General features: G+C 33.0%; 1 protein-coding gene across 1 annotated transcript; it reads left to right on the forward strand.

Annotated features, from left to right (window-relative positions):
• The first annotated feature begins 17356 nt into the window (after positions 1–17356).
• Positions 17357–53388, forward strand: LOC143041901 (uncharacterized). Its single transcript, XM_076214040.1, has 9 exons — positions 17357–17473; positions 19106–19374; positions 21446–21532; positions 26056–26094; positions 33744–33782; positions 47560–47584; positions 48062–49136; positions 51467–51520; positions 52712–53388. Exons 2-9 carry the CDS (start codon positions 19179–19181, stop codon positions 52850–52852), a joined length of 1656 nt encoding a protein of 551 aa, XP_076070155.1. The 5' UTR covers positions 17357–17473; positions 19106–19178; the 3' UTR covers positions 52853–53388.
• Positions 53389–72089: the final 18701 nt, after the last annotated feature.

Genomic DNA, 72089 nt, shown 5'->3' on the forward strand with positions numbered 1-72089 from the left:
CGGAAAATAAAAGGATGCTGAACAAAACCTTAACAACCCTATTAAATTATTTTATAGCATGTTTATAATACGTTTATCATTTTTATGCTTCAACCATGACATTATGAGTTGTCTCAAGATTTTCGTTGTTTTCTTGTGCAATGTGGTGAATTTGTGATGGGAAGCACAACATTAGAGTCCAGACAAAGGTTAATCTAGATAAAAACGCTACACAAAGAAAAACTTTTAGTTTTTACTAGCTCAGCACTTGGTTGGTACCACGAGAGTAGATCATCAGTTAAGTAATCCGTGCTGTGGTACTTACAATTCTAAAATTACCCGTTGATAAATATAGAAATTCTTTAAAAATAAGGTTCCAACTTACAAAGGGAAAAAGCAAAATAAAGAAAATATCGCACTTAAAGGAGAATTCAAAATGGATAGTCCCTTAGCAAATGGCAAAAAAGGGCAAACACATCAAACGGTGGATAACAACTGTCAATTTCCAGACTTGTTACGTGCATTTTCTGATGCAGAAAATAGCGGATTAAAGCTGTGTTTTAAGCTAGCTAAACTTCTCAATTGAATGACAGTCAGTGACACATAAAATTCCATTATATTGACATCGGTGTGTAAAGAGAAATAATAGATAAAAATGTTAAAAATAGGGGTACAGTAGCAGTCAGTATTGTGTTATAATTATATTCTTAATAACTATAAAAACTAACAAATAGGTAACAAAGAAACACAAAAAGTCATATGTGTTTAAAATTCAAATATAGAGCTCTAAGCGTACATTATTTTTTTAATAGAGAGTTCCACATAAAATCGGACAGATCATTATTATTAGAAATCTACATATTTTTCCACCACTAAGTTTTAGAGATTGCATACCTGTATGGCAAGCCGTTTTACTATTTATTCGAATTTTAAGATATCTCCTATAATATATAAGACATCTACTTTAATATATAAGATATCTTATATAAATTCATTTTTATTAGATATCTCATATATAAGATAAGATATCTTTAATGTTATATAAGATATCTCATAAAGTTTATATGATATCTTATATACTTTAAAAGATATCTTATAAAGTATATGAGATATCTATAAACAATTTTTATATAAGATATCTGATATAATTCATAAGATATCTTATGTAGTTTATAAGATATCTTATATAGTTTATAAGATATCTTATATAGTTTATAATAGTTATCAAAGGTACCAGGGTTATAATTTAGTACGCCTGACGCGCGTTTCGTCTACATAAGACTCATCAGTGACGCTTAACTCCAAAATATTTATAAACCCAAACAAGTACAAAGTTTAAGAGCATTGAGGATCCAAAATTCCAAAAAAGTTGTGCCAAATACGGCTAAGGTAATCTCTGCCTGGGATAAGAAAATCCTTAGTTTTTCAAAAAGTTCAAAGTTTTGTATACAGGAAATTTATAAAAATGACCACATTATTGATATTCATGTCAGCACCGAAGTGCTGACTACTGGGCTGGTGATGCCCTCGGGGACGAAACGTCCACCAGCAGTGGCATCGACCCAGTGGTGTAAATAGTTATCAAAGGTACCAGGGTTATAATTTAGTACGCCAGACGCGCGTTTCGTCTACATAAGACTCATCAGTGACGCTCAAATCAAAAATATTTATAAACCCAAACAAGTACAAAGTTTAAGAGCATTGAGGATCCAAAATTCCAAAAAGTTGTGCCAAATACGGCTAAGGTAATCTATGCCTGGGATAAGAAAATCCTTAGTTTTTTCAAAAAGTTCAAAGTAAGATATCTTAGTTTATAAGATATCTCATATAGTTTATAAGATATCTCATATAGTTTATAAGATATCTCATATAGTTTATAAGATATCTTATATAGTTTATGAGATATCTTATATAGTTTATGAGATATCTTATAAAGACAATTATAAGATATCTGATAAACTATATAAGATATCTTTATGAGATCGGCTACTAAACTGTGTCTGTTCATAATCATGAAAACGCTTTGATGATTTCTTTCCAAATTTTGATGTGTTGTTTCCTGTGACTAAATGGTTTTAGATTGTATCGTTGTTGATTTAAACGATCATTCAATAGCGAAAAGTGATACTTAGAACGTTGTTCGTGCAATAAATTGATAACGCTTTGACAATATCTTTTTGAAATTTAGGTATGTTGTTTCCGGTGACTAATTGAAAGTCAAGTTTGATTTTCACAATTTTAGCTTTTATAATCGTTGAGATTTAGACTTTTTACTACATACTGTTATAAGTTTTATTTGGGCATTTCTGAACCCTACAAAAAATTATTATTTTTTATTCTTGATCCTGTTTGCGGGTCCTGATGTGCAAATATTATTTTCATGCAGAACAATCCTATTTGATGTTTCTCAATCGACCTCTTGTTTCATACAATTTGACTTATCATTTTTACCATTATTAGCACTGTCTTAGGCACCGGATAGAGGAGTAGGCTATTGCACCTTCAAAAAAAACTATTTTTTTGCGAATATTTTCAAGCAAAAATTGCAAATGATTGTAGGTAACTACTAAATTCTAGACTGTTGATTTTCTGAGGGAGGCAGTAGGATTTTGAAAATGAAACCCTGGCCCGCAAGCGTTGTAAATGAATGTCTGAATATCAAATGGGTACTCGCTTGATTCATTTCTTTTTGACGGAGTTCAGTATTCATTAATAATTAATCCAACCATGTTCCTCTTGTGGTTCTTATGTAAACAAATTTAACTCGCTTCTTGAGGAAAACATATGAGCCTAATATCTTTGTACTCATTTTCTCGATATGTTTTTTTTTCTTTCGATGTAGTAGATGTACACAGACGATATGTATTGCAATATACTCCCCGATTCCTGAAAAGGATACAACAAAGTATAGAAATAATGTAAGTGTTTCCTACAAAGCAAGCAACACACGCCATTAAATCCTATACAAAATTTAGAAATTGTTATTTAAAAGCAGAAGTAACAATCCACAGACTCTACACCTGGATTTAACTGGTTTTACGATCAATGAAGCAAAATTAATAACTTATTGACGATTGTAACAATATTGACTTAAAATTACATAGACCATATTCATTTGAAAATATATATGTTACTTGTAACATGTAAATGCATATAGTCTTTTTTCAATGGCATTAGAAGCTTTTTACATTGACACTTAAAACGTGTTTAGGGCCCATTAAAAGCTAACTAATAGTATACGTTATGAATTTTTCTCATTGTTGAAGACCGTGCGATTGCCTATAACTGATTTCATCCACTGAAGTTCAACTTTTGTGGAAAGTTGTCTCATTTGTTCTCATACCACATCTCCTTATTTCAATATAATCATTTGTTTTAAATTGAGATCAAAATTGTGAAAATCATGTTTTTTTACTATTAAACAAATTCAATGCACTTATTATACAGCACTTTTTAATGTGTTCATAACAGTCCTTATCATGATACAAATTACAGAAATCTATCTCATTTTTACAAGTAAATATTATAAGTCTGTCTATTCACTGTCACGTGAACTATATGAATATTTTCTTTGTGCGAATATAACAAAAATAAATGTACAGTTGATTCCGATGAGAAGTAGTTTTGGAGGAGAAGCAGACATACATTTGCACTGAATTGGTAAAAAAAAATGCCAAACTATAAATATAGACCTTTTACAACTTCGCTAACCATACATCAAGGGCTGTTCCTCTTTATTGAGGACAAAGTTGTGACCTGTAATTATTCCCTTCTTTTTCCTTTCGTATATGAATAGTTGTCGCATCGGTAATTATTACACATATCCTCATTAGAGGTCGGTCATTAAAGACGTACCAACCGTATCGGTATCATATATACGTTGACGTATCCGCATCTACAGACATACCAAAAAACCAGTATATGATCCCGAGCTTAAAATTTATGTACTTTCAATAATGCAAATGGGCGACTGATTAAATTCTAATGCAGAAAATTACAAAACAGAAGGAAATATCGAGTTTTTTTGGAATATGTAACCCTACTTTTAAAGATATTAAGGATAGTTGGAACAGTTTACAGGCATGATAGGAGTGAATACGGTAAAATCGTTTGTTTGTTTATGAACTTGTGCTCACGTAGAACCAAATTGTTAATTGACAAATAGAGTGATACTCAGTACTTTCTATTACCTGTTATGATAAAATCGCAAATGAACAATATTCAAAGTTCCTTACATGTATATAAGTAGTACATTTGATTTTTGTTTTGTTTATTCATATAAGATCTTAAAATATTTTTTAACTAGATTAATTTAAAGGATTGTTTACGACATTCGTGTACCTGCCCTACATTGGCTCCTTTTAAGGGCATGTAAAAGTAGTTGATAGAACCCCTTATTTTTGTTTTACAAAACACCACTATCACAAATATTGAAATTGTATGTTTGATTGTTTCGAAGAGATTCCAATTAGTTTTTTTTAAATGAGGTATGGTCTTATTAATAAGCTCGGGATCACATAATAGTTTTTGATACATCTGTATGAATATAGGACAAACAAATTAGTATTTTAAAGATAGATCTAAAACAAAAATTCGCATTAAGGAATAAAAATAGAAATGCAAAAGTGCATGATATTAGCAATTTCCATGAATTTAACAAAATATGGTCAAATGGTTCAAGGGCAATTAAATATAAAAGTGAAACAGTAGGACTTATAAGCACGAACATATGAATGACGATTGATCACTATATACCTCGTTCATTTAACAACTGTTAACAATGTTTGAAACTGCATATTAACGAATCCAATGATCTCATAGTTACACAAAATGCTTGATAAAAGTAATATAAAAAGATTAACTTCAGGATACCCAAATTGCACCGAGTACTAAAATTGCATCTTTTTTCGAAAAAAGTTGTAGTGGAAATATTACATATGTTTTCTTAAAGACAGACCAATTTGTATTTTTACTATTTGACATTACGCAAGTCTTTCACATAAGTAAGTATATTCAAATATGCTTAAAACGTATTTGAAAAAAAAACAAATTTGTGAATTTAAGCATGGAAGCAATTTGGGTACTCTTCATTACAGAATCATGGACCGTTTAAAGGTCTGTTAAAAATCGATTTTTAAGATTCAGTAAACATTCAAAAATTAAATTGGTGGACTCATATTGTAAATAATGAAACATCTACAAAATAAACACAGAATGGGAACTTTTGTCTGGATCATAAATAAACGTAGGTGAAAAACTGTCAAAATAGGTGCAATTGGGGTACCCTCACGTTAGCTCGATTGATTGATTTTTTTTGGTGTGTTTAACTCCACTTTATGCATTTGGCTATTTCGTGGGATGACAGAGTTTATTAGATGAGAAAGCCGGTGAGCTTAGCAGACACAGAAGAAACACAGTACACTTAGAAAACGAAAAATCACAAAAAAATAAACAAGCAAACACTACTCCCATCATTTATCAAGTTTCATGCAGGTGCCTCATAGACTTTCAGCATTTTCTTCTTCATTTAAGAAAGATAAGAAGTTAGCAATATCCCTTAGCTCTAATTTCCGCTATATAGATGATGTTCTTTCACTAAATAATTCAAAATTTTGTGACTATGTGGAACGCATCTATCCCATCGAGGTAGAGATAAAGGATACTGCAGATACAGTTAAGTCGGCCTCATATCTTGACTTACATCTAGAAATTGACAATGAGGGTCGGTTGAAAACAAAACTTTACGACAAAAGGGATGATTTCAGCTTTCCAATTGTGAACTTTCCATTTCTAAGTAGTAACATTCCAGCAGCACCAGCATACGGGGTATATATCTCCCAATTGATACGATATTCCCGTGCTTGCATTTCCTATCATGAGTTTCTTGATAGAGGCTGCTGCTCACAAGGAAGCTATTAATCCAAGAGTTCCAAATGGTGAAGTTGAAATCATCCCTTTGTAAATTTTACGGACGCCATCACGAGTTGGTTATGGAATAACCGTTTCACAAATGATGTCGGATATGTTCCGTACGTCGTAACTACTATCCCCTTCCCTTTCATGAATGTGACCTACCGAATTAGACTATTTACCGGATTTGTTATCACATAAGCAACACGACGGATGCCGCATGTGGAGCAGGATCTGCTTACCCTTCTGGAGCACCTGAGATCATCCCTAGTTTTTTGGAAGGGTTCGTGTTGTTTATTCTTCAAATGGTTTTCTATGTTGTGTCATGTGTGCTGTTGTTTGTTTGTCTTTTTCATTTTTAGCCATGGCGTTGTCAGTTTGTTTTAGATTTATGAGTTTGACTGTCCCTTTGATATCTTTCGTCCCTCTTTTATACTTGTTTGGCCTTTTATTAATTCGAATGTCACTGATGAGTGTTATATAGAAGAAACGAGCGTCAGACGTTCCAAATTGTACGCCTGGTACATTAGAAGAGTATATACATAACGGGGTATTTGGAAATTGTCAGTTTCTTTTTAGACACTATAACCCAGTCGCATAAATTATAAAATTTGTATTTCATATTTTTTCTACTTCATATTCATGTTTTGATAAATAAACTAGTAAACAAGATGTTTTTTACAAAAAAATTCAAGAATTTTTCATTTTCCAGTCCCCATTATATTATTCATACTTGTTTAAGACAAGCTTTCAAATATAGCAAAAAAACTTCCCTGTATTTTTTTCTGGCCTAAAAATAAATTAAAAGGTTCTTAAAGGGAACTTGAAAAACAGCCAATCGAAACGTTAACCAAACAAAAGATTGAACTTAAAGAGTGAATTTTGTCAAACGTTTGGAGCTCCAATAAGTGAAAAATAATTTATATTCTTACCGGAAAAAAATCATTATATATTCTAAATTCGGTAAAAACTGGCATGGCCCCTCTTTGTCTTGATTAAGACAAACTCTATTATAGGCTTGTATATGATATGATTTTATTTGCGTTATAACATCAGAACTAGTTTTTGTTCTGAGAAGGTAAGATCATATTATTATTTTCTCTTGAGACAGAAATCATTTCGTTATTTTTTACGGTAATGATAGTAATAAATATAAGTGTAAACCTCTCTTCCTACCATGTCTACACATTTGGGGTGGTATTTAATGATAAAAGGCTAAAGGAAAACATTTTAGAATAATATATGATTTGTTCTGACCAATCTTTATACTAAATCCTTAAAAATTTTATCAACCAACATCCATAGTTTCTTTAGAGAATTGTCAACAATCTTGAACTTAAATAATAATAATACTATTATTATTATTTTACTTCCCACTTAGATTATAAATAAAAGAGGTTGTTGAAGGGAACTCATTTTGTGTAATTTGTAAAACAGAAATTTAAAAAGTATGTACAGTTTTACCAAAAAGACACCCAGAAATTCAAAAAATTAATAGTTCATGATATCTTATCGAAACTATTGTGTATACGAAGAAATTTTATATGATAGTTTGAATAGATATTTTGTTTTTAAATCACGTGACTATGATCATGACGTCAGTGTTGGTTAAGACAACCTTTTGAATCGGAGCACTTTAATAGTATCTTGCTTTGACAAATATAAAAGTAAAGTAAGTCTGATATTTATTTCAGTACAATCGAAGATATATTCCATTGTTCTAATTTGTTTTCATACAATCTAACTTCGCTTCTTACTATTTATTAGACTGGCGTAGGACAAGGGTCAAAAAGTGGGAACTGCTACCCCACTTTTGAACTGTTTTTCTAGTATAGGCAAATTATGTTTTACTGGTAACATCAATTGAACGCCACTAACTAACTCATAGATTGTTTCATATCCTTGACTTAAATCAGCATACTTTGATAAGCAACTCAATTCGCTGTTTACACATTCAATGACAAATGGTTGGGTTTTTTAATTCAATGATTTATTTTATTAAATAATGTATCAAAAATAAAGACAAAAAACAGTTTTCTCAAAGAATATTCTTGTCAAGAAAGGGCAAATGACATTTTTTACACATTAAATGATACTAGTTTCAGGCACAATAAATCATGTTCAGTTGCTGCATGGTGTTCTGAGTATTAATTTGAGCTTTCAACCAGATATGTACGTCAACAAATATCAAAAATACAATACTGACTCAGTTTTGACCATGTTTTGATATATATATATATAAAAGTATTTATTTCTGTTGCATTATGTCAACTAGATGTTGGTATTGCTTTTTATTATACAATCATATGTGTTCACATCTTTCTTTCTAATGTATGCAAGCGGAGCATTTATAAAGTATCAGAGTGGTTATTATACATGGTATACTGCTTACTTTTAGTTATACTACTGAAAGATTCTTTTGATATTTCAAAGATCTTGACTAATAATAATAGACTTCCCAAATATATCTAGAGATTCATATAATAACCAATCGTGTAAAAAAATGAATACCTCCCCGGACCCCATCTCTAATTTAAGACGTGGGTAACTTAAATAAAGGATCAGTCGATCTGGGTTTTTTTTTTGGTAATGTTTTAAAATTCTTTTTCTTTCCCTGATTCTTAACAAGACTGACTCTTATCCATTCGTTTGATGTTTCAGCTTTTGATTTTGCCATTTGATTATGGAATTTTCGTTTTGAATTTTCCGCAGTGTTCAGTATTTTTGTGATGTTACTTTTTACTGAAATAGGTTTAGATAGGTTTAGATAGCTAAGCAAAACTTTAACTTATTCCTCAGTTTGTAAACTTGATGTTCAAATGGAAAATCGGTTATTTAGAGATGTACGGCAGTTGGCTGCTAAACTGTGTCTGTTCGTAATCATGAACATTTTCAACGGAGTAGATCCGGTAGGGGCTGATTAGGCCTCAAATTTCAGGTTCATCTTACGAAAGATTTTGGACATGTTTTGAACACTTAAGTGTCTATTTCAGTTAATTCAAATAGTTTAAGTGAAATATTTTAACTGGTTTACTCATTAAAAACGCTTCGATTGAAGCTTAAATATGGAAAATCTATCAAATATGCAAAAATGTGTCACTTTTCAAATGGTTTGTGTCAAAAATGAAAATGGCCGCATCCTTGTTTATGCTCAACCTTTATAAATGTTATGTATTATCATCAAATGCAACTTACATTTCAATATTAAGAATGAACACAAATGCTGCCACTTTCATTAAAGACAGAAACCGTCTAAAATTTACATAAAATGCTAAAATTGTGAAGATTAAAGTAATTTAGTATGACTTAATGATGCCAGTACCCTTCTCTGTGCATTGCATGTCAAAAACAGACCATATCTATGTAGCAGAAGCATTCTACTTTTCGATAAATACATTAAAGAATACATTTTAACAATTTTGTAAAACTGCTATATTTTGGGGCCAAAAAGGGGTCTTACTGGACATATTTCTTTTGATGTGTTGTTTACTGTGACTTCAAGATGGTCAAATTTGCTTTTCACAGTTTTAAATTTTATTGTTGTTGATTTGTAGACCTTTCAATAGCAAAAAGTGCTACTTAGAACGTTGTCCGTGCAATAACCTGATAGCCTTTGACAATATCTTTTTTGAAAGTTATATATGTTGTTTCCGTTGACTCAATGAAGTTCAAGTTTGATTTTCACAATTTTAAAGTTTTTCATCATTGAGTTTTCATACTAAACTTGATTCTGAACCCTACAAAAAAATCATTTTTTTATTTTTGCTAGATCCTGCTTGGGGGTCTGATTTGTAAATATCATTTTCATGCAAAAAAATCCGATTTGCTGTCACTCTCACAGCCTCTTGTTTCATACAATTTGACTTAACGTTTTACCATTGATGGCACTGTCTCAGGCACCTGGTGGATGATTGGGCAATTTGTTTTCTCTCAGAACTTTGTTTTGTCAATATTTTCAAACAAAAATTGAAACTGATTGTACACAACTGCTCAATTCTAGACCATTTGGTTTTAGGGGGAGGCAGGAGGAAAATGAATAGCTGTAAATTAATGACTTTGAATAACAAATGGTTGCTCGCTTAATTAATTTCCTTTTGACGGAGTTCAGTATTTATTAATACCTAATCCAACCATGTTCTTTTGGTGGTTCTTAAGTAAACAAAATTTACTTGCTTCTTGAGGAAAAACATATGTGAGACTAGTTTCTTTGAACTCATTTTTGTCGAGCCTGCAACTTTTGTTGCAGAAAGCTCGACATAGGGATAGTGATCCGGCGGCGGCGGCTACGGCGGCGGTGTTAGCTCACTTCTTAAAAGCTTTATATTTCAAAAGGTGGAAGACCTGGATGCTTCATACTTTGTATATAGATGCTTCATGTTACGAAGTTTCCGTCAGTCACATGTCCAATGTCCTTGACCTCATTTTCATGGTTCAGTGACCACTTGAAAAAAAAGTTAAAATTTTTTGTAATGTTGAATTCTCTCTTATTATAAGTAATAGGATAACTATATTTGGTATGTACGTACCTTGCAAGGTCCTCATGTCTGTCAGACAGTTTTCACTTGACCTCGACCTCATTTCATGGATCAGTGATCAAGGTTAAGTTTTGGTGGTCAAGTCCATATCTCAGATACTATAAGCAATAGGGCTAGTATATTCGGTGTATGGAAGGACTGTAAGGTGTACATGTCCAACTGGCAGGTGTCATCTGACCTTGACCTCATTTTCATGGTTCAGTGGTTATAGTTAAATTTTGTGTTTTGGTCTGTTTTTCTCATACTATATGCAATAGGTATACTATATTTGTTGTATGGAATGATGGTAAGGTGTACATGTCTAGCGGGCAGATGTCATGTGACCTTGACCTCATTTTCATGGTTCAGCGGTCAAAGTTAAGTTTTTGAGTTTTGGTCTTTTTATCTAATACTGTATGCCATAGGTCAACTATAGTTGGTGTATGAAAATATTTTATGATCTTTATGTCAGTCGCGCAGGTTTTATTTGACCGTGACCTCATTTTCACGGTTCATTGCACAGTGTTAAGTTTTTGTGTTTTGGTCTATTTTTCTTAAACTATAAGTAATGGGTCAACTATATAAGTTGTATAGAAGCATTGTTAGCTGTACATGTCTGCCTGGCATGGTTCATCTGACCTTGACCTCATTTTCAAGGTTCATTGGTCTTTGTTTAGTTATCTTGGTTAATGTTAAGTTTATGAGACAGTTGTAATAAAACTAAGCTTTATACTTAGGACTATCAACATAATATCAATGATTAGTATAGAAGGCGAGACATTTCAGCGTGTGCACTCTTGTCATGATATGTTTTTGTTTCTTTCTATGTAGTAGATGTACACAGACAATATGTATTGCATATGATCCGATCCCTGAAAAGAGTAAAAAAAATGAAAGAATTCTATTAATCATTATAGTGTTTTCTTGTTAAAAAAAAACAAGGATACAACAAGGTATAGAAATAATGTAAGTGTTCCCTACGAAGCATTCAACACACGCCATGAAATCCTATACCGAATTTGAAAACTGTTATTTAAAAGCAGAAATAACAGTTCAAAGACACCACGTGGGGATTTAACTGGTTTAATGATCAATGAAGCAAAATTGATAACTTGTTGAAGATGGTAACAATATTGACTAAAAATTACATAGACCATATTCATTTGAAAATATATATGTACAGAAATCTACCTTATTTTCAAAAGTAAATATTAAAAGTCTATCTATTAATTGTCACGTGAACTATATGCATATTTTCTATGTGTGAATATAGCACCAAAACAAATGTACAGTTGATTTTGATTATTAGTAGTTTTTGACGAGAAGAAGAAATTCATTTGCACTGAATAGGTAAAAAAAAATGACCAAACTAGTATAGACCTATTAAAACTTCGCTTGGCATCATGGGCCGTTTCTTTTTATTGAAGGCCGTGTGGTGACCTGTAATTATTCTAAAATAAATAAATCAATATTTTAAAGATAGATTAAAACAAAAATTCGCATGAAGTAAATAGAGATGCAAAAGTGCATGATACTAGCAATTTCCATGAATTTAACAAAATACAGTCAAATGGTTCAGGGTCAGTTAGATATAAAAATGAAAACGGTAGGACTTATAAGCAAGAACATGCGCTTGACGATTGATCACTATATACCACGTTCATTTAACAACTGTTTGTTTGAAACTGCATATTAACGAATCCAATGATCTCATAGTTACACAAAAATCTTGGCTAAAAAATAAAAAAGCTTTGATCGATAGATTGATTGATTCATTTTGTGTTTTACTCCACTTTCTGCATTTGGCAAGAGTTGATAAGATGAAAAAAACGGATTGCTCAGGAGACATAGAAGAAAAACAGTACATTTGGAAAATGAAAAATAGAAAAGATAAACAGCCAAAAAATTAGACAGAGAAGCAAACACTACCCCTATCATATACCAAGTTTCATTCAGGTGCTCCATAGAAGAATATATACATTTTTTATCTTTATTTATATACATAAAGGGATCCGAATATAAATTTAGAGAATCACGGCTATAGAAAATATAATCAATTATATTGAAATTCTCAGTTCCTTGTTAGAAAACTATAACACACTCGCATAAATAAACTATATAAGCTAGTAAACATGATTTCTCTGACAAAAGAATCCAATAATCTTTAACTTTTTACGTCCCCTTAATATTATTTATACTTGTTTAAGACAAGCATTTGAATATAGCAAAAAACTTCCCAGTATTTCGTTCGGACCTAAAAATAGATAAAAGGCTCTTGAAGGGAACTTGAAGAAGATTCAAATGAAGCGTTAATAAAATGAAAGATTGAAGTTAAACAGTGAATGTTGTCAAATGTCTAGCAAACGTTATTAAGAGCCCAAATAAATGAAAAACAATTCATATTCTTACTGGAATAATTTCATCATAGTTTAAATACCATTAAAAAATAGCGTGACTCCCTGGTTGGCTTGATTAAGACAAACTCTATTTATAGGATATATAGTAGGTTATTTGCGTTATAACACTAGTCCTAGTATTTTTGCTGTGAAGGTAAGACCATATTAATATTGTTCAATCTTATAGTTGTATTTTTTACTGTAATAATGACAATAGTAGTGATAAAAATAAGTGTAAACCTCTCTTCCTACCATGTCTACACGTTTAGGATGGTACTTAATGATAAAAGGCCAAAGGGAAACATTTTAGAATAATATATAATTAGTTCTGACCAGTCTTTAAACTAAATCCTGAATGCTATATGCCAAGCCAAAAGTACCAAATACTAACCATGCTAATGTTAATATTGAAGTCTTTAATGTGATATATATTTCTATTATTACATGATGCTATCTATCAAAGTACAAATCCTACCAAGTAATCACACTTTGCTTGCCTTGTCTTATTAGAGTGTGACACAGATCTATATTTTAATAACTTCAAAGGTTGGTTATTATAACCCCTTCATTCAGATTTACACCAACCAATCACAGGCACTCGTCTCAGAAAAAAAATTCCTATATACCTTTGTGTTATATAAAGGTATATATATATATATAGGGAAAAAAATCCAAGACGAGTGCCTGTGCAACCAATGGCCATAGTTTCTTTAGATAATTGGCAACGATCTTGAACTTATATAATAATAATACTCTTATTATAATTTAACTTCCTACTTCGAGTATAAATAAAAGAGGTTGTTGAAGGGAACTAATTTTGTGTATTTAGTAAACACTCGGGGGGGGGGGGGGGGCACTTTTTTTGGTAGGGGTGAGCAGCTGAGACATCAAGTACCCCACCCTTTTCATATATTTTGTTAATCAAAAATATATACCTTGTCATATTTTAATTAACAAAAAACAGACCTATAGATATATTTCAATATTTTCCCCGCTCATCATATTGTTAAGAAGCAAAATAGTCGCAATAATATCACCTTCTTTCCCAATAAATTCTTAAACACTTTTTTCTTATTGCCCATTTTACATCTTTCATTATGAAGATATTTCAATTTTTCAATTCCAAAATACAATACATATAAAAGACGTTTGGTCAGATCATAGATGGTATTACATCTGTGGTCAGATAAATGTAATATCACTCCAGAGTGTAACACCTTCACTGATTTTAACATGTTTAAATATTAATTAAAAACCGATAAAAAGTTTCATTGCCGTTCCCTCTTAAAGGACGCTGTCACAATGGAATTTCCTTAAATAATTGTTATCATGTTTTATGTATACAAACCCTTGAATGTTAATTAGGTGCAAATGTCAAAATAGTTGGATTTATTGCATCTATCACTGGCATCAGTGGAAATACCACATCAGAATAAATAGAGTATAATTGGTTTGACAAATAACTGATGCATTTACGACTGTGGTTTAACCGCATCAAGAATAAATACGGACATCTGATTAGTTTCAGATACTTATGATATAATCAAGCAAGTGATAATAGCAACCTATTGATATATTTAATCTGAATTTCTCACCCTTTTCATATATCATAGAGCATGAAAAAGTGACCTATTCCAGCGGCTCATCCCTACCACTAATTATATAGCAAGTGGCCCCCCGAGAGTAAACAGAAAATAGTATTCAGTTTTACAATAAAAAGACAGAAATCCAAAAATTCAATGGTTCATGATATCTTATTGAAACTGTTGTGTATACGAAGTTTGTAATATAGTATGAATATTTTAATTTGATATTTTTTTAAACCACGTGACTATAATCATGACGTCAGTTTTGGTTAAGACAACCTTTAAAAATAGTTTCTGGCTTTGACCAAATATAAAAATAAAATAAGTCTGATATTTATTTCAGTATAATCAGAAATATATTCCATTGTTCATATTTGTTTTCATATCTAACAATTTTACTATTAATTAGGTTAACGTAGGCTAAGGGGCTAAAAAGGGGATTGCTACCAACTTTCGTATCTATAATTTACATTTCATATCCAAGACTTTATAAATCAACATGCTTTGATTTGAAATTAAATAGTCATATGGGTTTATTTTAATTCAATGAAATAAAGACAAAAAAATTTTTCTCAAAAAATATTCTTGTCAATAAAGGACAAAATTACATTGCATATTAAATGATAGTAGTTTCGGACACAATAAATCATGTTACTACATGGTATTCTGAGTACTAATTTGAGCCGTCAACCACATATACATGTATATCAACACATACGATACTTCAGGCTATTGTCCAGAACATTCAGTTTAAAGAATGTTAAAGGGTGAATAAAAATTCAGTGGCGGATTCAGCGAGGGGGCGTAGAGGGCGTACGCCCCCCTTTTTGCTTGGACTTTTTTTTTTTGTGAAATAATTAATTAGACTAGACTTCGTGAAATTTTCCATTTCCTGTGTATTATGTTTTTAAGCGACAATTATTTACCGTTACAAAGATATATTTTGCACGTATTTACTGTATTATATTATTGGTTATGTAAAAGTTATGTGATTCGCTACGAGTTAACCAGTGCGTCGAAAAAACGTCACTCAGTCATTTTGAAATTCAAATAACAGTAACAAATTGTTTTGGCTGAGGGTGACACGTATGACACCGTCAAAGCGACAAAGAATTGAGCAAGAACGTAGTGACTTCTATTTCACAATTCCACAAACAGAAAGTAATACTCTATTATACTCTCATAAAAAAAAGTTTCACAGCAATATTATTGACCTACAAAAACATGTTAACCCCATACGCCTCAGCCTATTAATAACATAGCTGAATAATGATTCTCAATCAGCAAGCTCTAGATAGATTTAAAGTCTAAGGTACGGCCCATTTGATTTGTGGGGGCAGTCTGAGATATTTGAGAAAAGAAATTATTACCCTGATTTTTGCCTTAAACATAAATTCTGGTCGTATTTGGAATGAAAACAATAAGCTTGTCCACTTATTTGCTATTAGAAACAAAAATTTCCAACAGAATTATTTGGCCTTTATGTCTCAATTTGTCATTCATAAACTCGTAGTCATTTCAGACTCATTTGTAGCCTTTGGTTGATTTAGAACCTCACTTTCCTTGTTGGTGAAACATTTCAACCAAACATTTTGATAAAAATTGCTTGTTTGTCTTTCTTAAATCGTGTCGGTCGTATTGTAAATTTCATTAAATAGCCCGGCGTATATCTTGTTTACAACAAGATATCTGTGAGGTTATACTAACTAAACATGCAACATACAACAAACGAGAATTTTCCATGTCCATATTTTACTGACAAGTCCGACATCAAATATATTAGTCCATAGCTTAGGATTTATCCAATCATTACATAATAGATAATTAATGGGGAGAATACGGCATAAAAAATGTTTAACCCTTACACTTTACAGCAACTATAGAATATACATGCCCAAAGTCAGGAACCGTTTAAAAAGTGCATTTTACACTTATTTTATGTTTTTTTTTTAGCCTAAAAAAGGTCCCAAAAGTTTTTATTTATCATTATTTATTTCCCCCCCCCCCTTTCCAAAATCCTGGATCCGCCCCTGATATTTGAAACATGTGTTATATTGAGACAATCATTTGATTTTTTTGGGGGTCCAGAACATTCACTTTAAAGAATATTAAAGGGTGAATAAAATATTTGAAAAATGTGTTATATTGAGACAATCATTTGATTTTTTAGGGGCGGAGGATTCTAAGATTGAAATTTAGTCCATTTGAAAAATTATGCTATACAACAATGAGAGGGAATGACAACTGATTTTTATATTTTTACCATAACAATAAGTTTGTATTTTAGTTTTCATACACTTGTATTCCAGAATAAAAGATTAAGATTCGAACACCGATAATAATGCTGAAGTATGTATTATGTATATTTGACATCCGCGATTGACCCATTTTGTCTGATGTCCATTGTCCGAGTTAGAAATGACATAGATGTCTGATTTCCCCGACTCTCATCCTTATTTAAGCTTTGTTTAAATAAATTGTCTCATTCATTGAACGTTCATCAAAGACATTAAGCTTTGAAGAAACTTTTTATTAATCCGAAAACACAGGCGTGTATCCTGTCTCATCGAAAAGTGTCGTAGTAATGCTTCAGTTACTTCTCACCATTTTGTTCGTTCGATTGCATGCTTGTTATGGACTGTATAGTCCAGTACTTTTAAAGGTCCTGTCATCTTACTTTGAAGGTTAAGAGCAACCACTGAATTAACTTGACTATCAACCCTTTTGTAATATGGTCAATAGGGGTAAAGTATGGATTATACAAAAAAAAAGACATATACCCTTGATTTTTTCTATAGTCTTGTTTTGTATTAATTTGAAAATAAACTTTGGTTAAGAAAATGCAGCAACTTTCTGTAAAAGCTTACAATGATTTGATGTCATTCTATTTAGAATATTCTATTGACAAAAGGAAAATAATTGACTTTGTTTTGAAATTGTATATCAATAAAATCACATTTTTTTTTTTTGCAGAAGTCATTTACATAATCCAACAACCAGAACACTTCAATTTATACCAATAAAAGATTCAGACAGAATATGATTTGCACATAATTGTTATCGTGTATACGGCAGTCATATCATAAAGGTAAAAAAAAAAACCGTAAACATAAAACGGTTTATGTATAAAGATAACATCAATTAAACCGAAAAAATGGTTAAATGAAAACTGATTCAAAATACTACAGTACATACAGAAAAGGCGAACATAAAACCTTCAATGTTGATAGATTTAACCAGTCTTCTCTTATAGTCCAATTATCATATTTTTAATCGCTGTCATATTACCTTAAAAATTTGTACAGACATCTTTATTCCCAAATTTTATTTCTGTAGCTACGGTCAATGTTGCACATGCAATGACACGTTAAATCAAATCCTACTGAAAATATGATCCATGAGATCATTTGCTGAAAATAAGAAATGTTTTGTCATAGAAAGCTGCTCAATTTGTTTGACATATTTTATTTAAGAAAAATACAGATAAATTTGACCTTTGACATGTGTCATTGCCGATTACTATTAAATTTCATACAAGGTATAGCCACGCCTTACTCATTAACATATTTAATACCCATTAACATATTTAATCCAAACAAATAGGTATCGAGGGTACCAGGTTTATAGTTTCATACGCCAGACGCGCGTTTGATCTACATAAGACTCATCAGTGACTCTCAGATCAAAATAATTAGAAAGTCAAACAAGTACAACTTAGAAGAGCATTAAAGACCCAAAATTTTAAAGATTTGTGCCAATACGGATAAGGTATTGTATGCCAGGGATAAGAAAATCCTCAGTATTTCGAATAGTTCATATTTTTCAAAACAGTAAATTTATAAAATGACCAAATAACTCATATTCATGTCAACATGGAAGTGCTGACCACCGAGCTGGTGATGCCCTCGGGGAAGAAATGTCCAGCATCAGTAGCATGGACCCGGTGGTGTAAATAGTTATCAAATGTACTAGGCTTATGATTCGTCAGAAGCTCGTTTCGTCTGCATATTAATTATCAGTAACGCTGAAATCAAAATAGTTAGAGAGCCACATATAAAAGCTACGGTTTTCGTTAGCTCTGTTTAATAGGAATTTCATGGTTTTAATAGATACATGATAAGAGAAATTCAAGAGACATATCTATACATGTTTATAAACAAGTTTAAATTGAAACATCGTTCAAACCTATGATTGCGCTAGATAAAAAACGCATTTTTTTTACGTGTGCAAGTAAAACAAATTTCGTTGTAAAGGGTCTAAATACAGCATAAACAATATCCCCCCCCCCAAAAAAAGGGGAAAAGTATATTTTAACAAAGCGTATTTGACTAACCAGTCGAACAACTGATGTTCTTAAACACTGCCATTTACGATTGTCAAATAAATTGATCACACGGTGTAAAAAAAGATCTATATATGGTTATATATCTAGATGTCTATACAAAGGACCAACCAACAAATTTACTATGTACAGGATCGTCTAAAATAGACGATACTGTGCAGATATATGTATATATTTGTCTCTGGAAATTCTAAAATAATTTTAAGAACTCGTAGGAGTAAAAATACAATTTTTACAAGAAATATCAATGTAGGTGGAAATAGAATTTGCTGCATTAATTTTAAAGGCATTACCTATATAGGAATCTATTACATTCTAGTTTTCATTACAGTCTTTGAGGCACAATCTAGCAACTAATTACAAATTTCCATATTAAAGAATTTTAGGTATCATGTGTTTAATGACAGAAAAACAAACACCTTACACCGATGGTGAAATTTAGGAAGGAAATATGTCGACGGAAGTTTTTTACGAAAATGACAGGCTATACAGCCCTTTCACGGTCGGTAAAGAAAATAAGTCAACAGTTACAGATAATATATTGTTATCTTATATTGGTGGATACCAAGACCAACAAAACAAAACAGTAGCATTACAACTTCAGTGGATCCCTATGCAATTTTCCAGTGAATTACCTGACGATTATTGTAAGTTGGTCAAACTGTAAAGGGATAACGTATGAAATCAATGCATAACATTTTATTGTAGATTGTATTAATTAGTTTAATAAAACAACTTTTTTCAGATAAAACTATTAAATGCTTCGAATGTCAAATTGAATGAACTGTTTATTTTATTTTTAAAAGTATAAGGCAACATTCGATAAATTCGATAAAAGTTTATGCAGATCGTAAATACAAACACTCTTAATTTGACGTTAAAAAAACTATTACCAGTCTTTTAAGAACTAAAACTCTAGAGAAGGTCCAATGGCACACTGAATTACATGTACCTTTACTACAGAAATCAACGTGATCATTAACAGTTATTATTGTGTAAATTTAAATTTATTTGAAAGTCAAAAGTAATGAAAACATTCACCTTAGAACACACTTTTAGCTCTATTCGTACAAAAGACATTTAGCGTCAACGTTATCGTAGGATACAAACAAGAAAATATATAACGTCTTTAAAACTATTCAAAATAGAGAAAATCAGTCAGTGAAATTGCTCCGAATATTAAGATCTGCCTCTTTTATTTCTACCCAGAAACGTTTGCTTTGTTCCAAATGTCTAAGTCTGTGATTATATAAGTTTAAGCGATACCATTAGTTGTAGGTCAATGATATCTGATATGCATATGTATTAGGATAAGTACATCTCCATATTTCCATAGAGATAATCGGTATTTACCCCTTAATCATGTTGTATTGACTTTAAATGTTTTGTATAGTTTACAAATCTTTGTGATAAGATCAGTTTTAGATGGACCAGTAATGTTAAGTCAATGGTTGTATATGCATTTATAAGTATCATTTCCATTGAGATGATATGGTTCCGCTATATTTCATCAAGATTCATTGATTTTTATACGACCGCAAAAACATTTTTGGGATCGTATAATGGTATGATGTCGTGGTCGTCTGCGTCATCTGCGTCGTCTTCGTCGTCCGAAGACACATCGGTTTCCGGACAATATCTTAAATTTTAGTGAATGGGTCTATATGAAATTTTTCAAGTAGGTTCAATACCACAAAAGAAAGGTTGGGATTGATTTTAATAATGATGGTCTCAACTGTTTATGAATTAGGGGCACAAAAAGGACCCCAAAAACAAGCATTTATCTATGTTCAGGACAATAACTTGTGTATAAGTATTTCAGTTGCTCTGAAATTGAACCACAATGTTTAATACCACAGATAGAAGGTTGGGATTAATTTCAAGGGTTATGGGCCACAATGTTTAGGAATTAGGGCCAAAAAGGGACAAAAAAACAAGGATTTTTTCCTGTTTCCTGACAATAACTTGTGTGTAAGTGTATGGCTCTTTCTGAAATTGTACCACAATGTTCCATATGAAATAGATATCCTTCTTTTTTATCGTTATAATTATCTTTAATTTATAAATGTACCACATTAATGATTTTAAAATTCATATTTGATAATTAATTTTGGTTCTTTAACAATGCTCGATTGATAATGTCTTCTACACTATAAAATGCCATATTTCAGTAGCCATACAGGTAATTAAAAAACGAAAGAGTATTAATAATTTTGGAGATGACCCCCACATCAAAATGTATTCATCTTCCATCCAACACGAGCGCCAACAATAGTATCAACTTCCCTAACACGTCTATTATTTGCTTATTATTTGGTAACTTATTACCAAACAGTAAACAATATACTTGAGGAAAAGATGGTATACTGCAAACATGAGGTGCAAAAGTTTGTACACCAAATCCGGATTTTACCGGGTGTCGAAACGGTATTTGGAAGGCTATATAATCTAATCTATTTAGGATATACTCTTGAATTTTGAAAATAGTCGAACTATGATGAATGGATTATATAAATCCGAATGCAAATATTATACAAGCCCACACGAAACACATAAACAAGTCTAAATTGAAAACAATATTCCTTTAAAGTATTAAGTCGTTTGCTTCCCCTTTTTTCAAATCTATCAATCAGAATATCCATATACTTATTATGTGAATTCATTAATACTTTGCCTTAATTATTTTATAAAGTGAATTTATCTTTTTCTTATTTACAGCTTTATTAAACAAATGGAAACAAAAACGGGATGTTGATTATATGAATGATCGTAACTCTCTTAGCTATAGGTATAGAGAATGGAATAGTAAATATGATAATCTTATTTAATCTTACTTGTATGCAATAATTGATTATCCGTATGTATAGATTAATTAGCAAGTGTTTGAATTTTGTCTTTCTATTGTTGTTTTTGGCAAAAATACAAAAAAAAGATTTTAATACTAATTCCTTTTGCTTTGCACTAACTTTTTTTTCATCGAGTCAAAGGAGACAACATTTTTTAGCTAACCTTACCCAAAGAGACAAGTGAGCTTTTCTCATTACTTAGCGTCCGTCTTGCGTCGTCTTTCGTCATCGTCGTCGTCTGTTAAATTTTTGAAAAATCTGAAACTACTGGGCCAAATGAAACCATCTGCCCTGAGATTTTTAGACTCATCAGTCAACCTGTTGATGAGTTGCTGTCTCAAATTAGTTATTTTATAGAAATTTTACAATTTTTGATTATTATCTTAAATATTATAATAGATAGAGAAAAACTGTAAACAGTAAAATTGTTCAACAAAGTAAGATCTACAAAAACAACACGACCAAAATGGTCAATTGACCCCTCTAGGGGTTCATGGTAAATTTTAGACAAATGTACGTAAGTTTCTGCAATCTTTTTACAAAATTCTTCTCTGAAAATACTGAGACAAATTTAACCAAACTTAGCCAAGTCAAAGAAACTAAACAGACTAAAAGATCAGAAATACAAGATCAACAAAATAGAGATTTTTGTCGTGGTCTATTATCTTCTTCAGTGTTGGAGAGTGACCTTTGTTTGATATGCCCATAGAAAAAGGTGAGCGACACAGGCTCTTGAGAGCCTCTAGTTTGTATTGTTATAATATCTAAATATCGCTATATATATGTAAAACTCCAAAGCGTGTCCATTCCTCGAAATGTAATCGATTCCCCAAAACATGTCTAGATGGCCTAAACGTGTTCTTATCATCCCACATCGCCTTCGTTTTCAATTTCACATTGCCAAACGTGTCCAACAATTGTTAATAGTCAAAACGTGTCCACTTTAAGACACCTGAATGTCTCAAAACTTTTAACGCAATTATGTTCACGTTAATAATGTCAACGGCATTTTATTTCTCGGGGACATTATTAAAGATGCCGTATTTCGAGTTGATCCTATAAAAAGATCAAAACAGTCGTATCCAAAAGACATAAATGCTGAATTATTTTGGCACTATTACTGTGAATTAAAGAAAGAAACAGAGTTTAAAGAAGCAAATTCAAAATTTGTAAGCATTAGTTTGTTCAACGCCGGCTATTAATATTAGCATAATTGCAAGCTTTATTTTAACATACTTTTAACTCTCTGTTGCTGATTACTTATAGTCCAGTTACAAATATGTGATGCCTATTAAGATTGACAACATATCAAAAATACTGAAATACATAAGGGAGATTTATCTCTTCCTACACGTTGTTTGAATTTAACAACTGCATTATGACCGGACATGACTGCGTACTTGTTCATGGCACACAGCCAAATGGACTCCCAAATGTGGAAAGGATTTAACTGTCGGTTGACCTTATAAACCATGTTTCTATTCTTCATTCACGCTTGGAGGTAGGACAATATATGAAAGAATACATTAAAAGAATAAAAGTAAAAAGAAGAACACTGACTAAAATTTGTTATAAAACAAAATTATAAAGAAGAAGATTCGGTGAGGTCCTAAATGGTCCCTCTTTTTAGCTTAAATTTTAAATTAGGATTTATTCACATATACTACTATGAATCATAGCGTTTACAGTGACTAGATAAGAAATCAGCCCTTTTGTTGAAAATTTACGTTCCTGCTTTTATTTATGACGTCACAAATAGTAATAATTTTGATTTTCTCCGAAAAGGTCAATGAAAACGGGTAAATTTCTATCAATTATTGGACAGGAAATATAGAGCGCATACGTTGAAAACAAAGATCTTTTAAAGAAATGTGTGTAAAGTCATTTATATGTCTACTTTGAATATGTAGTTTGTCGACGCCTGTGCTCCATGATTCCTGATCCTACATTTGGTTGAAATTCGACCGATTTTGTAGCTTTTTGCCAAATTCTCTTATCTTGAACTATTTTGGATGTTAAAATCAACGCTTAAGAATAAAACTTTGACCAAAACATTTCTATTTAACTTTCTCACATGTCTTAATATAAAGTCAATATTGTTACATTGACTTTTAAATCGGGGCTAAATACGGCCCTTACCTAACTTACTCCTTTCGATATTGATGGACATGTGATTATTAATTGAAGATAAAAAATTAAAGTAATTAAATGGGTATTTGAATATATGGACAAGTTTGAGCGTTTATAAAAGGAAACGTTTATACCTTATATGGACACGAAGGGAATGGACACGTCTGTGCATTCATAAACAGAATACGTTACTGCGCCCTTTTGCAATTGGACATGTTTTGAATTCAGCGATGTCTTATGGACACGTTTGTGGGAACCGGACATATTTGGGTGGAGGGACACGATTCTAAGTGCTACATGTATAATATTTGCTTCTGTCATTGTCTATTGGTGCACGTGTTTTTGCTGCCTTACGATGACAAGCAATTCCTTACCTTTCTGTGAGTTTATATCTTGATTTTTTCGACTTTATCGATTTATGAAATGTGAACATCGGTAAACTATTGTTGCCTTAACTTATCGGGGTTTTCCAAGTGCTCCACGAAACCTCGTTATAAATTATTAACATCTATTTTATCAACAATCAAAGCCGGGCTTCACAGTTATTGTGAAACTGCCTATTCTGGAGGATGGCATGAATCAGATGTGGATACTAAAAAATTCCAAAGATCTTTTAGAGTTCATACAATCTAACTCTCTTTCATCTTGCAATAGTATTAAAACATTTGACTTTCGACACTTTACACAAGTATTCCTGATTTCAACTAAAAGAGAAATTGAAAGAGTTGGTATTGCTTTGTTTCATAAAAAAGAATGGCCAACGTGGGTACAAGTATCTTGTCTTACGGAGGGGTGAATCCTACTTTGTAAAGGATCACTCTGATTCAAACAAAAAATTCTCTGAAACTGACATTATCAAGATGCTTGATTTCTTGATTGACAACATATTTGTTTCGTTCGGAGGACGTGTTTTTCAACAAACTGTCGGCATTCCAATGGGAACCAATTGTGCCCCTCTTCTTGCCGACTTGTTTCTTTATTATTATGAGGCGGACTGCATACAGGGACTTCTTAGGACGACAAATAAGAAGTTAGCAATATCCTTTAACTCTACTTTCCGCTATATAAATGATGTTCTATTTTCACTAAATAATTCAAAATTTGGTGACTATGTTGAACGCATCTATCCCGTCGAACAAGAGATAAAGGATACAACAGATACAGTAAAGTCGGCCTCATATCTTGACTTACATCTAGAAATTGACAATGAGGGTCGGTTGAACACAAAACGTTACGACAAAAGAGATGATTTCAACTTTCCATTTCTAAGTAGCAACATTCCAGCAGCACCCGCATACGGGGTATATATCTCCCAATTGATACGATATTCCCGTGCTTGCATTTCTTATCATGATTTTCTTGATAGAGGGTTGCTGCTCACAAGGAAGCTATTAAACCAAAAGTTCTAAATGGTGAAGTTGAAATCATCCCTTCGTAAATTTTACGGATGCCATCACGAGTTGGTTGACCGTTATAGAATAACCGTTTCACAAATGCTATCGGATATGTTCCTTACGTCGTAACTTCAATCCCTTTTCCTTTCATGAATGTGACCTACCGAATTAGACTATTTCCTGGAGTTGTTATAAAATGAGCAACACAACGGGTGCCACATTGTGGAGCAGGATCTGCTTACCCTTCCGGAGCACCTGAGATCACCCCTAGCTTTTGGTTGGGTTTGTGTTACTTATTCTTTAGTTTTCTATGTTGTGTCATGTGTACTATTGTTTGTTTGCTTGTCTTTTTCATTTTTAGCCATGGCGTTGTCAGTTTATTTTACGATTAATGAGTTTGACTGTCCCTCTGGTATCTTTCGTCCCTCTTTTATCATTGTTTTAAATGATGCATAAAATGATTTACATAAATAATCCTCTTAATTCTTTGCAAGTGATATTTATATTCAAATACATACCTTGTCAAGTCCAAATGTCTTGATGTTTCATAATAATATCATTTAATGAATTCCGTGCGTTTAAACTACTTTTCTTGATTTCTTTCATCAGGAACGCTCAAATTAACACATTTGAAAACCTTCCGTATATGTAAATAACGTGCATATTTGCAAATTGTTAGGTCTACTGATACGTTTTTTTTTTAATCATAGTTTTTTTTTTATTAAAACCTTTTACCTGTAGATACATATTTGTGTAAAGAGTATTTCTTCTAAGTTTTGAAATAATTCAGTCAAATAAGCATTCGCTGAAAATAGAAGCAGTCATTTTATTTATTCATTTATTTCAATTATCATAATAATAATTATTTATGGTTTACTGAATTACCTGCCTTAATGTTCCTTTGCTACCCTTTGACCCTCTTTATATAAACTAATTCCTTTATCTTTGTCTTCTACAGATAAATTAATGATGGAGCGATTAAGAAAGCTTTTTCAAGGTAAATATTCTCATATGGTTGTGGCCTGTTATCTATTTCCGACATGAACCGATATCTTTCGTATCACACTGAATGAAGTTTGATATGAATAAATAATTACATTACATGTGTGTTTCATTATCATAATGTTTTTTTGATTGGATAACAACAACCTCGCGTCATTCTGAAATAAACCTTCATTTCAAAATGAAATGTAACATTCATGATGACACAAACTTCCATAATAAAGTGCAGATGTAACTTAAAGAAAAACTTGATAGAAAGTGTGTTTTCGTGAGCCTAGCAAAATAAAAGTATCTAAAACTATTGAATGCTTCTTTGAGTACTTCTATAGGGTTGTAAAAGCGTTAAACGTGGGCACATTTTCAGAATGAAGCCTCTCGCGCTTCATACAATATGTACTTCGGTCAAGTCTTTAAGACCCCAATAAATTTACAAAAAGAGGCATTCAGTTCTTAAGTGAAAAAAAAACATCAAAGAACCCAAGCTTATAACTTTGTACGACAGACTAGAGTTCTGTCCACATAATACTCATCAGTGACGCTCGAAACCTGCAGTGTGTTACAAAATTGCTATTTTTCCATTAGCCTTACGTTAGGTTAATGATAATTTTCAAAGGTGACATTTGAATAATTGAAACAAAAATACCGAACCCCACGGTAAACTCAAAACTTTTTCGGAGAAGTCAATAAAAACTGATAAAATCAAACGTCATAAATCAACGATTCGTGGGAAAAACAACTGTCTTTTCTATACTTTTATGTTTCTAACATAGCAACACTTCTACTAATAAACAACTAAAACACAAACGTATGTTTGTCGACTAGCTTGCTGCTTGTGTATTTTCTGAGCTGCCGGTTTTATTAAACAAATATGTACAAACATGTCACATCGATACACATTAAAAGTTGTGGCAATCATAATGCCTTCTAATACCTTCTATACTAATATCTAATTGTTTCGTGGCCGTCCAGGAAAAACTACTTTTAGAAACCTGTTTTAACTTTAATGCTAATTTGAACAAACTTATATACTTAGTATTTAAAAAACGTTTCTTAACGTACATGTTAAAAAAAATTTTGATGTTCACTCAAGTAAGGCAGAGCTAGAAATGACCATATATACACCTATCATTTAACACACTAATTTTCCCGCCCAAAAAAATGCATACGCCTTCGAACTACTACGTGAGAAGACAATTAATTCCCGTTACACTTCGTGCCACGGAAATTAGGAAGTCTTCTCTATACTTTTATGTTCCTAACATAGCAACACTTCTACTAATAAACAACTAAAACACAAACGTATGTTTGTCGACTAGCTTGCTGCTTGTGTATATAGAAAACAACAAAGATAGCTAGACTTGCGATTCATAAACCTAATTGATTCGACACTTTTAATATCTGTTTTCAATAGAATCAGCCACAAAACCATCTTTACTAGAATCGCGTTTCCATCTACCATGGCGTTTCCAGCACCTTTCGTTAACGTCAGACTTAGCCACCGCAGTGGCACCCCCAGACCTCAAAGAGTGCAAACCAAGATTTAACTCTGGAGCAACTAATTTCAAACGCTTCAGTATGCATTTTCGAGCTGTGCTATAGCTAATAGGTTTATTAGCCTGAATTAAACCAGACTTATTCTTAGATTTGTACAATGGACGAAACAAATACTTGTCTGAAAAAGTATCTAAATGCAGCATACCAACATTCTTTAAAATAATGTCGTTACACTTCAGATTACTCAACTCACTAAATCTAAGAAAAGCGCTACAACGCAGTAAAATCATAGCCAGATCCCTAACTACTGTTAAATCATTCGACCCTTGAAACATAGAACATAAACTTATCAAATTATCATTGGAGACAGGATCTTTCTTTACAACTGGAGCTTTAGCAGTACGTTTAACCGACTGAACTATATTTTTACAAAGCATTCTCTGTAGGATCTAACTGACCTAACATGTCATGAGCACATTTAATGGAATAAAACACTATTGATTGTACTGTATGTAGCACATGAATTAAGCACATGAACTAAATATAAAGAAACATGAATAGGTGAGGCTGGCAAATAAGTCAAATTATGTTCATGCGAGAATGTTTTCCATTATTTAAAAGCATAATTATATTTTCTAACAGCACTGTCACTTCTGGGATCAAGCGGTCTCGACGAAAAACTATCCACCAAATTATGTAAAGGATGATTCTCTCCGATACCACTATTCTCCACGGCTTCTGTTACAAAATGTCCAAGCGTTAGCTCTGTACAAAAATAGAAAATAAAATCAATCAAATCTGATCTTAAATGCAATCAAGGAAAATTTTATATATTTCCCAAATACACCATTATTTCCCCTTCCGGGAGCAACAGGGCTATTTCTGATTATATGATGCTTGTCTGTTATGAAATATTTCAAATTGCCAAAAATATCATGTAACATCAACCAATAAGATGAAGAATACCACAATGGAACCACCAATGTACAATTTGCCTAATCACTGCAAAGTTTTCTTAAAACCTTACAAACAACATTTGGTGGTGGTACTAACCAATTGTTTTCACCAAACCAATTTTGTGAGAACGCATCAATTGCTTCTGTATTCTTACACCAACATTTATAATTAAATCTCGAACATTTAGACTTGTAATCTGTAGCAATCTTTTTTTTTATTGTATGTCTACCCTATAACTTATATAACATTTGAAATACAGATTCTTTAATACCCTAGTCGTCGCAATCTGAATATCTACTCAGACCATCAGCAATTTTATTTTGTTCTCTTTGAATCCAATGTGGATTAATTTTTATATAGTTCTCTGAACATAAATAATTTAGCTCACAATCAATATTTTGCAGTTCCGATTTTTTGCTACCATTTTTAACTATACTAGTTACATTCTTATTGTCTGTATTCAAATTTAAACAATGGTTTTCTAATCATCTTAACAAACTTTTCACTGTTCTGCTTCAAGCTCACGCCATGTTGAACTTTTACCTCTTTTCAATACTGTCCAACTTCCTACTACAGTATTCAAACTGTTACCTGGTAATTCTAGACCACAGTCAGTCAGAATTTCTAACGAGTCATAGACCGACTCGGCACATATGCCATCAACTGCGGGCACAATATAGCCCACAAAACCTACTTCTGAGGCATCAGTGAACCCCACCAAATCACATACATCTGACTCATGCAGATCATAACCTTGCTCATTTAACTGCATTACTGAATTTAACCAGTATCTGAGCTCCTCGACAACCGGAACTGTCAGAGCAACAAGTGAATTCCAACTTGCCCTTAAGAGTATACAGTTATACAATTCTCTAGTTTTTTAAGCCTAACTAAATTACCTATTAAACACAGCCTGCATTGATATAATCTGACCAACAGTTCCCGCAACAAACTTTGCACTGTGCAAATTTTTTTCTTTTCCGACACAGAAAAGTATTTTACTGATAACATCAACTAATCTGTCTATACGTTCACTTAAAAAAACAAACTCTAAGTTTCCCGAACTCCATATCTCAGACCAAACCTATCCAAGTCAGATTTTGCTGTGGATACCAAACACATTTTTCTTCAGCTATTGAAAAAACAAATTCAGACAAACTAGATCTTATGTACGAGCTAGATCTTTCAGCTGATTGAAAATCATTTGCACCTCCAAGCCCATCATCAAGATACATCATTATCTTCAACCCCTGATTTCTTCAGTATTTTATCACTTCCTTAATAACTTTGGTAAAAATATGACCCGCACTGGCCAGACCAAAAGTAAGAACATTAAAGTACTTTGTTATACCATTGAAATCCCGACTGAAACTCAATAACAGAATAAGTTCTATGTTCCTCTAATATTTCCAAATGGTGATATGCACTTTTAAGGTCATATCTCCTTTTTCAAACAATTCTCTTGCAACTGTACCATCTTCAAATTTAAACCTAAACTATTGTATACATTCGTTGATATGCCTACAGTCCAAAACTAAACGGGGTTTCTTAGATCTACTAAAAGCTACTGTTAAAGAATTAACCACACAAGGTATATCTTTAACTTCTGAAATGCAACCTTTTTCTGTCAATTTTTAAATCTCGCCAATAACGAATTCCCCGTTATCCCTAGCGGATTTATTATTTCTCAATATAACATATTCTGGTAGTACTTTGAATGAAATACCGTATCCCTTTTCTATAACACTTAAAATATACATGCTTGTGCCTATATCTCTCCAGTTGTGTATTGATTTTTCAATTTACCTACAGGTTTGAGTAAACTTGAATTTACCGTTAACTGGCTAGACACCTGTTCGATACGCTCACGCACGAGTAAACAAAAAACTATCATCATTCATGAAATATTTTAAAGACTTATCAGTTAGGTGATTCGTATTCACCTGAAAACTATTATCATATAATAAAATCTGAGCAAATGCTACTTAATTTATTAACATTAAATATTGTATTTTTGTATAGTATTTTTGTATTTTATATGTCATTTATGTACAACGCCATTGAATACATATTGTATATGTAGAAATAGGCGTTTAATTAAGTTTTCATGTTTCAAAAAAAATTAAATAAATTAGTACTTAACTTGCGTTTGTTCTCTGGACATTCAAATTTCCAGTGACCAGGCTTGTAGCAGTTATAGCCAACTCCGGGCCTCCCACTTGCTTTTCCATTTGTATCACTAAAAGTTACAGTTGAAGTTGGCCTGCTATACGGCGTTGGTCTTTTCTTCTTAGCTTTCTCTGCTTTTGCTTTCCTTTCCGCTCGTGTCTGCGCTCTCAGAATTTTACGAACATCCCTTCCATTTGTAACAATAAATCATTCTGTGATATTCGAATTTTCTCCCCGCTAACACTATTCTCGATGTCCGGATCCATCATGGCACTCAGAAAAATTTTGATGTTCACTCAAGTAAGGCAGAGCTAGAAATGACCATATATACACCTATCATTTAACACAATAATTTCTCCCGCCCCAAAAAAATTCATACGCCTTCGAACTACTACGTGAGAAGACAATTAATTCCCGTTACACTTCGTGCCACGGAAATTAGGAAGTTAACTCCCCCCTTTGAATAAAGGTTGATCATAGTACAGTTATTTTGACAAAATTCGGATGACACATGCACAGAGAATATTGATTGATTCTAAATGCTTATTATAACCATTAAATAGCTCAACCATACCAAAGACTTGTACATATATGTGACTTGTTTTTGTTCTATTATAATGCCATTATTTTATTGTTTTATTATAATTATGAAAATACTTTGAAATGTTTTTCTAACTCTTCCTGTGTGACGTCTACATTCTGACGTCTAACACGCGACTCTACTCTAAAGTGGATGTGAACCTTGCCATTCAGTCACAGGATTTCAAATATTTCAAATCTTTATGTGTTGATTTAAAATACATATACGTATAAGTAAGCAATGAATGTGGTCGTTAAATTTGATAGATGCTTTTTGTGCTTCTTAGTTAAATATGTGTTTGGGTTTTTTTTTTGTTCTAATTAAGATTGTGACATGGTGATGACTGATGTACCACAGTTTTGACCATTTTACCTAGTATGTCTGTTGATCACGCGTCGTTGTACGTGTAATGGAATTTGATGCGATGCTGGGTCTTCTAAGGGCTCCACGAAACCTCTTTCTAAATTATTAACATCTATTTTATCAGCAATCAAAGACGGGCTTCAAAGTTATTGTGAAACTGCCTATTCTAGAGGTGGCGTGAATCAGATGTGGATACTTAAAAATTCCAAAGATCTTTTAGAGTACATACAATCTAACTCTCTTTCATCTTGTAACAGTATTAAAACATTTGACTTTTCTACTCTTTACACAAGTATTCCACATTCCAAACTAAAAGACAAATTGAAAGAGTTGGTATTACTTTGCTTCATAAAAAAGAATGGCCAACGTAGATACAAGTATCTTGTCTTAGGGAGGGATAAATCATACTTTGTAAAGAATCACTCTGATTCAAACAAAAAATTCTCTGAAACCGATATTATCAAGATGCTTGATTTCTTGATTGACAACATATTTGTAACGTTCGGAGGACGTGTTTTTCAACAGACTGTCGGCATCCCAATGGGAACAAACTGTGCCCCTCTACTTGCCGACTTGTTTCTTTATTATTATGAGGCTGACTTCATGCAGGAACTTCTTAGGAAGAAAGATAAGAAGTTAGCAATATCCTTTAACTCTACTTTCCGCTATATAGATGACGTTCTTTCACTAAACAATTCAAAATTTGGTGACTATGTGGAACGCATCTATCCCATCGAATTGGAGATAAAGGATACTACAGATACAGTTAAGTCGGCTTCATATCTTGACTTACATCTAGGAATTGACAATGAAGGTCGGTTGAAAACAAAACTTTACGACAAAAGAGATGATTTCAGCTTTCCAATTGTGAACTTTCCATTTCTAAGTAGCAACATTCCAGCAGCACCTGCATACGGGGTATATATCTCCCAATTGATACGATATTTCCGTGCTTGCATTTCCTATCATGATTTTCTTGATAGAGGGTTACTGCTCACAAGGAAGCTATTAAACCAAGAGTTCCAAAGGGTGAAGTTGAAATCATCCCTTCGTAAATTTTACGGACGCCATCACGAGTTGGTTGACCGTTATGGAATAACCGTTTCAAAAATGATATCGGATATGTTCTTTACGTCGTAACTACAATCCCTTCCCTTTCATGAATGTGACCTACCGAATTAGACTATTTACCGGATTTGTAATCACATAAGCAACACGACGGGTGCCACATTGTGGAGCAGGATCTGCTTACCCTTCCGGGGCACCTGAGATCACCCCTAGTTTTTGGTGGGGTTCGTGTTGTTTATTCTTTAGGTTTCTATGTTGTGTCATGTGTACTATTGTTTTTCTGCTTGTCTTTTTCATTTTTAGCCATGGCGTTGTCAGTTTGTTTTAGATTTATGAGTTTGACTGTCCCTTTGGTATCGTTCGTCCCTCTTTCATAGAAGTGAGAGGTTAAGCGCTACAAAACCAGGTTCAATCCACTTTTTTCCTGTACCAAATCAGGAATATGACAGTTGTTGTCCATTCGTTTGATGTATTTTACCATTTGATTATGTCATTTGATTAGAGACTTTCCGTTTTGATTTTTCCTCGGAGTACAGTATTTTTGTGATTTTACTTTTCACATTGTGTATTCAACACATGATAATTATATTATATTAAAAAAAATGACTGTCTTATGAGGTGGAAGGAAATAACACTTTATAAATGTGTGCGTTCTACATATAAAAAAAGGAAGATGTGGTATGATTGTCTTATCATGCTTATCTTGGTAAACCTTCATCCGGAACGCAACAATCTGAACATTTGAAAGCTTTCTGTATAACAAGTGCATATATACGTCATGTGTATGGGAGATAGCAGCGGTGTACTGAAATCTTCTGTGAAAAATCGTTGCTTTTCCTCACGAATCCTCAAATGAATGCAATATTTGAGTAATGTGAAAATTTCTTGTTGAGATATTGCCAAGTTATATAAATATTATTTTCCTTCCTTTATTTTACATTAATTAATGAGAATAATTCATTCAATATGAACTATTTGATGAACTTCATACCTTTTATCTTTATTTTTGACAGATGGATATGAGCAGGAAATTAATGAAAGAATACGGAAAGGTAAAAACAGTAATAATTAACTCATGTGTACTTACACAAACCATATTTATATATAAAAAGATATGATATGAGTGCCAATGAGACAACCCTCCATCCAAGTCACAGTGTGTAAAATTAAACTATTATAGGTCAAGGTACGGCTGATACGGTGCTTTTTGTCCGCGATTTGCTTTTTGTCCGCTTTTGCTTTTTGTCCGATTATTTTGCTTTTTGTCCGATACTTTTGCTTTTTGTCCGTTGCTTTTTGTCCGTTTTGCTTTTTGTCCGATAATTTTGCTTTTTGTCCGATACTTTTGCTTTTTGTCCGTTGCTTTTTGTCCGTTTTGCTTTTTGTCCGATAATTTTGCTTTTTGTCCGACACTTTTGCTTTTTGTCCGTTCTTTTTGTCCGTTTTGCTTTTTAGCTCACCTGGACCATAGGACTAAGTGAGCTTTTCTCATTTTCTCATTATTCGTCGTCGTCATTAATTTTTACAAAAATCTTCTCTTCTGAAACTACTGGCAAAATTAAAGCAAACATGGCCAAAATCATCCTTAGGGTATTTAGTTTCAAAAAAGTATCCGATGACCCCGCCCAATAATTAAGATGGCCGCAATGTCTAAAAGAAGAGCATCGCATAAAATGTAGATTTTGGCTTATATATCTGAAACAAAACCATAGAGACAATCTAACAAGGGATAAGAACATTTCGCCTCATAAAATAATGTGGACCAGTCAGAACTTTTCATGTGGGACAATATGAGCTCTTAATTTAAAAAAAAGTGGGACAATCGGGAATTAGCCCTACAGACTTGAGCAATTCTAAAATAAACACTGTTGATGTATCTCTTTTAAATTTTCTATTAAAAAGTGTTTTACATTTACGAATGCACTATATTGTATCTGTATGTAAAATATTAAACGCATTTATTTCGTGATAGAAATTAAGTAAATGCTTAAGTAACCATTTTATTACTTTTCCCCCTCTTTTCGAGTTTGTCAAACAAAAATAAACTACTTTGTTGAAAATGCTGTAGTGTTAACCAAAGTTTCCTTAATCTTATTACTTGAATAACCTCGAACTTCCTCGTCATTTGGATATAGTTGCTAAATAATTCCGAAATGTATGGATTAATACAGTTTATCTAAATAAATAGCTACACATGTATTACGTAAACTTTGTGATAGTGTTCCAAAAATGAAGTTTGTTTGTTTGTTATATTTGTAATATTTGTAATGTTTAAGAAAAATAAAGTTGTTGGAAATATGACGAAAATGTTACCAGACTTAAAAAAGTTTTTTTTTAACTGAAATGTTGCAAAATATTTTGGAGCGACTGTCAATCGGCCATTCGCATATAAGTGCAAATGGTGACTATATATTATTAGCGGGAAGAAGAAACTGTGCGTTTAAGCAATAAAATGTCGTAAATGTGTGCACTTCCACATGTAGAAAACGCCGACACCATTTAACATAATGATAAAACTATTCAAACGAGAAAACTATTGATTTACAAAACACTATACGACAAACAAATACAGAAACAAACAACAACTTTTGAATTACAGATTGAAACTCCGTTCCTGACTTATTCGTATGATTATCATATATAATATTTAGCGCGGTTAAACTTCAATTTAGAATTTCAATAACGAAACCATCACTCAAGGATTATTTGATTTGATAAATTTCTAAACTATTCTAAAGTTTCGAGCATATAAAAAAGAAGATGTGGTATGATTGCCAATGAGACAACTATCCACAAAAGACCAAAATGACACAAACATTAACAACTATAGGTCACCGTACGACCTTCAACAATGAGCAAAGCCCATACCGCATAGTCAGCTATAAAGGCCCCGATAAGACAATGTAAAACAATTCAAACGAGAAAACTAACGGCCTTATTTAAGTAAAAAAATGAACGAAAAACAAATATGTAACACATAAACAAACGACAACCACTGAATAACAGGCTCCTGACTTGGGACAGGCACAGATTTAAATAATGTGCCGGAGTTAAACATATTAGCGGGATCCCAACCCCCCCCCCCCCTAACCTGGGACAGTGGTATAACAGTACAACATAAGAACGAACTATAAAAATCAGTTGAAAAAGGCTTAACTCATCAGATAGACACAAATACAAGTGGACGTGGCCGGGTACTTATACATCCCGACACAAAAAGTCACAATGAACAGATCTGAGAGTACGCGCAGTTATCTGACAGCTATTTCAAAGCCACTAACAACTAATAAAAAGTCATGCCTCTGAGACTTAACGTTCGTTTAAGTCTTTGAATATCCCATGTATTCTACAAATTGGTGTACGTACACCATTGCTCACACGTTTGAGGATGACAGACTAACTTACGACCAGAATGAATAAGAATTAGTCTATATAACAAGATCTAAAATATTTCTAGTGTAAAAGACTTTAACCTCGCCACATTATTTATGTATGTGCCTGTACCAAGTCAGGAGCCTGTATATTCAGTGGTTGTCGTTTGTTTATGTGTTACATATTTGTTTTTTCATTTATTTTTTTGACATAAATAAGGCCGTTAGTTTTCTCGTTTGAATTGTTTTACATTGTCTTGTCGGGGCCTTTTATAGCTGACTATGCTGTATGGGCTTTCCTCATTGTTGAAGGCCGCACGGTGACCTAATGCTGTTAATGTCTGTCATTTTGGTCTTTTGTGGATAGTTGTCTCATTTGCAATAATACCACATCTTCTTTTTTATAAGAATGCCAACTCCTCACACGTACAATTATTACTTCATTTTCTTTTTTTCACTCATCTAATTATTATATCTATTTTAATTCAATATTGTATCCATATAAATGTATATGAACGCTTACATATATATAATTATTGCGATATCATATATAAGAGAGAGGCAAAGTGTACCAAAGGATAATCACACTAAAAAGGGTTGAAACAAACCAACAAAGCCGCAGCTGAATGAAAAACAACAAGATACACAACAGTCCACAAAACAAATGGTCCGAGAACACAATTAATTCGTAGTGCATTTCTTTTAGAACATAAATGAAAATTTAAAAAATCCCACCTGCGCTTTCTCAATGAAACTTTTACAGTGTGTTGTACTAATTTTGGGACAAATTATATCAAAATTATAGAAAACTTCATCGCGTCTAACTCAAAATATGGACAATTTTGTGTTTAGGGTGTCTTGAAATCTTTTGACAGCTTCCGAAGTGCTAATTTTAACCTTTTTCAGCTGGACCAAATCACTACTTTCCTGTAAAATTCTGGACCCAAATTTTTTTACAGTGTAATTTCACCCCCCCCCCCCCCCTTACTTACAATGTGAGGCATTAAACAAGGAGAAATAAATTTGGAAGGGGTATAAAAATTATTGGCAAGTAACCCACTGTTATCACTAGGGACTAATAACGAAAATCAAGGGACGACAATTGTGGTCTCGGACGAAATCATTGAAATTTAAAATCTGAGCAACAAGAACCAATGCAACTGTGATGATGTATGGTTAACTGGAAGAGTAAGATAATCCTGCTCCGTCCATTAAGTTTTAAAAAGTCATGTATTAAACTCAAACTCTCGAACACGTTGTCTTGGAAGATCTTTATTCCAAGGGGGTCCTTAATAGTTGCTTTTTGATAATCCTATAAGGAGTTTATAATTTAACTCCTTGCGAACACTTTCATAAGGAACGAAAATTCCTATCTGCATCTTTTTGAAAAGATTGTAAATATTGTTTAAATTAAATAGGGTATCCCATTTCAAACCCAGCGTCTCGGAAAATCTCATTTTAGGGCACTAGACAATGATTAAATGTAGTAATTCGATAATAATACATGGATTTCTCGCGAAAACATCGTCAAGGCGAAATTTAAAGTTTGTCTTGGCTGATTGAAGAAATTTCACAATAAAAACTGAAACGCAAAAACGCAAAAACGCATAAAGATGTTTATTCAGGACAATAACTTAAATAAAACAACAGCAGAAATACATATAATGTATCACCAATGGAGGTTGTAAAATACTGTAGGTGATACTTAAACGTAATGTTCTATTTATTTTTTTTTGTCGTTAAGGGGACTGGAGGGTATTAATCCATTATTTTTTAAATATACATGTAGGATTTTGCTTGTTTTTCTATAGATGAACTTTTATCATATACTAAATAGAAAAATCAAATAAAAACATGGGGTTATCGTTCACTTAAGCTCACAATCTGCCCTCGAAAGAAGCAACCATTTTTGTTAAGGTACTTTTTTTTAAGTTGAACTAATAGGAGAAATAGAGAGATATATATATCGAAATAAAAAAAGAACTAAATTACAGAAATCGATTTAATTTTACAACTGTTTAGTTTACGTAAAGCATATTTGAAAAATATCTATAGGTCACCGATGAGTTGAAAAAGATATTTTAATTCTAATGCCAAAACAAAATGTCATTATTGCACTAAAGGGAGACAATTTGGAGCTTTTACAGTGATATAAACATTTGAAAAATAAATCTGAGGCCAAAATCATTCGATTTTTTTGCAGCTAAAATATTGGTAAAACATTTGAAAAAATACTGATCTGTATAAAATTTACACAAAAGTAAACGAATGAAAGCCACTGGAATGCAGTCCAGGACTCGGATAAATAAGCACATTTAAACAAGAGTGCACACACTGAAATGTCTCGCCTACTTTACTCATCATTAATATTATGTTGATAGCCCTAAGTATAAAGATTTATTACAACTGCCACATAAACTTAACATTAACCAAGATAGCTAAACAAAGACCAAATGAATTATGAAAATGAGGTAAAGGTCAGACGAACCATACCAGGCAGACATGAACAGCTAACAATTCTTCGATACAACAAATATACTTGACCTATTACTTATAGTTTAAGAAAAACAGACCAAAACACAAAAACTTAACACTGTGCAATGAACCGTGAAATTGAGGTCATGGTCAAATAAAACCTGGGAGACTTATATATAGATCATAAGATATTTTCATGCACCAAATATAGTGACCTTTGGCATATAATATTAGATAAAAAGACCAAAACTCAAAAACTGAACTTTGACCACTGAACCATGAAAATGAGGTCAAGGTCAGATGATATCTTCCCGCTGGACATGTACACCTTACAATCATTCCATACAACAAATATTGTAGACTCATTGCATAAAGTATGAGAAAAACAGACCAAGACAGAAAAATTTAACTATAACCACTGAACCGTGAAAATGAGGTCAAGGTCAGATGACACCTGCCAGTTGGACATGTACACCGTACAGTCCTTCCATACACCGAATATACTAGCCCTGTTGCTTATAGTATCTGAGATGTGGACTTGACCACCAAAACTTATTCTAACCTTTGTTCACTGATCCACGAAATGAAGTCGAGGTCAAGTGAAAACTGTGTGACGGGCATGAGTACCTTGCAAGGTACGCACATACCAAATATAGTTATCCTATTACTTATAATAAGAGAGAATTCAACATTACAAAAATTCTGAACTTTTTTTTCAAGTGATCACTGAACCATGAAAATGAGGTCAAGGACATTGGACATGTGACTGACAGAAACTTCGTAACATGAGGCATCTATATACAGAGTATGAAGCATCCAATTCTTCCACCTTCTAAAATATTAAGCTTTTCAGAAGTTAACTTACGCCGCCGCCGCCGCCGCCGCCGGATCACTATTCATATGTCGAGCTTTCTGCAACAAAAGTTACAGGCTCGACTAAAATGACAGGTTATATGAACTGAGTGGCAATAAAAGCACAAGTCTAACACTTGCTTTTTAAAAAATTAAAATCTTTATTTAAAATGGTCATCTTTAAACAAACAAAAATTGAATATGAAAATTTACAATTCCAACAATAGATCGATATTAAACAGAAATGTTTCATTATCATTTTTCGGCTACAATTGGTATATGAACCATCCAAATGTCAAAATATCAACATAGAGTATTTACAAAGAATGTTTCTGTTATGTTGTGCAACTAAATCTCTACAGCAAATGGTAGTGACAACACTAGATGTTAATTAGGATCCAGCGAAAAGCCAGGCTTTTGTCCACGAAGGTAGCAAATTGTCGGTGTGACTATCGCTGACGGCTTTTGGTAACACACGATATGGTTGTTGGTCATGTTGTTATCACCAAGGGAAGGTCATCGTGCTCTTAATTTCCACACAAACTGATATAGCTCCAAAGGTTTAACAATGAACACCAATGGACACTCATGTCAATTGGAAGGCCATGCGGAATCAATATCGGAGATGTTAAAGACAAATGCATCGGTCATGCTGGGCTTTTGTTGCTTAATGTCTAAATGGACATGGCCTATAATTAAAAGATCCTTTTGCGGAATTTGTGGATTATTTGGTCAACTGTATACAGTCTACGAGCAATTGCATCATGGGAAAAGCCTCATTAGATAAACCCCAATTTGTTTGTAATTGGTTGTCAGAAAGACCTGGCATATAGTCTTATATTTATTGAACTTACTTACTTACAATAAGGGATAAGCCAGCGAGTAAGTCAGCAAAGGGTTAGGGAAGTACCTTGGTATATAAAAAAGTCGAAATAAACAATTGCCGGCTGGCCAAGAGATTCTCCACGTGGGGTATGATGCCAGAGGTAGAAGTAGGCATTGCCTTAAAAAAGGCACAGATCACTTAGGCCCAAGACCCGTACGAGTTTGACAACAATGAATTAAAAGGGTAAGGTGGTACCTCTGTTTGCAACGAAGTCGAAATACACTTTAATAATTGCCGGCTGGCCAAACTAAAAGATTCTCCACGTAGGCCATTTTACCAGAGATAGAGGAGGGCATTGCCATACAAATTTCTTATAGCACTTATGCCCTAGACCCGTACGAGTTTGACAATAATGAATCAAAAGGGGGAGATGGTACCTCTGTTTACAACAAAGTCGAAATAAAGTATTGCCGGCTGGCCAAACTAAGAGGTTCTCTACGTAGGCCATTTTACCAGAGATAGATATGGTAATTGCCTTTAAAATGGCATATAACACTAATTCCAAAGACCTGTACGATTTTGCCTGCAAGGGGTTAAAAATAAAAGGTGTTACCTTTGTTTACAACGAAGTCGAAATAAACCTCTACCTCTGGTATAATGATCCACGTAGAGAATCCCGGAGTTTGGCCTACCGGCTACAGTTATTTTGACTTTAATGTGAACAGAGGTACCACCTCCTCATTTTAGCTCTTTACTGACAAACTCGTACGGGTATATGCCATATAAGTGCTATAGGCTATTTTAAAGGCAATGACCACCTATACCTCTGGTAGCATGGCCCATGATGTGAATCTCGTAGTTTGAACAGCCGGCAATATTTCATAACGACTTTGCGATATACTAGAACACCCTCCTTTCCCTTTGCTGGCATAAGTGCTATAAACCATTTTAAAGGCAAGGCCCACCTCTACCTCTGGTATCATGATAAACGTGGATCATCTTTTATTTTTGGCCATCCGGCAATAGTTTATTTCGACTTTGTTATATACCAGGGTACCCTCCTTACCCTTTGCTGACAAACTCGTACATATCAATGGAATAAGAAGTATGGGCCATTTTAGATGCAATGTCCACCACTACCTTTGTTATAATGGCCTATGTTGAGAATTTCTTTGTTTGGCCAGCCGGCAATAATTCATTTCGACTTCGTTGTAAACATAGATACCACCTCCCCCTTTTAACACTTTGCTGAAGCACTGGTACGGGTCTACGGCATAAGTGGCCATTTTTGAGGCTATGGCCACTTCTACCTCTGGTATCATGGCCCATGTGGAGAATCTCTTCGTTTAGCCAGCCAGCAATAGTTTATTTCGACTTTGTGATATACTTAGGTACCCCCCTTACCGTTTGCTGATTAACTTACACGGGTCTGGGACATACGTGTTATGGCTATGTTAGAGGTAATGCCTACCTCATCCTCTGATATAATACCCCGCGTATAGAATCTCTTAGTTAGGCCAGTCGGCTTAATTTATATTTTCGTTGTAAAAAGAGGCATCGCATCCCCCCTTTAACCTTTTGCTGACAAACTCGTACAGGTCTAGGGCGTTAGTTTTATCAGCCATTTAAAAGGCAATGCACACATTCAACCTAGAATTAATGGCCAACTTGGAGAATCTCGTACTTAAGCAAGCCGGCAATAATTTATTTCGACTTCTTTGTAAACAGAGGTTCCAACTCCCTTTTAAACCCTTTGATGATACCGCGTACTTCTCTAGGGAATAAGTGATTTAGGCCATTTTAGAGGCAATGACAACCTCTACCTCTGGTATCATGGCCCACGCGGAGAATCTCTTAGCCATCCAGCAATAGTTTAGTTCGACTTTATTATATACTAGGGTACCAACCTTACACTTTGCTGACTAACTCGTACAGGTCTAGGTCATACGTGCTCATGGTCATTTTATAGAGGCAATCCCTTCCTCTGCCTCTCATATTATGGCCCGCGTGGATAATTTCTTAGTTTAGCCAGCGGGCAACAGTTTATTTCAACTTCGTTATATACCGGGCTAATTCATCCCCCTTTTAACTCATTGTTGACAAACTCGTTCGGGTCTATAGCATAAGTGCTATGAGCCATTCTTAAGAGAATGACTACTCCAACATCTAGTATAAGGGCGCACCTAAAAATGTCTTAGTTTGGGCAGCCGTCACTATTTTTGGTGGACGGTGTGATATACTAGAGTATTCCCCTTACCCTCTTCTGACCAACTCGTACGGGTCGAGGACATAAGTACCATGGCCCATGGACCATTTAAGAGGCACTGCCTACCTATACCTCTGGTATAATGGCCAACGTGGAGAATCTCTTAGTTTGAAGAGCTGGCAATAATGAGGTTTATTTTTACTTCGTGATATACCGGCGAAACTCATGCCCCTTTTAATTCGTTGCTGATAAACTCGTGTAGATCCAGGACATAAGTGCTATAAGCCATTTATAAGGGTTTGACTACCTCTTCTTCTGGTATAATGGCCTACCTGGAGTATGTCTTAGTTTAGCCAGCTTTCAATAGTTGTTTTTTAGACTTAGGGATATACAAGAGTATTCCCCTTGCCCTCTGTTGACCAACACCTACGGGTCTAGGATATTAGTGCTTCGAGCCATTTTAGAGGTAATGCGATATATTGTAAAAGACATGAAATTTCATGTACAAATCATTTATAATGTGAGTATGGTCTGTATTTAACTCCTAAAAGGACATGGTATTTTGAAGTTCAAAATGAAACCTGCCAAAAATATACACATTTTATATCGGACATAAAGCAAAATTATCGAACAAAAAGCAAAACGGACAAAAAGCAACGGACAAAAAGCAAAAGTTTCGGACAAAAAGCAAAATAATCGGACAAAAGGCAAAACGGACAAAAAGCAACGGACAAAAAGCAAAAGTTTCGGACAAAAAGCAAAATAATCGGACAAAAGGCAAAACGGACAAAAAGCAACGGACAAAAAGCAAAAGTTTCGGACAAAAAGCAAAATTATCGGACAAAAAGCAAAAGCGGACAAAAAGCGAATTGCGGACAAAAAGCACCGTATCATACGGCCTTCAACACATTGGTTCACTCTGAACAGCAAGCTATAAATGGCGCTTGGGTTATTGTATAAATCAATGAGAGAATTTTCCCCCGTTTTTTTTCTCACTGTTGTTGTTTAAGGCAACAAAACGAAAACATGTTACCTTTGGTCCTTAGAATATATGATTATTACAGGAAAATGTTGTGCTTTACAATGCGCATGTTTGTGTCATTTAGAACACACTGAAAGTTATTACCAGAAAACAGAAATGCTTCTATTTGTTTCAGGCTACAAATTCAAATAACCGTATTATATTTGCCTCTTGTTTTCGCATTTCATAACTGATACTAGAATACTATTCTAAACAAGGAGACACACATATCTTCACTATACATAAAACCTAGAACCCTAGTATATAGTATTACAATCTACTGATTGTTATCACATTTATGTAAAACACCATTCCTCGGTCAGTCAGTTTATCCGTTCATCGTCATTTTTCATATTTATATCTTGAACTAATTGATACTTTTTACAGAACCTAACTCGCATGATGTACTTTTGCAACTCATATTTTATCTTTCATCCAACTGATGTTTGGGCTTTTCATATATTTTTATGAAGTACTGTCATATTCGAACACTACAGCACGCATATGTAAGTTTCTCTCAACGCCTAACGACATTTTAATGAAACTGTCTGAGAATCTTAACCACACGATGTAGTTATGCATATCCTTTATTGCCCTCCCCCCCCCCCCCCCCCCCCCCCACCCACAGAACGTGTGCGGGGACATGGAAATACCGTCCGTCCGTCCGTTTGGTCGAGTTAGCGTTATCACATGTACAATTCCTTCCAAATTTTAATGAATCAAATATCATAGGTTTATATCAGCAATGACTTGAACAAGTTCGAAAACCAGTGCCGATGAAATTTTCTTAAAACAGATATGTTCCTTGGAAACATTTTTGTGTTGTTGAAAATTACAACGTTAGCGTTATCATGTGTACAATTCAGGTCAGATTTGTTTATATTTATTTCATAGGTTTATATATAAGCAATGTCTCGTACGAGTTCGAAAATCGGTGCAGATAAATTACTTTTTAGAGTTATGTTCCTTGGAAACATTAATTATATTGAAAATTATATCGTTATAGCGCTCTCATTTCTACAATTCTTGCCAGATTTTTATGAAACTTATAATTATATCTTAGTTTATATAATATATGATAGCAATGTCTTGGACGTGTTCGAAAATCATTAAAAGAGTTAGGCCCTTGGAAATATTAGAAAATAGCATCCTTAATGCTCTGGTGTTTAATTCTCGCCAGATTTTAATGAAACAGGCGCAAAAGATACAGGAGGGCCATTCAAGTAATCGGATGACTTCGAAAATCCGTGCCTATCATTTTTTTTTTTAAAGAGTTCTACCCCTTGGAAATATTTAAAGGAAAAATGCATTGTTAGCGCTCTCATATATACAATTCTTGCTAGAATTTTATGAAACGAAACTCAAATCGTAGGCTTATATTAGCAATATCTTGGACATATTTGAAAATCAGTCCCAATCAAAATATGTTGAAAGAGTTATGCCCCTCGGAAACACTAATTATATGGAAAATTGCCTTATTGCGCGCTCTTATGTGTACAATTCTTTGCTGAATTTTATCAAATTTAAATTATAGGATTATATGATCGATGTTCTTGAGATGAAATTACAATGCCGTCCGATCAACTATTTTTAAAAGGGTTAGGCTCCTTGAATATATTATTTTTAAGGAAAATAGCAATGTTATTGCTCCCATTTGTTTGATATTGACAGATTTTTATGAAACTTATATCATAGGTTTTTATCAGCAATATTAATCATATAGAAAATTGCCTTAAAATAAGGATCAAACTACTTTATTTCTTGAAAATTAAGCAAGTGACTTGACATACATACACATCAGGTTAGTCAAATAGTTTGTAATGGTGTCGGTAAAACTTAGTATCCATTCTAGATTTTTACTGCACAAGTCTTGATTAGTTTTCGTTTTAGGAGCAAAGGGCCAAGTGAGCTTTTCTCATCACTTGGCGTCCGTCGTCCGTCGTCGTCCGTCGTCCGTCGTCCTCTGAAACTACAGGGCCAAATCAAACCAAACTTGGCCACAATCATCATTGGGGTATCTAGTTTAAAAAATGTGTGGCGTGACCCGGTCAACCAACCAGGATGGCCGCCACGGCTAAAAATAGAACAAAGGGGTAAAATGCAGTTTTTGGCTTATAACTCAAAAACCAATCGGTTGTTGGGTTGCTGCCCCTGAATTGGTAATTTTGAGGAAATTTTGCTGTTTTTGGTTATTATCTTGAATATTATTATAGATAGAGATAAACTGTAAACAGCAATAATGTTCAGCAAAGTAAGATCTACAAATAAGTCAAATGACCAAAATGGTCAGTTGACCCGTTTAGGAGTTATTGTCCTTTATAGTCAATTTTTAACCATTTTTCGTTAATTAAAGTAATCTTTTACAAAAATCTTCTCCTCTGAAACTACTGGGCCAAATTAATCCAAACTTGGCCACAATCATCTTTGGGGTATCTAGTTTAAAAAATGTGTGGCGTGACCTGGTCAACCAACCAAGATGGCCGCCACGGCTAAAAATAGAACAAAGGGGTAAAATGCAGTTTTTGGCTTATAACTCAAAAACCAAAGCATTTTGAGGAAATCTGACAGAATAAAAATGTTTATCAGGTCAAGATCTATCTGCCCTGAAATTTTCAGATGAATCAGTCAATCGGTTGTTGGGTTGCTGCCCCTGAATTGGTAATTTTGAGGAAATTTTGCTGTTTTTGGTTATTATCTTGAATATTATTATAGATAGTGATAAACTGTAAACAGCAATAATGTTCAGCAAAGTAAGATCTACAAATAAGTCAACATGACCAAAATGGTCAGTTGACCCCTTTAGGAGTTATTGCCCTTTATAGTCAATCTTTAACCATTTTTCATAAATCTAAGTAATCTTTTACAAAATCTCCACTGAAACTACTAGGCCACAATCATCTTTGGGGTATCTAGTTTGAAAAATGTGTCCGATGACCTGGCCATTCAACCAAGATGGCCGCCACGGCTAAAAATAGAACATAGGGGTAAAATGCAGTTTTTGGCTTATAACTATGAATTCAAAGCATCTAGAGCAAATCTGACAAGAAGTTAAATTGTTAATCAAGTCAATATATATCTGCCCTGAATTTTTCAGATGAATTGGACAACTGGTTGTTGGGTTGCTGCCCTCCAATTGGTAATTTTTAAAGAAATTTTGCCGTTTTTGGTTATCTTGAATACTATTATAGATAGCGATAAACTGTAAACAGCAATAATGTTCAGCAAAGTAAGATCTACAAATAAGTCAACATGACCTAAATGGTCAATTGACCCCTTAAGGAGTTATTGCCCTTTATAGTCAATTTTTAACAATTTTCATTAATTTGGTAAATATATGTAAATTTTTACCAAATATAGTTCTCTGTTACTAATGGGCAAAGTTCATTATAGATATAATTGTAAGAAGCATAATCGTTCAGTAAAGTAAGAACTTCAAACACATCACCATCACCAAAATACAATTTTGTCATGAATCCATTTGTGTCCTTTGTTTAATATGCACATAGACCAAGGTGAGCGACACAGGCTCTTTAGAGCCTCTAGTTGAAGTTTGTTAAGTGTGTAAACATGTGTAGCATATTTATTGAGAGATTCAGATGTTTAATAGGGGCTGCTTTGAATGTGAAATGGCATGTTGTAAATTCGAAAGTTTAAACCATATTTGTCATAGATTCTAGTCATCCATCGTTATTAATGTTAAGGGAGAGATCAAGATATGAAGTAAATCTAATTTCAAGTTCCCTTGAATACATGATATGCAAGCGTTCACTGAAATGTGTGTTATGAAGGGACATGATAATAATTATATTTGAAAGTGAAATTAAAGAATTTTGCAAGGTGCTTTTTTCTAAGACTATGTTTTGTATCAATTCTACTCTGTATTAATACAAAACATAGCAGACCGATAGGGAATGCACAGTAATTATCCATTGAAATACAGATTATCTGTTGGCATATCATTCTATCCTAATCACCAATATGATCACAAATGGTTATTCCTATCGCAATGAAAGTAACAATATATAGTACCATGAAGTTTATATTTATTACTCCTTCACGTATTTTATTTCAATTTTAGAAGAAGAAAAGAAAGAATATATTAGGTAAGAATATTTGATATTGCCAACTTAACAAATATGGTACGTTTTTAAAACTAAGATATATTCACAGCTCATTTCTAATTCTATAACAATCAAGATTTAGTTTATCATTTTTTATATTTTGACAGTTTTATCGTATCAACCTACAAAGCCACTTGATTAGAAAGACTGAGTGTTTGGTGGTACTTGCTATATGAACTAAGTACTGTATAGACAGGGGGGAATTTAACAAAACCCAATATAATTTAACACACTAAATAAAAAAGCAAATTGAATGATGTGCTATTGGAAAAAGAAATATATGTCCAAGTATATAGACAAATCTATGAAACAATATTAGGTATTGCATGACCAATTGTTAAAATAAGCATAGTTTGCCAAGCATTTTTGATACATTTTCCTTTTCAATAGCTTATTATTCCATATCGCTATTTACCTCTTGTGATTTGTACAATTAATTTTTTATCTTTCTCCTTACAGGCAGCTGTTTGTGATGCTGTTATTGATTATTCTTATAAAGAATATTGATGAGAATATCAAGTGCAGACAAACAAGTTGCAGGAAGTATCCATGTTTAAATTCGATTCTGCATCTTCTTTGGCAATCGGGAGATGTCGAGGTGAATCCTGGACCTGCAAATTCAACTACATACAGGAAATGGTTGTATGAGATTTGTTCAATTGTCCGTAAAGCCATAGCAGGAGTTACAGCTGAATGCAAGATGTCTAACATTTGGAAGAAGAAACCAGAAAACTGGCCGCAGGGGGAATTATATTTCGACCCAAGAAATAGCAAAGGACTGTCTGTGAATAAAGTTGAGGACTTCCTCCTAATTCTAATAAGGTGTTGTGATACGAACAATTTATCACAAGAGATCAAATCTGAGATAGATACTTGGAATTCTCACAGGAGTAAGGAAAATGGTGAACTTTTACATTTGTATAGAATGAGGAAGTGTCTTAATTTAATAGAACAGGTAAATAGAAGCTTGAAAGTATTACAAAATTATTTATTACCTGATAAAAATCTGACAGTTGAAGTTAATCCCTGTATACGAATATCATTATCTTGTCAACCAGCTATACATCAGCAATTAATCACACACACAATATATAGATCCGAAGCAACCCGAAAGATAGCATCTTTTCTGTGGAAAATCTTACATGGAAAAGACCCAGAAAAAAAAAGTGACAATATCTGGACAAAGCCAGATTGGTGGCCATTAAATGTTAGCTTTTACGATCCAAACAATGGAGGTAAACGGTGTGCTGAGAACGAGGATGCCATGCTTGTTGAAACAATATTTACAAAGTGTAAAGGCAATGGAATAAAATTACAGAAACCGTATAAAGATATCGTCGAGGCTTGGCAAGATGATGACCAAATGTTACTATCGAAACTGATGACAAGGCATACAGCTGAAACTGACATGAAAAAGGCAGTAATCAAATTACACGAAGAAGGGTTGCTGCAAGATCCAGAGGTTGATAAAAATCTGAGAGAACTAGGGCTTCTTGTTCAATATGATGGAAGTACTCAAAATCCTAAGTCACAAGTAAGTATGTATTATATCTGCATCGAAGGAAAACAATCGTATATACTATAAACAGTACATTTGTAATTATAATACCTTGATTTATTAATCATTCAGGTAGAAATTCTTCAAGCTGATCTGAATGATTGAGAACTAAACAAACTAACCAACTAGGAATAAATCACTAATTCAAAGTCTATTTAATTGCTGTCTATGTTTCATTCTAAAATTTATGAAGTTATAGCTATGGATATGAACTATTCTACAGTGACTTGACTGTTAGTGTTGCTATCCACCAATTGCAACTCATTCAAAATTTTGACCAAATTGCAATTTGTTTTATGAAACAAAATTGTTCAACTGGTCAGAATATTAAACAAATTGTTCAGCCAAAATGTGAAAGTGCAAGGTGATAAAATAAAACATACTTACAATCCTATAAGACTTTAACTCCACTTTAATGCTGTTGTTACAAAATTAGTCTGTCAGTTTGTATAGGTATATTATAGTCATTTCAATGCTAAAGGAACTGTTATTATTTTGAATTGCTATAAAAATATTCGAACTAAGCTTTCATATAGTTTTTCTTTCTAAAAGTATTCTATATTCATAAGAATCAGATATCATTTTAAATAAAACATCATATATTCAGTAAAATATATGTGAAATAACAATATGCTATTGATAAGTTTCCATGGGGAGATAACCTAAAATATTATTCTTTTGAATAAAGACTTTTTGAAAGAAAAAATGATTATCTCCCCATGGACACTTCCTACAAACATATTTCAATTTTACACATATTTTACTAATATGAAATGTTTTAATTCACATAATGTCTGATTCTTGTGAATATAGAATACTTTTAGAAAGAAAAACTATATGAAAGCTTAGCTTGGACATTTTTTATAGCAATTCAAAATAATAACAGTTCCTTCAGCATGGAAATGACTATAGTATACCTATACAAACTGATAGACTGATTTTGTCACAACATCATTTAAGCGGAATTAAAGTCTTATTGGATTGTAAGTATGATTTATTTTATCACCTTGCACTTTTACTACTTGACTGTTGTTTTCTACAGCAGTTAGTTCAAATTTCTGACCAGTTGAACAATTTGATTTTATAAAACAAATTGCAATTTGGTCAGAATATTGAATAAGTTGCAATTGGTGGAGAGCAGCACTAACAGTCAAGTCACGGAAGCATTCAAAATTGAGACCAGGCCCGAAAATAAGTGGTTGTTTACCATAACACCAACCTTTAAATAACCCTAGCAACAACATTGGGGGGGGGGGGGGGGTTCGCATGTATTACAGTGACTTGACTGTAAGTGTTGCTATCCACCAATTGCAATTCATTCAAAATTTTGACCAAATTGCAATTTGTTTTATTAAACCAAATTGTTCAACTGGTCAGAAATTTGAACCAACTGCTGTAGAAAACCACAGTCAAGTCGTGAAAGTGCAAGATGATAAAATAAAACATACTTACAATCCTATAAGACTTCAACTCCATTTTATTGATGGTATTACTAAATCAGTCTATCAATCTGTATAGTTATATTATAGCCATTACCATACCAAAGGTGAACTGTTTTATTTTTAATTGCTATAAAAATGTCCAAACTAAGCTTTTATATGGTTTTTCTTTCGAAAAGTATTCTATTTTCATAAGAATCACACATTATGTGAATAAAAACATTTCATATTCAGTAAAATATTTGTGAAATTGCAATATGTTTGTAGGAAGGGGAGATAATCTTTTTTGGTTTCAAAAAATCTTTATTCAAAAGAATAGTATTTTAGGTTATCTCCCCAAGGAAACTTATCAATAGCATATTGTTATTTCACACGTATTTTACTGAATATATGATGTATTATTTTAAATGATATATGATTCTTATAAATATAAAATCCTTTCGAAAGAAAAACTATATAAAAGCTTAGTTTGGACATTTTTATAGCAATTCAAAATAAAACATTTTACCTTTAGTATGGTAATGGCTATAATATAACTATACAGATTGATAGACAAATTTAGTAATAACATCATTAAAGTGGAGTTAAAGTCTTATAGGATTGTAAGTATATTTTATTTTATCACCTTGCACTTTCACATTTTGACTGAACAATTTGTTCAATATTCTGACCAGTTGAACAATTTGATTTTATAAAACAAATTGCAATTTGGTCAAAATTTTAAATGAGTTGCAATTGGTGGATAGCAACACTAACAGTCAAGTCACTGTAATAACTTAAAACACCAACAGAATATTTAGAGGAAAGTAATATTTAACAGATTCGGAAATAACTTCTCAGATGTTAACCGGCTGTCTTTTTTTCCAGAAAAGGAAGATGGTAAATACGATGAATAAGCATGAAACTAAAAGAACAAAACAGGTAAATAAATTATAACAAGGTGTTCCTTTTGTGATGAGTGTCGTGACTAGGACGGAATGTCGGGCCCATGTTTCACATTCTGAGCATGGCAATTTTGACTAACAATATTTACACGGAAACCGCACATATAAATTGATAATACATATACACATGTATATATGGTTGTAAAACAACACTTTCATTAGATATTTCATTCTAATGCTTTTTTTTTTATTTGCTAATATCAATCTCGAGTCTTTCTAAAATTAACCTTCATTTAAGAATTGAATGCTTCTTTTTGTAACTTCATTGGGGTGTAAAAGCATTGACCGAAGTACATTTTGTATGAAGCGCAGCATTCTAATAATGTGCTCACAATCAACACTTTTACAACAAATGAAGCATTTAATACTTATAACTACATTTTTAAGCTATGATCATAAAAACACGATTTTTATCAAGTTTTATTTAATTTACCTGTGCACTTTATTGTTGGACCTCGTGTCATCATGAATGATAAATTGTATTGTGTAATGAAGTTGATTAAGGAATAACGCGAGATTGCAGCGTAGCCAATCAGAATAAGGTATGATAATGAAACATACTTCTAATGTAATTATTTCAAAATGAATTGTAACATTCATGATGACATGTTTCCACAATTAAGTGCACAGGTATATAATTTTTTTTTATTGAAATCGTGTTTTTCGTGATCAAAGCGAAAAAATGTAATAATTAATTGAATGCTTCTTTTATTAATTTCATTTCAATTATTAGTTGTAAAAGCCTTTACCATGCGCACATGTTTAGAATGAAGCGCTTCCGCTTCATACAAAATGTACTTCGGTCAATGCTTTTACACCCCAATGAATTTACCAAAAGAAGCATTCAATTCTTAAAATAAGTTTATTTCTAGCGACATGGATATGGATATATTCAGAGACACATAATACAATATGTGTCTCTGGTATCAAGAAATAGTGAACATTGTAGTTGACTTTTGCTACTTATATAATATCAGAGACATATAATACATGTATTATATGTCTCTGATAATATTAAGTGTAGCATTGCGGAGCATGTAAGGATTGAATATCAACTCTGCGACGGAGATTGATTATTTCTGACTACCTTAGTCATGAAAAAATTTCTAAACATAAATAGAAAATACATGTATGAAATATTAATCTTATCTTAAATTACTGTTTTTAGAGTGACCATGAAGATGCAGTGGACACTACACTGAAAGAATTGTTACCCGATTGTTATACTGAACAACAGTTGGACAACCAAAGTGATTCGTTTCTACTGGATACGATAGGTCAGAACATACCAGATTTCCTGGAAGATTAAGCTGACGATATACAATTTCACTAGACATAAAACTGTCGAAAAGACGAATTAATTGTAGCTGAAAGATCCCAAAATATTTTGATTTGAAGAATGAATGTTGCTTATTTAACAATTTTAGTAAAATGAATATTTCTGAAATGGGTAGATTCACTTTTTATATATCATTTCAGGAGTGTTCTACTTTCAAATAAATGAATGCTATATCAATGCAAAACAATGTGACATGTCTGATCGATAACATCACAACCATTAAATCCATCATTTAGATATTTGTTTATAGAAATATGCTACAAGAACAAAAACACAACTTATTATTTTCAAAAACAATTGTTCATTTTCGAAGCCCCACACATTGTTTTGTACATATGTATGTGTGTGAGTGCGTTTTCAGATTTTATTTTTTTTGTGTAAAGTTCTGAACAACCTTTCATGATTATCCATCATTTTTTGTTCTATCATCCACAAGTCCCATTTATTATGTGAATATAGTTTTGAATTCAAAACAATACAATACAATACAATACAATATTATTATTGTCAATCAAGGAGCCTTTAGAGGGCTGTATGAGTCCTGTATAATAAACAATTTATTACAATGATTATTATTAATTCTTTATGATATATAATGGCAAAATATAGAATAGAGAATAATAAACACTAAAGAAAAATTAACCCCCAGATATTCAACTGTCTATGGATATCATTAGTGCCATAAAATTCAAATTTGGACTATAATGAATGATTCACTGGGTCAGTAATCTGGCATAATTTACTTTTATTAAGATAATAGTATCCCTTTCAGTCCAGAGACTAGTTATTCAATTATATAGGTGTTTTACAACTTCCATATTCTCACAACAGTAATAGTTATTAGTATTGGCATTAAAAGTTGTGTACATATATCTTGTCACTATTCCTGGAGTATCATTTGAGTTCTTTCATAACCAAAGCTTTGGCTTTTTTACCAATGTGTCCCCCCCCCCCCCCAACCTATATAGTTTAGAATCATGTAGACCAGGTATTTAGTTTAATAAGTCATGTTCCAGAATATGACTGTATAGTCTGGTACTCGGCTGTTTTTGAAATTATATATTTCGAAGGCATACAGGATATTTTACGGAGGGAACCAACCTAACTATCGTAGAACTTAAAAATAAAATTGAGAAAGGAAATGGTGAATATGTCAAAGCGACAACCACCCGACCATAGAGCAAACAACAGCCGAAGGCAACCAATAGGTCTTCGATGTAGCGAGAATTCCCGCACCCGTAGGTGTCCTTCAGCTGGCCCCTAAAATATGCATAATAGTACAGTGATAATGGACGTCATACTAAACTCCGAATTATACACAAGAAACTAAAATTTAAAATCATACAAGACTAACAAAGGCCAGAGGCTCCTGACTTGGGACAGGCGCAAAATTGCGGCGGGGTTAAACATGTTTATGAGATCTCAACCCTCCCCCTATACCTCTAGCCAATGTAGAAAAGTAAAAGAATAACAATACGCACATTAAAATTCAGTTCAAGAGAAGTCCGAGTGTCCGATGTCAAAAGATGTAACAAAAGAAAATAAATAAAATGACAATAATACATAAATAACAACAGACTACTAGCAGTTAACTGACATGCCAGCTCCAGACCTCAATTAAACTGATTGAAAGATTATGTCTTCATCATATGAATATCAGGTACAATCCCTCCCGTTAGGGGTTTAGTATCATACTATCATAAAATATATGAGAAGAACATAACCCGTGTCATGCCAAAACTGTTTTTTTTAGAAATAAATGTGTTTAGTTCCGATGCAAAGACCCTATCAGTGAATCAATGTTAAAGCCAAAATATGCAATCTTTAATGACCTGACAACAGTATCGTAACTATATCCCCTTTTAAGAAGTCTATTTAAAGGTTTTGTTAGTTTCTGAGGAGAATACTGACATTTTTGTGCTTTATAAAGAATATTTCCATAAAATTTTGGATGTGAAATACCTGAACGTATAAGATGTCTGCATGTTGAGTTATATTTACGAATTATTTCCTTATACCGGTGATAAAATTTAGTAAATGTTTTGACCAGTTTGTGATATCGAAAACCCTGGTGTAATAATTTTTCAGTAATACATAAATTTCTCTCGCTAAAATCTAATACATTGTTACATACACGAGCGAATCGTACAAGTTGAGATATATAAACACCATAAGATGGTGACAAGGGAACGTCACCATCTAAAAATGGATAATTAACAATAGGAAATGAAAAATCATCTCTTTTATCATAAATTTTTGTATTAAGCTTCCCGTTTATGATATAGATATCAAGATCGAGGAAAGGGCAGTGGTCATTGTTATCATTAGCTTTATTTAAAGTAAGTTCTACAGGATAAATTTCTTTAGTATACATACTGAAGTCGTCATTATTTAGAGCCAATATATCATCCAAATATCTAAAAGTATTGTTAAATTTTTGTATCAAATGTTGTTTTGATGGGTCTTTGTATTCCCATTGGATTTGATTTATTTTTTGCGTGACTGTAAGGACGCTGTATTTTTTTTCAGAAGGAAGCTTCATTTATCAAAATTCTTCCCATTTTTGTCCAGTTTCTCCTACTGGTCTTTTTGAGTTTGAGTTTTAGCTGTTGCTGACCGAGTAAATGGTCAAATAGACTATAATATCATCAGGAAATGTTTTTTTCTGCTGAGCAAAGTTCTTGTGGTCGGTCATTTATGAAAAAGATAGGTTGGGTCCTAAATAAAGACAGCAGTAGTGTACCCCTGTTCAATAGTCATAACTCAATTATGCGAAAACAAATCCAGAATATAAATAAGAAATTAAAGAAGAAAAAGTTATTTTGTGTGTTCGTTGATTTTCAGAGAGCTTATGATTCTATTCAAAGAAATCTCCTTTTATTCAAACTGTTGAATATTAACATTAACGGAAAAATTTTCCGAGTTATACAAAATATGTAGAACGATATAAAATCCCGTGTTGTTTGCAATAATGAGAATTGTCGCTATTTTGTGCATTTTTCTTTTGATCTTTTTTTGTGATAATTTTCATATCATACTTCTCACTCGAGATGGAAAAATTATCGCTAGAAACTAAGGAGGCCACGTGGCGTTGTTAACGAAATTGACATGAAATTGACAACGTCCTCATAGGTAAAATAGCGATAAACAGATTATCATTGGTCATCTCAACTCGATTGCTTTTCTCACTTTCGCTGTACCAGCTCAAGCGAGAAAATCAATCTCGTTGAGATGACCAACGATAATCTATAAATCTGACTTCGTCCCATGCGAAATTGGTGTACGGCAAGGTAAAAATGTATCGCCTGCTCTGTTTTCTGTTTATCTGAACGATTTACAAGCATTTTCAGAAAAGTTAGATACAAAAGGTTTACAGTCAATAAGTGCAGACCTAGAAAATGAACTAGATACATGTGTATCTTAAGATTGTCTTACTGTTATATGCTGATGACACTGTTTTATTAGCGGATAGTAGCACTGAATTTCAAAATATGTTGAACAATTTAATTTGCCATATATTGTAACAAATGGCAACTTAAGGTAAATGTTGATAAAACAAAAATTCTTGTTTTTGCAAATGGCAGACTTCCACAAAATTTGAATTTTTAATTAATTATAATGAAATTGAGATTGTTAAAAATTATAAATATTTAGGAATATTTTTTTCTAAAAATGGTTCTTTTTTACAAACTAGAAAATACTTACGAGATTTGAAGGAATAAAGGTTATGTATTCTATCTTGAAAAAGAGTAGAATTAATAACTTATCTATTGAATGTCAACTAGATCTCTTTGATAAGGCTGTTATACCTATTTTGTTATATGGGTCAGAGATTTGAGGGTTTGAAAATTTTGACTTATTAGAGCGGGTGCATCTAAAATTTTGTAAACTCATTTTACATTTGAAGCAATCAACCCCAGACTGTATAGTTTATGCAGAACTAGGCAGATTCCCATTATTTCTTTATGCAAAAGTTCGTATGATAAATTTTTGGTGCAGAATTATAAACGGTAAAGAGTGTAAAAGTTCTCATGTTCTCAAGTTATAAATTATTACTTAAAAATATGTTATAGAATTTAAAAAAATAATATGAAATTTGAGAACTATCTCAACATTTTGCCTAATAATTTATTATTTGTATACTGTATAGATGTGGTAGTCACCATTTATCAAATGAGACGGGAAGATGGCGAGGCTTGTCACGAAACGACAGACTTTGTCATTTATGAAATTCAAGTGAAATCGGTGACGAATATCATTATATAATGACTTGTAAATCTTACAGGCTATTATTTGAACTTGGAATGATTTTCAATTATGGAATTTGCCTAATTTCTTGTGCTTGAACTTTTTAATAAATTCCCTGTTTATTTGGATATTAAATGTTTTGAGCGGTTCATTACACTTCCCATTCAATGCATTTTGTATACACATATATATATATATATGTCTCTGCATCAACTTAGCTAGTTGACCCAAGAAAATGTGTCTTTGGACGACGATGCAGTTGACGACGACCACAACATCATATCATTATACAATCCCCAAAAAAAATATTTTGGTCGTATGAAAATGCAACCGTTTTAACACCTCAACATTCAAGAGAGTTCTAGTACTTCAATTGGTCAAGAATGATGATGTCAGAATGGGTTTGACATTGATATACTGGCAGATGGTGTAGCCCTGTAATGAATCCGGGTCCGTTCGCGCCCAATCGCGTTCGCAACTTACACGTTCGTACCCAAAGTCCGTTTGCACCTACACGTTCGCGCCCAATTCTACCGAGTTTTTGTATTAAGTGTACTGCTATAAGTTAATATATGTCACAGTGAACTTGACATACACCAAATTATCGTAATGGCTATAACTAGACAGTGACTTTGATACCACTTTTAATAACTGTAAATATACATTTATTTCAACATATACAAATCTTTCAACAAATTCGGAAACAATTACATCCATTCATAATCTAAATTTAAAACCACAAACTACAATGAGACAAGAACTGACGGACTTATGAATTCGACAAAGCACTTTAAAATTACGCAATGAATTAATATCGCCAATAAAACAATTTCTAGCTGTAATTCAGTAATTTTGAACTTTACTATAAAACTATGTAAAAAGTACGGAAAAGCCGTATTGCAGATTATGATAAAACTATCATAATCTTTCCAAATAACTTTTAATGAATGAAACTATATCGAGATTCTAATTAATATTTTTCCAAATAACAAAATTAACTAACCTGTAAATATTGCTTAAGCATTTAAGCGTCAGCATTGTAAGGCGGCTATTCAGTTAATGAAATACTAAATCTCTCTATATAAATAAGGCGTACATATATTTTCCCGCGCTCGTGCAATAATATTTTATTCTATTTAAATCGTTCAGGTGTGTAGTGACGTGTATATGAAATTGTGCAGTGACGTATATTAGAAATGTCGTCAGTCTCAGTCAATGAGACGGGTCTAGATCACTCATCTGCTGATATGGCACCTGCTGATTTTGCACCATTAACCTGCCAATTTTACCCCTACGTAGAACAACTAAAGTTGCTTCCCTTTGTACACTAACGGGTTGTAAATTAAAAATTAATGCTATGTTACTTTATTAATTAAGTTAAATAACAGCTAGCATTAGTTATGTAAGATTGCAGGAAGGTATGATTTAAATGGTTTGTAAAATTTGAATTTACTTTTAAGAGTTTTGTTTTTTTATAGTGCATAAAATATTGATTTGGGAAACAATAAATTGTATTATCTTGCAACAATAAAAAAAACCAAGTGAAATGAAATTATTTAAACTAAAAGGAGGAAATAGGTTATTTTTTTTCTTAAAATTTTATTGTTTGGACACCACTAAAAGAAGTTTGCCACACAATTAATATAATTTTTATCTATGATTTTATAATGAATGCAAAACGATGATTTGAGTAATTTACAAGATGTAAAAAGGGGGAGGATAGTCATTCTAAAATTTGACTTCGTTCACAGTGAACATGATTAGCATGATAAATGTAGGATATCCTTACACTTTCAATGTAATCATGGTGTAAATGTATTTTATAATTTGTATCAATACATACAATTATTATGCATTTTATTCACATATATATTTTATAGAGGAACCTTGATATCATTAGTGTTAATTTGCTTTATCTTTTTTTCTTGTGTTCCAAGATTTGCTTTTTTAATTAGTAATTACTCATTTTTTCAATTATTCAACATAAAATGACTCTCAGTTTCGCTGTGGTGTTGTCCCAATACGGGTAGAGACATGACGCTACGAGAGTCATCCAATAGATCAATCAAAGAACTTTTAGATCGTAAAAGACGGGTTTTTATACCTATAATTGATGTAAATATGTTTTAATATTTAACTTGTTTTATAATAGCTTTTTGGAAATTTGTAAATACTATAGTTCTTTTTTAATCCGTCTCTCATAATTCTTTTTAGAATGGCATTAATAATTTTAAGGTTTCCTTTTATAATGTGAATTGTGTATACTATATTATTGATGGTGAGACGTTAATAAATTATTATTGTATTATTGTATTGTATACCCCCACAACACTAGCAGAAGAAGTATATTTAATTTACACTGATACACTTAAATATTAAATTAATTGTTTGTGGTTTGTTTTACGTTCAGCATCAAATATTTCATGCATGCTCATGATGATATCAAATCAATAATAATGATCATTAATACAACCGGAAGGTCTTTAATCGAAATCAATGTCGACAAATTTGAAATTACACTGGATGGTATATTGGATAGAGAAATTGAAATTTAGCCTTGCAACAGCCCACCTCTAGACCGTGCAAGGAGAAGTTCTTCCAAGGGCTATTAACGTACATGTACAGAGAGCCTGGCACTTTATCTCATCACGAGACAAAGGATGCAAAATCTGCTTTCTGACTAGACGTGGCTGCGTATTTATTCATCCAAAGAATGTCCAACATTCTCAGGGACTTTACTGTCGGTTCAAAGACAAAAGTGATCATATTCCTGCAGTTCCTGAGTCACTTTTGGGGTTTAACACAAATATAATCATTCTTTAAAATATTAAAAGGGGTCTTACGGGACTTTGCTCTTATATCAGCATAAATTCAAATACAAATACAAATACTTTATTGGCACAAACACAATTACAATAATTGGCAAAGGCCCATATTTCAGTACATTGTACATTGTAACAACATAATTAAATATGTTATAGTTTTAAAAGAAGCCAAATTCACATTTCTATATACCAGATATTTATGTAGATAAGACCTTGTCACTTTCAGGACTTTTAAAGAATTACTATTAATGCAGCTTTTAATATTAAGCTGATTTTCACAACAACATGTAGGAAGTATATTTATTATAATAGTTTTAAAGTTTATTCTGTAGTTAAAATATTTTTTTTTCACATTTTAGTAAAAAGTGATTTTCATCTTCTACCTCACCCGATTTACATACATTACAAACTCGTTCATCGGTGCATGGGTAAACCTAAATGTCGCCCTTTTCAATAGCAAGATTGTGTGCACTTAATCTTATTTTACACAGAGATGACCTTTCTTATTTATTACTTAGAACATCAACATAAGAACTACGCTGACTTGAATTATGAAATTGTTTATAAAGTTTTAGTTTGGATGAATCGTGCATTTTTAACCGGATTTTTGTGACAAAAATGTCGGTTATTGATTTGGGGATGTACGGCGGTCAGTAGAGTGGGCGGCAACCAAATGTTGTCCGTGCATTTACTCATGAACCGTTCAACCAAAGCTAAAATTTTAATATGTTGTTACTGATGACAAAATGGAGGTCAAGTTCAATAATGACGATTTTGACTGTTACCGTTCAGGAGTTATGGTTCTTGAAAGATTGAAAAATTGCTTTTCAAGTCGTGTCCGTGCATTTACTCATGAACGGTTCAACCAAAGATTTTCAAATTTTAATATGTTGTTACTGATGACAAATTGGAGGTCAAGTTCAATAATGTCGATTTTGACTTTTACCGTTCAGGAGTTATGGTTCTTGAAAGATCGAAAAAATGTCGTTACCATTCATGTTGTTGCATTTACTCATGAACCATTCAACCTAAGCTTTTCAAATTTTAATGTCGATTTTGACTTTTACCGTTCAGGAGTTATGGTTCTTGAAAGATCGAAAAATGGCGTTTCCATTCATGTTGTTGCATTTACTCATGAACCACCATTCAAACTAAGCTTTTCAAATTTTAATATGTTGATACTGCTGACAAAATGGAGGTCAAATTTGATATTGACGATTTTCACTTTCACCGCTCATCAGTTATGGTTCTTGTGATATTGACAGGACACAGATAAATGTTAATAAATCCGGTTTGCTGTCGTTGTGACAGCCTCTTGTTGATGATTGATCCTGTGTGCACTGATTAATTAATCGTTGTTTAATACTTGCTAAACATTGTTTAATATAGACAACTTCCCCCCAGCTAGGTTTGAAAATCCTAGATTGTTTAAAATAGAATACATTTATTTGTGCACGGGTTCTTTTTTTTTTTTCATTTGCCAGAAAAATTTGGATACAAGTGTGTTTTCAAACCTAAACATATGTTAAAACAAAATTAATAAATAAAATGAGATTTTTTACCACAACGGTAGCGTGCAAAGTTCGGCTCTACAATAAAGCAGCATTAATTGCTTTGCAATGAACACCTAGAATTTCTTTTATGATTTCATATGGATTTTTTCCAAAATGAATTGTCTCCCGAATTATCAAAAACACCACAAATCTCACTACAATACAGCAATATCGGACTTGCTAATGAATCAAATAATTTTTCTAAAAGTTTACAAGGATTATCAAATAAAATTGTTTTCTTAATCTTAAAACAAGCTTTTTCCATTGGTAAGGATACCGCTAAATTTAAGTTGCCATTACACATTAACATTATTCCCAAGTATCTATATTAAATTGGGATAAAAGATGACACCATGATTTAGATGTGGTTAAATATATTTTGCACAAGACATGATGAATATTTTGTAAAGTTATACTAAATTCTTTCGGTATTTTTTTGTGAAAGATGAACCTTATATATATATAAAGTGTCTCTTTTGACCCTTTCTTTACTTCTAACCTCATCGGCTGATATGACTTCTTCCTATAAACAATTCTGAAAGTGTCTCTATTGATCTTTTCTTTATTTATAACATCACCTGCTGATATGACCCCTTCATATAGAAACCATAGAAAGTGTCCCTGTGGACACTTTCTTTACTTATAACCTCATCTTTTCATATGATCCCTTCGTGAAGACACTAAAGACAGTGTCTCTATTGACCCTTTATGTACTTAAACATCACCTGCTGACATGATCCCTTCCTAAAGACATCATAGAAAGTGTCTCTATTGATAATTTCTTTACTTATAACATCACCTGCTGATATGACCCCTTCCTATAGACACCATAGAAAGTATCTCTATTGATCCTTTCTTTACTTATAACATCATCTGCTGATATGACCCCTTCCTATAGACACCATAGAAAGTGTCTCTATTGATCCTTTCTTTACTTATAACATCACCTGCTAATATGACCCCTTCATATAGACACCATAGAAAGTACATTGTATCTCTATTAATCCTTTCTTTACTTATAACATCACCTGCTGACATGATCCCTTCCTTGAGACATCATAGAAAATGTCTCTATTAATCCTTTCTTTACTTATAACATCACCTGCTAATATGACCCCTTCCTATAGACACCATAGAAAGTGTCTCTATTGATCCTTTCTTTACTTATAACATCACCTGCTGATATGACCCCTTCCCATAGACACCATAGAAAGTGTCTCTATTGATCCTTTCTTTACTTATAACATCACCTGCTGATATGACCCCTTCCTATAGACAGCATAGAAAGTATCTCTATTGAACCTTTCTTTACTAATAACATCACCTGCTGATATGACACCTTCATATAGACATCATAGAAAGTGTCTCTATTGATCCTTTCTTTACTTATAACATCACCTGCTGATATGACCCCTTTCTATAGACACCATAGAAAGTGTCTCTATTGATCCTTTCTTTACTTATAACATCACCTGCTGATATGACCCCTTCCTAAAGACACCATAGAAAGTGTCTCTATTGATCCTTTCTTTACTTATAACATCACCTGCTGATATGACCCCTTCCTATAGACAGCATAGAAAGTATCTCTATTGAACCTTTCTATACTAATAACATCACCTGCTGATATGACACCTTCATATAGACATCATAGAAAGTGTCTCTATTGATCCTTTCTTTACTTATAACATCACCTGCTGATATGACCCCTTTCTATAGACACCATAGAAAGTGTCTCTATTGATCCTTTCTTTACTTATAATATCACCTGCTGATATGACCCCTTCCTAAAGACACCATAGAAAGTGTCTCTATTGATCCTTTCTTTACTTATAACATCACCTGCTGATATGACCCCTTCCTATAGACACCATAGAAAGTGTCTCTATTGATCCTTTCTTTACTTATAACATCACCTGCTGATATGACCCCTTCCTATAGACACCATAGAAAGTGTCTCTATTGATCCTTTCTTTACTTATAACATCACCTGCTGATATGACCCCTTCCTATAGACACCATAGAAAGTGTCTCTATTGATCCTTTCTTTACTTATAACATCCCCTGCTGATATGACCCCTTCCTATAGACACCATAGAAAGTGTCTCTATTGATCCTTTCTTTACTTATAACATCACCTGCTGATATGATCCCTTCCTTCAGACAGCATAGAAAGTGTCCCTATTGATCCTTTCTTTACTAATAGCATCACCTGCTGATATGACCCCTTTCTATAGACACCATAGAAAGTGTCTCTATTGATCCTTTCTTTACTTATAACATCACCTGCTGATATGACCCCTTCCTATAGACACCATAGAAAGTGTCTCTATTGATCCTTTCTTTACTTATAACATCACCTGCTGATATGACCCCTTCCTATAGACACCATAGAAAGTGTCTCTATTGATCCTTTCTTTACTTATAACATCACCTGCTGATATGACCCTTTCCTATAGACACCATAGAAAGTGTCTCTATTGATCCTTTCTTTACTTATAACATCACCTGCTGATATGACCCCTTCCTATAGACACCATAGAAAGTATCTCTATTGATCCTTTCTTTACTTATAACATCACCTGCTGATATGACCCCTTTCTATAGACACCATAGAAAGTGTCTCTATTGATCCTTTCTTTACTTATAACATCACCTGCTGATATGACCCCTTCCTATAGACACCATAGAAAGTGTCTCTATTGATCCTTTCTTTACTTATAACATCACCTGCTGATATGACCCCTTCATATAGACACCATAGAAAGTATCTCTATTGATCCTTTCTTTACTTATAACATCACCTGCTGATATGACCCCTTCCTATAGACACCATAGAAAGTGTCTCTATTGATCCTTTCTTTACTTATAACATCACTTTCTAATATGACCCCTTCCTATAGATACCATAGAAAGTGTTTCTATTGATCCTTTCTTTACTTAACTGATATGACCCCTTCATATAGACACCATAGAAAGTGTCTCTATTAATCCTTTGTTTACTTATAACATCACCTGCTGATATGACCCCTTCCTAAAGACACCATAGAAAGTGTTTCTATTGATCCTTTATTTACTTATAACATCACCTGCTGATATGACCCCTTCCTATAGACACCATAGAAAGTGTCTCTATTGATCCTTTCGTTACTTATAACATCACCTGCTGATATAACCCCTTCCTATAGACACCATAGAAAGTGTCTCTATTGATCCTTTTTTTACTTATAACATCACCTGCTGATATGACCCCTTCCTATAGACACCATAGAAAGTGTCTCTATTGATCCTTTCTTTACTTATAACATCACCTGCTGATATGACCCCTTCATATAGACACCATAGAAAGTATCTCTATTGATACTTTCTTTACTTATAACATCACCTGCTGATATGACCCCTTCATATAGACAGCATACAAAGTGTCTCTATTGATCCTTTCTTTACTTATAACATCACCTGCTGATATGACCCCTTCCTATAGACACCATAGAAAGTGTCTCTATTGATCCTTTCTTTACTTATAACATCACCTGCTGATATGACCCCTTCATATAGACACCATAGAAAGTATCTCTATTGATCCTTTCTTTACTTATAACATCACCTGCTGATATGACCCCTTCCTAAAGACACCATAGAAAGTGTCTCTATTGATCCTTTCTTTACTTATAACATCACCTGCTGATATGACCCCTTCCTATAGACACCATAGAAAGTGTCTCTATTGATCCTTTCTTTACTTATAACATCACCTGCTGATATGACCCCTTCATATAGACACCATAGAAAGTATCTCTATTCATCCTTTCTTTACTTGTAACATCACCTGCTGATATGACCCCTTCCTATAGACACCATAGAAAGTGTCTCTATTGATCCTTTCTTTACTTATAACATCACCTGCTGATATGACCCCTTCATATAGACACCATAGAAAGTGTCTCTATTGATCCTTTCTTTACTTATAACATCACCTGCTGATATGACCCCTTCCTATAGACACCATAGAAAGTGTCTCTATTGATCCTTTCTTTACTTATAACATCACCTGCTGATATGACCCCTTCCTATAGACATCATAGAAAGTGTCCCTATTGATCCTTTCTTTACTTATAACATTACCTGCTGATATGACCCCTTCCTATAGACACCATAGAAAGTGTCTCTATTGATCCTTTCTTTACTTATAACATCATCGGCTGATATGACCCCTTCCTAAAGACACCATAGAAAGTGTTTCTATTGATCTTTTCTTTACTTATAACATCACCTGCTGATATGACCCCTTCCTATAGACACCATAGAAAGTATCTCTATTGATCCTTTCTTTACTTATAACATCACCTGCTGATATAACCCCTTCCTATAGACTAAGACACCATACAAAGTGTTTCTATTGATCCTTTCTTTACTTATAACATCACCTGCTGATATGACACCTTCCTATAGACACCATAGAAAGTGTCTCTATTGATCCTTTCTGTACTTATAACATCACCTGCTGATATGACCCCTTCCTATAGACACCATAGAAAGTGTCTCTATTGATCCTTTCTTTACTTATAACATCACCTGCTGATATGACCCCTTCATATAGACACCATAGAAAGTGTCTCTATTAATCCTTTCTTTACTTATAACATCACCTGCTGATATGACCCCTTCCTAAAGACACCATAGAAAGTGTTTCTATTGATCCTTTATTTACTTATAATATCACCTGCTGATATGACCCCTTCCTATAGACACCATAGAAAGTATCTCTATTGATCCTTTCTTTACTTATAACATCACCTGCTGATATGACCCCTTCCTATAGACACCATAGAAAGTGTCTCTATTGATCCTTTCTTTACTTATAACATCACCTGCTAATATGACCCCTTCCTATAGACACCATAGAAAGTGTTTCTATTGATCCTTTCTTTACTTATAACATCACCTGCTGATATGACCCCTTCATATAGACACCATAGAAAGTGTCTCTATTGATCCTTTCTTTACTTATAACATCACCTGCTGATATGACCACTTCCTATAAACACCATAGAAAGTATCTCTATTGATCCTTTTTTTACTTATAACATCACCTGCTGATATGACCCCTTTCTATAGACACCATAGAAAGTGTCTCTATTGATCCTTTCTTTACTTATAACATCACCTGCTGATATGACCCCTTCCTATAGACACCATAGAAAGTGTCTCTATTGATCCTTTCTTTACTTATAACATCACCTGCTGATATGACCCCTTCCTAAAGACACCATAGAAAGTGTTTCTATTGATCCTTTATTTACTTATAATATCACCTGCTGATATGACCCCTTCCTATAGACACCATATAAAGTGTCTCTATTGATCCTTTCGTTACTTATAACATCACCTGCTGATATAACCCCTTCCTATAGACACCATAGAAAGTGTCTCTATTGATCCTTTCTTTACTTATAACATCACCTGCTGATATGACCCCTTCCTATAGACACAATAGAAAGTGTCTCTATTGATCCTTTCTTTACTTATAACATCACCTGCTGATATGACCCCTTCATATAGACACCATAGAAAGTATCTCTATTGATCCTTTCTTTACTTATAACATCACCTGCTGATATGACCCCTTCCTAAAGACACCATAGAAAGTGTCTCTATTGATCCTTTCTTTACTTATAACATCACCTGCTGATATGACCCCTTCCTATAGACACCATAGAAAGTGTCTCTATTGATCCTTTCTTTACTTATAACATCACCTGCTGATATGACCCCTTCATATAGACACCATAGAAAGTATCTCTATTGATCCTTTCTTTACTTGTAACATCACCTGCTGATATGACCCCTTCCTATAGACACCATAGAAAGTGTCTCTATTGATCCTTTCTTTACTTATAACATCACCTGCTGATATGACCCCTTCATATAGACACCATAGAAAGTGTCTCTATTGATCCTTTCTTTACTTATAACATCACCTGCTGATATGACCCCTTCCTATAGACACCATAGAAAGTGTCTCTATTGATCCTTTCTTTACTTATAACATCACCTGCTGATATGACCCCTTCCTATAGACATCATAGAAAGTGTCCCTATTGATCCTTTCTTTACTTATAACATTACCTGCTGATATGACCCCTTCCTATAGACACCATAGAAAGTGTCTCTATTGATCCTTTCTTTACTTATAACATCATCGGCTGATATGACCCCTTCCTAAAGACACCATAGAAAGTGTTTCTATTGATCTTTTCTTTACTTATAACATCACCTGCTGATATGACCCCTTCCTATAGACACCATAGAAAGTATCTCTATTGATCCTTTCTTTACTTATAACATCACCTGCTGATATAACCCCTTCCTATAGACTAAGACACCATACAAAGTGTTTCTATTGATCCTTTCTTTACTTATAACATCACCTGCTGATATGACACCTTCCTATAGACACCATAGAAAGTGTCTCTATTGATCCTTTCTGTACTTATAACATCACCTGCTGATATGACCCCTTCCCAAAGACACCATAGAAAGTATCTCTATTGATCCTTTCTTTACTTATAACATCACCTGCTGATATGACCCCTCCCTATAGACACCATAGAAAGTGTTTCTATTGATCCTTTCTTTACTTATAACATCACCTGCTGATATGACCCCTTCCTATAGACACCATAGAAAGTGTCTCTATTGATCCTTTCTTTACTTATAACATCACCTGCTGATATGACCCCTTCCTAAAGACACCATAGAAAGTGTTTCTATTGATCCTTTCTTTACTTATAACATCACCTGCTGATATGACCCCTTCCTATAGACACCATGGAAAGTGTCTCTATTGATCCTTTCTGTACTTATAACATCACTTGCTGATATGACCCCTTCCTAAAGACACCATAGAAAGTATCTCTATTGATCCTTTCTTTACTTATAACATCACCTGCTGATATGACCCCTTCCTATAGACACCATAGAAAGTGTTTCTATTAATTCTTTCTTTACTTATAACATCACCTGCTGATATGACCCCTTCCTATAGACACCATAGAAAGTGTCTCTATTGATCCTTTCTGTACTTATAAGATCACCTGCTGATATGACCCCTTCCTAAAGACACCATAGAAAGTATCTCTATTGATCGTTGTCTTATTTATAACATCACCTGCTGATATTACCCCTTCCTATAGACACCATAGAAAGTGTCTCTATTGATCCTTTCTTTACTTATAACATCACCTGCTGATATGACCCCTTCCTATAGACACCATAGAAAGTGTCTCTATTGATCCTTTCTTTACTTATAACATCACCTGCTGATATGACCCCTTCCTAAAGACACCATAGAAAGTGTTTCTATTGATCCTTTCTTTACTTATAACATCACCTGCTGATATGACCCCTTCCTAAAGACACCAAAGAAATTGTCTCTATTGATCCTTTCTTTACTAATAACATCACCTGCTGATATGACCCCTTCCTATAGACACCATAGAAAGTGTCTCTATTGATCCTTTCTTTACTTATAACATCACCTGCTGATCACCCCTTCCTAAAGACACCATAGAAAGTGTCTCTATTGATCCTTTCTTTACTTATAACATCACCTGCTGATATAACCCCTTCCTATAGACACCATAGAAAGTGTCTCTATTGATCCTTTGTTTGCTAATAACTTCACCTGCTGATATGACCCCTTCATATAGACACCATGGAAAGGATCAATAGGAACACTTTCTACGATGTCTATATCGAGGGGTCATATCAGCAGGTGATGTTATAAGTAAAGAAAGGGTCAACAGGGACACTTTCTATGGTGTCTATAAGAGAGTGTAATATCAGGAGGTGGTGTTATAAATACAGGAACGATCAATAGAGACGCTTTATGTGTGCCTTGATGGAGTAATCCTAACAGCAAGTGATATTATGATTGAAGAAAGAGTCGATAGAGACACTTTATCCTGCAATCAACTCAGCCTTCTTTTGTACATATAAGTTAACAGGTATACAAATAATGTTTTGCTTTATTTGTACATGTACAAATAAAGTCTCCTGTTACCCCTCTTCTATGGTGAGCAGGGGGTAATTGGGATTTTTCTTTTCTGAACCAGTTTATTTTGGGTGTTCTCATCGCGGTCCGCGTTTAAACTGTCGATCTCTTTGAAACATTAGAGATATGATTTACTTTCGACAACGAAAGTTTCGAGTGTTGGGTTTAAATTTCAGGATAAAAACAATATATGTACATTGTCGGAAAATGTACATATATTGTAAATTAACATGTTGTCTACAGGAAGGGATCATATCAGCAGGTGATATTATAAGTAAGGAAAGGATAGGCTATATCCAGTTATTGGAGAAAAAAATTAAATTGATTTTCATCTCAAATGATGTACAGTATACTCATATCTTTCACAATATTGAAATATACAGCAATTTTCCACCAATTTATTTAAATAGCTATACATGTATACCGTATAGCGGGTTATTTTCGCGGGGTGTGCATTTTCGCTTATTTACGCGGATAGAACAAAATCGCCAAAATAAATTCCGCCAATTTAAAAGTGTACATGCAAAGGTATTTATAAAAGTTTTGAATCCGCCAAAATAAATTCCTCCAATTTAAAAGTGTTACTGTACATGCAAAGGTATTGATAAAAGTTTTGAATCCGCCAAAATAATAACCGCCAAAATATTTCGTATACCTTATTTATGGAAATCGCGAAATTTTACATCCGTGAAAATAACCCGCTATACGGTATGTTGCTTTGGAGAGGAACAAGAATATATTTACAAAATTTCAAATGCAGTATTTTTCAGGAGGACATTTGTCATAAATTCGGTAAAAGGACAACAAGCATTCCTAAATTTGGGTTTGAAAGCGGGTTAAACACACGTAATTACCATATAACTTTGTAGGTTTAACTGCACGAGTTCTCGTTTAAAGTTTAGGGTTAAATATAAAATTATAATCTATGTAGACTTTTCATTTCTTTGTCATTGGTCTCTTGTGGACAGTTGTCTTATTAGCAATCATATCGCTTCTTTTTTTTATATATATATATATCTGTTGCACAATCACGTAGCTTCTTTGATAACAGCCAAAAATTCTACAAAATTTAAATCAGACCCTAATTATATGCAATGGAAACAAGTTTGATTATTTTGTATTCGGTTACATACATAGTGCTTATCATAGCGGTCAGAGATGAGCACCTGTTACAGTTGTCAGCTAATGAAGACATTATTAATTCCTTCAATGACATCTTTATTACATCTGTGTCTTGATATGCATAATATTGGACATTAGATTGCATTTTATTTACATTTGATTGCATTTTATTTACATTTGATTGCTTTATTATTGAGAAACTTAATAGATGATTAACCCTCAGTGAAGTTAACGTTGTCCCATCATGTTAAGACAATATATTACGCTTATTCGCCAATAGTTTTCCCTCTAATAAAATAACTGTTTATAAAACGTCTATATCCAATTCATACATCAGGGTGAAAAATTAAATAATAGTCCATGCGCGTATTATTTTGATATGATGTTAGAAAATAATAATGAAGTATGACCGTTTATTCATACAAAACGTTTTTGTAAAGAAATAGAAAAAATCCAAAATAGTTGAGACACCAACTGATAATCTATTCAGTTTAATATTTTTTTTAAATTAATGTCTCAACCAGACATGTCAAACGATATTTGAGATGTTAGTCAAAGAATGACAAAAATAAAAATGAATAGATAATATTAAATTCTATGCTATATGCAGCACTTTCCCATTTAAAAAAAGACATATATGAATTTTCCAATTTTAATTGTTTACCATCGTAAACATAAAGAATTCAGTTTTTATATTTCTATGGATTTTTTTGGAAAAAAAAAGTTTGTTTCCAGTTTTTGGAGAAAAAAATAATTTGTTTTTGATTCTGAGAAAAAAAAATGTTTGTTTCCCCCTCAGCTGCCACTATATGTAATGCTAAAATTGAAAGAAAAAAATTGTTTTCGACTTGTCGCGAAAAAAAAGTCTGTTCAGAAAAAAAACACGCTAAAAATAATTTTGACACAATGAAAGTATCATAACAAAGTACGCAAATCTACAGATATGATATAATAAATTACATTAAACAAACGATCAATAGAAATAGAACACTTTTACTGAATGAAAACATGGATAATAACTGCAAATTTGAGATTGTTCACATTTTTTGAATTAACTGATTTAGCAGTTGTAAAATTTAAGAATTTTCTGTATTATACACTGATTAGAACATAAAATTGAGAAATGATTGATGCAGGCTTTACTTTATCAGTCAAACACACAAGGGTCATTTTCCTCAAAATCTGAGAAATCTTATCACAGCATGTCATCAGATAAGAAGTCAATTATATATAACTAGGCACACTTTCCATGACATATAATATTTACACATAAATTACAGACAAGTGTTCTAATCTAGTTATTGTTAACAGATGTTCCAGATTCTGCTGATGATTTTCTGAAAAAGAAGCAATCTAAAAAAAAAAAAAAATTTTTTCAAATTGAGTAAATAATATATAAATAT

This window comes from Mytilus galloprovincialis, chromosome 8, assembly GCF_965363235.1.
Source record: "Mytilus galloprovincialis chromosome 8, xbMytGall1.hap1.1, whole genome shotgun sequence".
Taxonomy (NCBI): domain Eukaryota; kingdom Metazoa; phylum Mollusca; class Bivalvia; order Mytilida; family Mytilidae; genus Mytilus; species Mytilus galloprovincialis.

Bases quoted from the DNA above. Each gene is read 5' to 3' on its own strand.
- LOC143041901 (XM_076214040.1), top strand. From the start codon at position 19,179: ATGTCGACGGAAGTTTTTTACGAAAATGACAGGCTATACAGCCCTTTC. The intron at 19,375-21,445 runs GTAAGTTGGTCA...TCTTATTTACAG, and splicing joins TGAATTACCTGACGATTATT to CTTTATTAAACAAATGGAAA. The intron at 26,095-33,743 runs GTAAATATTCTC...TATTTTTGACAG, and splicing joins ATTAAGAAAGCTTTTTCAAG to ATGGATATGAGCAGGAAATT.